The sequence below is a fragment of the Antennarius striatus genome, chromosome 18 (genome assembly GCF_040054535.1).
Source record: "Antennarius striatus isolate MH-2024 chromosome 18, ASM4005453v1, whole genome shotgun sequence".
In the NCBI taxonomy this organism is placed as follows: domain Eukaryota; kingdom Metazoa; phylum Chordata; class Actinopteri; order Lophiiformes; family Antennariidae; genus Antennarius; species Antennarius striatus.
Genome location: NC_090793.1, coordinates 20,358,032 through 20,425,549, shown reverse-complemented (window position 1 = coordinate 20,425,549; position 67,518 = coordinate 20,358,032). Strand labels below are relative to the sequence as shown.

Genomic DNA, 67,518 nt, shown 5'->3' with positions numbered 1-67,518 from the left:
CCATCCACACGCTGCCATAGCAACGCTCCAGCCGGGCCGCTCACATCAATGGGAATCCCGACAATGACCCAACAGCCCGCTTGTGATCGTCCCCCCCGCCCGAAGGCAACCGTACCACCCCTCTTTAAAGTAGCATCCGTTAGCTCATCACGCCAACAACACACACACACATCACAGTAACAGCTGTTAATTCATTTTAATACTTGACAAAGAATTTTGCATTTTTATACAATTTAGTACCAAAATATGAGCATTAATGTTTGATTAGTTGTTATTTCCACAGTTTCCTGAACATTGGTCACTGGAGGACTGGATGAAGTGTGAGAAGCGGAGTCGTCTCTGTCTGAGGTGTTTCCTCTGCTCCACAGCGTCGGTTTGCAGAACAATCCTTCAGCTGGCAGGTTTCAGGAGGAAACATCAATACCACAAGGCAAACACGGAACATCACGTGACATTCAGTCAACAGTTCCTTGGCAATTTCTGAACAGAATTTACAAGAACAGGATTAGCGTTTGCACCACAGAGGTCAAAGGGTCACACAGAAACAATCAAAATGTCAGAATGACAAACTCTTAAAAACAGAAAAAAAGATTTTTGTTCCAGTTATATTTAAACAACGTCATCATCACGTTCAATAAGTGCATTCGGCTTGAAGACAGGTTTGTTTTGTGACAGGTGTCAAAGTCAGCCCTGCAGGCTTCCTGTGGATTCGTTCAAACTGGTTCCTGGATTCTCTCTCCTCGGGTCTTTAAACTCCAGCCGTCATGAGCAGGAGAGTCGCTGGGCTGATAGTTTGTCAAATCTGTGGCTTCCTCTCAACTCATGGTATGCGGTTGCTATGGAGAGTTGAGAAAGTTAAGAGCAGTAAAAAGCGACACCAGCACCCCCTTGTGGCAAAGCGTGGAAGGGCAGTAAGACGAGCGGAGGCACTGGTGGTTTGAGATGAGGAAGAGGAGCAGAAACTCGTGTGTGAGGACGACAGTGTGAGCGGCTAGTGATCACACTCTGCCCCCCCCTGCAGGGAATCACACCTGAGACGCTTTAATCAGTGGGAGGCGCTGATCCATTTAAAGGGTTCTAATCATTTAAAAGGAAGACGGTGACTGGGCTGCGACCGGCATCAAGGCTTGTACCAGTTCATGGAGCGCTGGAGGGCTCTCTCCCAGCTCTGCAGGATGGGGGTGTACTCCCCAGCCGGGCTGCAGGAACCCTCCTTCGGTACCTCCCGGGGGACGAACACGTCGTCGGCGCTCTGGAGCTTCTTCAGCTCTTCCTTGGATCTCCAGAAGCCTGCAGGAGAAGACGAGGCGTCAGGCCTTTTTAATTCTACATCTACCCCCCCCCAGATCCCGTTCACATCACTGGCTGGAACCGGTGTGACACCTGAAACAACACCTGAACCCCTGGATCCGTTATCACCCAGCCACCAGCACACCGTGTGTGTGTGTGCGTGTATGTGCGCGTGTGTGTGTGTGTGTGTGTGCGTGTGTGTGTGTGTGTGTGCCTACCGACTCCCAGCCCGGCCACAAACGCCGCCCCCAAACACGACATCTCGTGGTGCTGCGGTCTGCACAGCTTCCTCCCCAGCAGGTCGGCCGTCAGCTGCATCACGAAGTCGTTACAGGAAACGCCGCCGTCCACTCTGACGGGACGGGGGACAACACTCAGGATTATTCATTCAATCTATTCCACCTTTATTCAACCAGGACAAAGTCCCATCCAGCTCCAGTAACGGTTCTCCAGGGAGTCGTGACGAGGACACGAGGACCCGAGGACCCGAGGTCACGAGGACACGAGGACACGAGGACAGACGTAGAATAAGTCAACATACGGCTGAGAACCGTTCTGACCTTAAGGTCATTAAAACCTGTGGGGGTGGAAGTGATGGGGTCTCTGGCGTTCCCTTTACCGTAACAGCAGAGCTGGCTAACGTCCAACCCCCCCGTCGATATCGCCCCGTCAGCAGAATGTAAAGGCTGGCAGACGGTGGCGTGTGATTCCACCTGAGCTGGAGATGCTCCGTCTGGTGAAACACGAGCTACAGACACCTACAGGGGTGTCCTGAGGGCTCTGGTAGAGTCTGGAACAGGAAGTACAGTCAGAGCCACTGTCCCCCTGACCCACCGCCTCGGATGATCAATCACCAATAAATAGTCAATAAAGAGACTACTGAGCCTCCCTGAAGCCCTGGTTCCCCCTGGAGGAGGAAGAGGAGGAGGAAAAGGAGGAGGAAAAGGAGGAGGAAGAAGAGGAGGAGGAAGAGGAGGAGGAAGAGGAAGAAGAGGAGGAAGAAGAGGAAGAGGAGGAGGAAAAGGAGGAGGAAGAGGAAGAAGAGGAGGAAGAAGAGGAAGAGGAAGAAGAGGAGGAGGAAGAGGAATAAGAGGAGGAGGAAGAGGAGGAGGAAGAAGAGGAGGAGGAAGAGGAAGAAGAGGAGGAGGAAGAGGAAGAGGAGGAGGAAGAGGAAGAAGAGGAGGAAGAAGAGGAGGAGGAGCAGGCCCACCTGATCTTGGTGATGGGTATGCAGGTTTCTCGCAGCACCGTCTCAAACAGCTGCTTGTTTCTGCAGAGAACAAGGAAACATCAAGTCAGCTCCCCCCCTGACACAGACCGGGCCTCCTGACCCCCCCGACACATAGCCGACCTCCTGACCCCCCCGACACAGAGCCGACCTCCTGACCCCCCCAACACAGAGCCGACCTCCTGACCTCACCTGAAAGCCACGGACTCCAGGATGGCGCGGACCAGGTGGTTCTTGGTGGTGGAGGGCTTGAGGCCCATGAGGGAGGCGCAGGCTTTGGGGTCGTTGAGAGGAGCCTGTGGACAAACGGGGGGTGGGGGGGTCACGTGTGAATGACCAGAATGTGTGTGCACTAAAACCAATCAGAGTGAAGTGGTGAGACGACACACGTGCACACTGAACACACTGAACACACTTACGACGGCCGGGTCACGGGGGAGGCAGGGACGAAGAGGAGACAAGATGTTACACAGAGACACACCCCCCCAGCGTGAAGCTAACGTGGTCAGCATCACGCTACCAGCAGACCCACGGGGCGGGTTAAACACTCATCTGAGGTGAACACGCGTGAACAAACACGTTTGCACGAGCAAACGACTGAAGCTCCCGTTTCACCTGCAGGCCGCTGAAGGACGGCACGAAGCACACGCCGTCAGAGTCGCTCACGCTGTACGCCATGGCGCTGGTGTCCTGCACGTCAGTGAAGAGCTCTGCACACACACACACACGCTGATGCATGATGAAGACTAGCACTAGCGTGTTGTCAGCGATGCAGCCGTTCCGCTCCACCCACCCAGCTCCTGTGCCCACTTGATGGCGGTCCCGGTGTCGGCCGCGTTCCCCTCCGCTACATACACCACCTCGGAGCCGATCTTCCACCCCACCAGGGGGTACAGCCCTGCAGAGGACACACACGCGTGTGTACGGGCGAACACACCCCTGTGGATGGAGGAGGCGTGGCCCACCCCTCTACCTGCTACAGACGTGTGCGGGTTGCTGCCCGTGTTGATGTCCATGAACGTGCCGGTTCCCATGGTGATCTTGACATCACCGGTGTCGAAGCAGCACTCGCCGAACATGGCCGCCTGCTGGTCCGCCATCTGGTCCCGGGACAGAGGGGGGAGTCGTTCGTAAGGTCATTAAAGTGAAAACACACCCAGTTAAACTGAGGTTAGCTGAACGAAACTGAGCTAAACCAAATAAAACTGATGAAACTGAATGAAACAATGAAACGGAGGCCCGTCAGCTACAGCAGACTTTGTCTCGTCTGATGAAACTACGGTGCTCAGCGAGGGACAATCCTCCCTTGTTTTCAGGGCAGGCGTGAGCCGCGTGTTCCTGCTGTCTGCGTGACTGAAGGACTCTGATTCATTTATTTTTTACAACGTAACAGCAGCGACAGAGGTGGATTTATGACCGCACCGGATGGCTCTAATCACACGGGCGGACGCAGTGACATCACACAGAGAACTCACCACCGCCATGATGGGGATGGGCAATCCAAAGATGGACGGGTCGGTGAAACCGAATTCACAGCTGGCGTGGAAGAGCAGACACAACGCATCAGCTCACAATCAGACCCATCATAGATCCACTTTAAACACTGTTTACAGGTGTCGACAAGTCTGACCTGTCCACCCAGTTGGACCATATTTAAAGTTTTACATCTGTGACAGTAGAATGTCAATACAACTCCTGAATCTCTCCTCAGTCTCTGTGTTTACCTGTAACTACACACCTGTTTATTCAATTCAATTCTATTTAAAAAAAATGTATTTGTCCCCAGGGGACAACTGAACGCACGTAAGGCAGGATTGGTGTGAACGTGTCAGCAAACGTGTCAACAGACGTGTAAACACACAAAAGTATGAACATAAATACACTGTTTATGTTAAATAAGACTATATGGGGTTTTTATATACATTTATAAGCTCATTGCACATACCTGTTTACATTGTACATTTCTGTTTATTGTGTGTTATACTGATTTATGTGCTTTCAATTGCCCCTTGGGGAAAAATAAAGTTTTGAATTTGAAAATAACGTGTAAAATGTACATGAAAGGGAATGTGATTGAATTCATCTGGATTTCTGAGGCGGTAATAAACCAGTTCTGAAATCAACACTTGATCTCAAATATTTTTCTGAACTTGCATAAATACTGTATATCAGTTTGTATTTACATTTTAGGGCATGCAGGGGAAAATAATTTGATATTATGGCTCTGAGGAGGTTAATGTACAATATTATGACTATTTTCTCAGTCATCACGCCACAGATTATTGTTAGCATCTGATGTCTGAATGAGACGTAAAACATACTAAAAGAGGTTTATGTATATTTGCCTGCGCTGGCTCTACTCACCTTGTATTTTCTACTTTAGGGAGAATGGATGGAGGCACAGACACAAGAGAGCACAGGAAGTCACTCCAACACATCTGTGAAAGAAGCCACAACTCACTGAGGTTAAAAAAAATCAAAAATCAAAACCAACACAAGCATCCAGGAACACGACACGTCCACCACACCTGGTAGGAGTCAAAGAGCCCCGTGGCACTGGCGTTGGAGTAATCTGTGACGTGGATGCGTCCTGGAAACGGAAGCAGGCGATCAGAGATGTAATTATCTGGATTTAAATTACAAATATTCCTTGTTTTCAGATTCTGTTACACAGGAAGCAGCAGGCCTGGAAGTATCAGACCCCCCCTGATGAGGTGTGAACCGTCTAATCTTTAAAAATAATTAAAGACAACCCAAAAACTAAACCTTATCTCCTGGAGATCAGTGAAGGACTCCGCTGTGACGGAATTCTTCATTATGAAAACGACCTCAGTGTTTCAGGTATGAAACAAACCTGCAGTGAGTTTGAACAGGAGCCAGGTGTCAATCGTTCCAAAGCAGCAGTTCCCCTCATCCATGGCTTTACCAACCTGAAGAGAGAAACATGAGAAGAAGTGACTAAACAGCCCACAATGACGCCCCTCCCAGGCTGCATTCCTTTATATAATGAGCCCTTTATCACCGACAGTCACCTGGGGTTACAGTTTGAAACCACACCTGTGTGACAGGTACAACCACATCAGGTGTTCGATCCGTTTCACTTTCGGACCTGCTGTTCTAACCGGTTTCTAACCACACCAACCTCCTTGTAGTGCATCAGGACCCAGACGAGGCGGAAGGTGATGTGTTGCGTGGAGAAGACGATGAGACTCGCAGCGAGCGAACGCTTCTGCCTCGTCAGGAAGTAGACCATCTTCATCACGCCGTGGATCGCCTGCAGGTCACATAATAAAACACAGTCTGAGTAGGGACCTCCATCCGTTCCTCCACCTGCAGCTGATGCAGCTTCTACCAGGCTGCTAAAGCTCAGGAACTCCACAGAGACTCACTTTCATTGTGCAGGACTTGTTCCAGGACTTCACCAGGTCTGCAGCCCTCTGGTCCTGCCAGCTGATGAAGTTATGGAAAGGAACTCCAGTCCTCCTGTCCAACAGAACATCAAAAAAAAAAAAATTGAACACATAAACTTAAGAGGGGTGGCTTGAATCACGCTCAGGTTACCTGTCCCAGGTGGTGAAGGTTCCTCTTTGGGTGGAAATGCCCAGAGCTTCCATCTGATGCATGTGTACTCCAGCATCTAGAAGAAGGGATTATTCTTTATCTATTCATATTAAAGCTGTGTTTTCTGGAACAATGACAAGCATCCCAGTGAATCTGTGTAAGCGCCCCCACTTTGACACAAATATCCAATTATCTCATCTTATGTTATCTTCACACCCGTCCATCCAAAGCCACAGGAGGAGATGAGCGGCGACATGCAAACATATTTTCATACCAGCCGGGCCAAGCGTTTCTAAACAAGACATTCTAACAACGGACTGGAAGAACGGGACTTAAATCAACATCTGGCTGAGGGGACCTGAGCAGGTGAGGAGCATCAGGTGTTACCATAGGATCAGAGATCACACAGCAGTCTGGGGGACCTGGAATACCTGGAATAACCTGGAATGACCCACACACTCCTGTCTGATGATGTTTCCCCTGGTTTTACTAGCTTTTGTGAAACAAACCACACTGGAACCAGGACTGTCTCACGGACGGACGGATGCTGGGGACTGACCTTGAACTGCCCTTTTGACCACCGTGAGGAACCCGGTCCACAGGGCGTCTGGGTCCATCTCCACATGGCCCACCTCCGGATACAAGGGCACCACCTGATGGAACAGGGTGAAAGGTGAGCCTTGGGTCACCTTCGGTGGGTTGTCACGTGTCACACCTGTAAACGAACACCTTGTCTGTGGACGAGCCCCGGATGTTCGCCTCCTTGTCGTAAACGTGACACCGGATCGAGGTGGTCCCGACATCCACCGACAGCACGAAGGACTCCTTCTGGAACCCATTCCTCTGACTCCCCATTGAAGACGCGGTCCCAGGCTGGCTCAGGTCGGTCCCCCGGTCAGCTCATGCCGGTCTGGTTTACGGTGTGACCCGCTCTCCCTTATCTGCCCCGGGTCACCGCCGGGGCGGAGACGCGACCTTCGGACCGTGGATTCGAGGCAGTCCGGTTCCAGTTACCCACGTTCAGGTCAACACATGGCTGTAAACAGTCCCGGGGGAATCACATGAACCTGAACCCGAGCTGCTGGTGCCCCGGGGGGGCTGGAGGAGTCCACGCCGCCCCGGGCGCGTTAGCAGTGGGAGCTGCCTCACCCACACTTGCTTCTGAAGCTAATTGGCTAACAGCTGTGAGAGAATGAGCTTCGTTAGCTTCGAAAACAGCTTAAACCCGGTTCCTGGTCTGTGAAGTGTTCGCTGACCCCCCCAGGGTTCACTAAACATTAGCTCAAGGCTCCGACGCCCCCCCACCCGCAAACTACCACAACAAGCCAAAGTACGACTCGAACAAACGCGTCTCGCAAAAAAACCTCGCGAGCACCCGTAGTGCTGCTCAGGTCTCACGCATGCGCAGTCCGCAGCGCCGAGCAGCGGGTGTGTTCAGCCGCACACGCATGTGCGTCCAGCTAGCAGCCCGGCGACTGCAAGAAGTGAGTGACGATCGAAACACAGAAAACAGCAAAAGACAGACGTAAGGAAGCTTGTACGTCATAAACGTAGTCAGGGTTACGTCATACATGTTGTCAGGGTTACGTCAAACATGTCGTGTTTTAAGGCGCTCTGTGTTATGCGAACTACTGTGGTGTTTTTAGCTGCAAACTAGCTAGCTGTTGGCTAACTCAACTTAAAGCACATTTTCTAACTGTTGGAACAGATAGTTTCGTTTAGGACACTAAAATAGTTCTATTAACGCGAAGTGTAAAAGTTTATATGTGACAAGATTTTTAAAAAAAAGTTTCATCTTTCCTCAGGGGTTACCATAGTAACGAGTTTAATCCTTCATGATGCTGTGTGCTCGTGGTGCTGCTTTATAGATTTGTCAGAGTTTGACTGGTTGTGGAATAAATAATACAAGACATCACCTTGAGCCAAGTGAAATATTTATGATAAATATTAAAATATTTTACAAGTTCATGTGTATTTTCAATATTTTTTGATGCACCTAGTCTACAAGTCAACAAAACGTTGAAAAAGAAAAGTTGTCAACATGGAAATTGCAGAAGAGGACAGTATTAATGCAGGCAAGTAATTGCTATTTTAAATAAGAATTTTTAAATTAGCATTGCCATTCAGACTCAATAATAACATATCATTCAATTGTTTCAGACAAACAGATGGAGACTGGAACTCAAATAGAGCACAATGTCAGTAAAGAAGAGGCTGAACCCACTGGGAGGACAGAAGTGAACAGGGAGGAGAACCAAACCCCACACGGTACCGTAAACCCATCACACAGAGCCTGGCTGACAATCTTAGCATGTAGAGTAACAAAGCTGCGACTGGAAATACTTGGTTTCATGTTCTAATTCAAGTAAAATGACACAATGTGATGTGACTTCCTCTTTAGAATCTCCTGCTGACATTGTTGTTGGACAAAGTGAAACGTCGCTCTCAGTAACTGTAACCTGGGAGAAGAAGAATGAGGAAAAGGAGAGAACGGAAAGTAATGGAGCAGAAAAGACTGCTGTTAAAAAAAAGAAAACCGGTAAGGATGTTTAACTCGCTTAAAATAAGAAGTAGCTCAAATAAAAGCTCAAAATGAAAAGTCTAAATCCTTTAAAATCTAAAATGTAAAATAGATCTTCATAATGAGAATTAGAGATCAAAACAATCCATGTACCATGTTTTAGAATGAAAAACCAACTCATCCATAATGTAATGTTGACAAATAAAGATTTTACTGAAGGATATCCAGATAGATAGATACTTGAATAATCCCAAGGGAAATTCGAGGTGACGTCTGCTCACAGAGATACAAATAAATACACATAACAGTGATGAAATTGGCACCGACAAAGACGTCGTATAAATTACATAATTAGCATAATGACATGGTTATACATCTATGATTCTTTTCAAATGTTCATACCTGATATTAATGCCTTTTAACGTCATTATAACTACTCACCTTGTACCACTGACCTCTGCTCTGTCTACAGTCCCCGTGTCTAGATTTGCCTTCCTGATGTCTGAAATCAGATCTTAGTAACTCCGTTTGAACACAGGACATACCGGAACTCCAGTTTCAGACCACTGAAATAAGAAAGGACCTTTTTCCATGTTACACTTGTTAACCACAGTTTTCTGTTGGCTGCAGTGAAAAGGAAAAGGAAGGCACGCCCCACTGAAGATCCCTCCCCATCAAAGAAGACTAAACTCATCAATGATGGTATGGAATATAAACAAGACAAGCTGCTAACTGTTTAGCTCTATAACCAGTTTTAATGTCCACACACTGTCAATCATCTTATTTTAGGTTTTTGTCTTTATGTTGGAAACCTGAACAAGTCTAAAACGTTTGAAGAAGTCAAGGAAGCGCTGGGGAAGTACTTAATGACACAGAGCCTCCTCTTTCAAGACATCCGATTGGACCGGTCCAGGTAGGTCTGCTGATGAAGTGATGTCATCACCTTCAGCGTCTGGCAGGAAACACATCTGATAAGTTTGTGCGACCTTGGTGAGACTCACTTTGGGTCAGATTAGCGTGTCAGGGGTTAGCATGAATGTTGGTAGCAGGACTCCAGTAGCTGGAAGGAACAATGAAGTAGAACACTTAATAAAGCAGACATTTGAAAGTACAAACAAGGATGCAGAGATTCCATCAGAAGAAAGGAGAGACTTCTAAAAATGTCTTTCTCTCTGGTTTTCTCTTCTTGACTTGAGTTTCACAGTGAACTTTTGCTGTTGTCCATCTGGGCTGCAGCTTGATTGATTTATCCACTTTGAATGAATGTTACTGCTTCGTTTAGTGATAAAACAACTGAATCATCACGTTTCGCTCTTGCAGAAAATACGCATATGTGGATTTGGCCTCGGCGTTGGACTTGACCAAAGCCTTGACATTAAATGGAGAGCTGGTTCTGGACCAGCCGATGAAGATCGGCAAAGCGAATGTCAGAAGTGTGGATGAGATAAAAGCTAGAGCCGAGGAAAAAAAAGGTGATTAAAAGTTGTTGTTGATTCATTTGCGATTTGATTCTTCTGTTTTGTGACTTGACAGTTGTTCTGTTTCCAGCTGCCAAAGACGCCAGATGCTTGTTTGTGAAGAACGTCCCGTACAACGCAACCAAACAAGAGGTTCTGGAGATCTTCTCTGAAGCCGTTGCTGTCAGGTTTCCAGATAGAGCAGAAAAACCTGATAAAGGGTGGGAATTTAAGCCTTCTCAGAACTTTGTGTAAAACGTTGATAATAAATGGATTTACTGAATAAATGTTAGCTTTTGCACTGAATAGATTTTATCATTTTTCATCAGAATAGCCTTTGTGGAGTTCAAAGATGAAGTCACTGCCAAAAAAGCGCAGAAGGAAAAACAAGAAGCCCAGATGCGGGGCCGGGTTCTGGTCGTGGACTTTGCAGGAGAATCCAAAGGGCGTAAAGTCACCAAAGCCACCAACAAAACGACGAGCGCTGAATCACCAGGCACGTAGAAACGACCTGGGATGAGGATACACCTGTTGGGTGTTTCCTGTGATCAATACTAGACTTTAATGATGATTTTCTTCTTTCCCACAGCTGCTTCACCAAATAAGACGTTATTCGTGGGAAATCTTTCTCATAAAGTAAACAAGGAAAACCTGAAGAAAGTTTTTAAGACAGCCGTCAGTATCAGCATGCCTCAGGGTAAAGGCAGGTCACAGAGGTGAGCACGCTGGCACAGGGGAAAGACGAATGAAGAATGTCCTCGGTGTTCTCAGGAGACGCTGTGACTCTCCACAGGTTTGCCTTTGTGGACTTTGCCTCCGTGGAGGACGCTGAAAAGGCCTTGCGGTCATCGCAGAAGTGTAAGATCCACAATCGTGAGCTACGAGTGCAATTTGGTGAAAGGCCAGGAAAGAACAAAGGTGAGCAGGACTCTCCTGGGGGGCGCTGGGTTGTCACCTGTGTGTTCCTGCTGTCGGTTTGATGAGTGATCGGCTCCCCCCGTCCCTCTCTAGTCCTCTCTAAAACCCTGGTGGTGATGGGCCTGGCCCAGAAGACCTCCGCTGACACGCTGCACAACGCTTTCCAAGGGGCGCTCAGTGCCAGAGTCATCACAGACAGGAAGACGGGGCTGTCTAAAGGGTCGGTGGCTCGGGGTCGCCCGTCTGACTGCCTGAACACATTCCGCCCTTCCTGCTTCACACTGATTGGCTGTACGTTTTTCTCAGGTTTGGTTTTGTGGAGTTCCAGAGCGATGAGGTGTGCAAAGCGGTCAAAGAAGCCATGGAGGACTGTGAGATCGAGGACAGCAAAGTGACGGTGGATTACGCTAAATCCAATGTGGAAAACACCCCCGAGAAGCAGACTAGGGAGCTTCTGGAGGTGGGTGTGAAGAGGAACGACACCAGCTTAACTAAAACCATTTGTTCTATCCGTCCACAGACGGTCAGTGTCTGTTATATGAACAGCTGATCAGATCATTGGGGGTTAACTTCAAATGCAGAATCTGTATCAATAAAATAAGGAAATACAGATTAATTATAAATCATCTGATTGACATAACAGATACGCCCTCTGCCTCTGTGGAGCAGTGCTAGTGTGTGTGTCCTCACCTGTACCTGATCCTACCTGAATTTCACAGTGACTGTTTTCATTTTCATGAAAATGGAGGTTTGAGCTCGAGGGGGGGGGGCGCACGCTAAACGTTCGTTCTTTTTCAGTAATGTGGGATGAGATCTTTTTGTTTTTAGTCAGTTATGCTTCAGCTTCCTGACGAATTGCCCTGAAACTCTGTAGAAGTGTTTGGAAGAAGAGCTGCTGAAGAACTGGACAGCATCCAAATGACAGGACAATAAAATCTGAGCTTCCTTTAACAGTACATCGTAAGGTTGCTCATTAACTGTCATTTCTTTACATTTGGTTGGATTTCAGATCTCTGTTTGTTTTTCTTGCCGTATGTGAACAGAACCGGATTTTGAATTAAAGTTTTATTTCATTTAAAGCTGATTTTAGTGACTAAAGTGAGATAAAATGAGATTTGATTTTCTTTCATGCAGGTGGAAGAAGTGGAGCTGGGAGCAGAATGAAGTGAAGACTGGACAAATGTTTCTGTCGTTCACCGGTTCTTAGTTCAGTCTGTACAAAGTTGTGAAAATCTGTCAACCAGAAGTGATGGGAGACACGTGACACCTCGTGATGTTACGTCAGAATTAGAACAATAGTGAGAGCTTAACCTTCACGAGACATGTGGTGTAAAATAACATTCCCCTCAGTTGTCATTTCCTGATGAAGATAAAGTGATTTTAAACCAACTCACCTGTTGACTGACGCGTTCTTTCTCGGTCCGGGGGGGCCTCGGTCCGGGGGGGCCTCGGTCCGGGGGAGCCTCGGTCTCCACACCGGAAAGCCGCTCAGCTGGAATGTGGCTGGGTTACCGGAGATGCTCCGCGTTCGGTAATGACTCCCCTGATGACTCCCCTGATAACTCCTCTGATGACTCCTCTGATGACTCCCCTGATGACTCCTCTGATGACTCACCTGATGACTCCTCTGATGACTCCTCTGATGACTCCCCTGATGACTCCTCTGATGACTCCCCTGATGACTCCTCTGATGACTCCCCTGATGACTCCCCTGATGACTCCTCTGATGACTCCTCTGATGACTCCTCTGATGACTCCTCTGATGACTCCTCTGATGACTCCCCTGATGACTCCTCTGATGACTCCTCTGATGACTCCTCTGATGACTCCTCTGATGACTCCCCTGATGACTCCTCTGATGACTCCCCTGATGACTCCTCTGATGACTCCTCTGATGACTCACCTGATGACTCCTCTGATGACTCCCCTGATGACTCCCCTGATGACTCCCCTGATGACTCCTCTGATGACTCCTCTGATGACTCCCCTGATGACTCCTCTGATGACTCCTCTGATGACTCACCTGATGACTCCTCTGATGACTCCCCTGATGACTCCCCTGATGACTCCCCTGATGACTCCTCTGATGACTCCTCTGATGACTCCTCTGATGACTCCCCTGATGACTCCTCTGATGACTCCTCTGATGACTCCTCTGGTGACTCCCCTGATGACTCCTCTGATGACTCCCCTGATGACTCCCCTGATGACTCCTCTGATGACTCCCCTGATGACTCCTCTCATGACTCCTCTGATGACTCCCCTGATGACTCCCGTGATGACTCCCCTGATGACTCCCCTGATGACCTCACATCCTGTTTCCCCACTTCCTCCTGAACGGACCGGTTTGGGACGGTCCGGTAGGCACCGTGTCCGTCGATCTGTTCGATCCGGTCGGAGCGCGTAAAGCACCGTGATGCAGCGAGCGGCGCGTCGGTAAGTGGTTCAGCGCTGCTTTAGACGTTGTAACGGCTTCACAGAGGCGAGGTGGTGATGACTTTATAACGTGTGTATGATGCCTGTGAAAAGTTTGACAACTTTTAATCAGAATTCTTTTTCCGTTCTCACCCGTCTCCACAGGTGTCAGATCAATAATCATTGATTGTAGACGTTGTGACGGTTTAAAGACAATAAATATTTGTCAAAGCCATGATTGCATTAATTAACATAAAGGATCTCTATGGGGACCTGCTCTCCTGGAATGATTCAGCCATTCTTCTCTGTAAGGCTGATAAAAATCATTTTAATGTCATTTATGCATAACTACTGGACCCCTGCTGTAAATCCTAGATTGGCCTGACCCCCCCCCCCCCCCCCCAGGGCCTGTGAGGATTGTTCACATAGTTGTTGAGCAGCCAGTGGCTTTACCTGCTCTGTTTGGACTCTGTGTGGCTGCAGGAATAAATCTCATCCCGTCAGACTCCGACTGAAACTGAACTGTGGTTTGGCTGCATTCATGTTTCTGTCAACTCAAACCCCCTAAGACCTGCTGCCCCCCCCCCCCCCCCCCCTCACCATGAAGCTGCCCCCCATTCCCTTATTGATCCCCAAGGGAGGAAATAAATTGCTTTTATTATTTTTACTGCTGTGTTTCAGAACGTAACGACAGTCAGAATAAGAACAAAAAAGTGAGAATTGAGAGAAAAGAGCAAAGAAAATTAGAGACGAGATAAATATTAGAATAAACACATCCAGATTAACAGTCTGCTTCATTCCTGCTCCGTCTACAGGACACACGTCCTCTGACATTCAGTAAACTCAAGCCTGTCTCAGTTTAAGATTCCTGGATAAGCAAAAAACCATTTAAATCGTGTGGATATTTTATTTTAGATGTTTTTAACTGTGTTCTAACCCAAGACCCATTGTCAAGGTTCATGATAATCTGTTTTATTATGAAAGTAAGTCTATTTCTCAGGGAACAATGAATGGATCATGATGTAACCCCCCCCCCCAGATAAACCAATAAAATCCAGATTGAGATGCTTTACAGATGAACACCTGACACACAGGTCCGGGTCTCGGTGGAGATCTGCTGAGTGTCGTCTGCCCGACGGACTTTGAGCTTTGGTTTCATCATCTTTAGAAGCTAAAATGTTTCATAGAGTCCTACCTGGTGTTAACAAGAGGTCGAAGGTCACAGGCGTTCAGCGTTGGTTCCGCTCCAGAGACTTCAGATTTGTCTTTACCTGGTGTTACGGTCTGCAGATGGAGGTTTTTACAGGATGGTGGAGCTCTCACCTTCTCCTGTCATGATTCACCTGTCAGTCATTAACCTCCTTACCTGGGGGGGTCATCCACTCAGGTGTTGTTTTCTCCCGTTATCACCATGAATGAACATTAACCTGTTTAATAGAGCACACACTTCCTGCTTTGTGTTTCACTGAACGGGAGGCGTCGGTGTCGCCGACCCAGATCCAGGGATCCTTCCTTCAGGAGGGTTCCAGCTTCTGCAGGAAGGTTTCTGGTGGAGCCGAGTCGACACCACCTCCTCTTCCTCCTCCTCCTCCTCCTCCTGCAGCTGTGGGGCGTTGGGCAGAATGACGACGAGGGAGGTGAAGGTCTTAAACCGCGGTCTGGAGGACGAGATGGTGAGAGCTGCTCGCCACACGGCGCCACCGAGGAACACAGACCGGATTAAACAGGAGGAAACCAGAGAATCAGCACCCCAGTTTGACCAGATGGGGGGGGGGGCAGACGTACAGAGACCAACTATTATCAATGATCAATAGCTATCATTATAAAACATATAGATAGTATTTATAGGAGCTGCTGCAGTGACGATGGTGGTGATGGTGATGATGATGATGATACTGACACTGAGCGGCCGTGGCTCAGTGGAGCAGCGGGTCGTCCAGAGGTTCAACATCGGCGGTTCGATTCCCGCTCAGAGTCATTTGTCGTTGTGTCCTTGGGCAAGACACTTTACCCTCCTTGCCTCCAGTGGGGCATCGCTGACGTATGAATGTGATTGTTCCGCTGGTGGTGGGAGGGGCCGTAGGTGCAGATTGGCAGCCACGCCTCCGTCAGTCTGCCCCAGGGCAGCTGTGGCTACAGGTGGTGTACCATCACCGGGTATGACGGAGGAGTGGATGAATGGAGCCGATGTACGAGACTGTGTCCAGAAAAGAGCTGCAGAAATCTAACCCATCGTTATATTATTATTACTGTAGTAGTAATGTGAGGATGATGATGGTGATGGTGGTGATGATGATGATGGTGGTGATGATGATGATGGTGGAGATGGTGGTGATGATGATGATGGTGGAGATGGTGGTGATGATGATGGTGGTGATGATGGTGATGATGGTGATGATGGTGATGATGATGATGATGGTGGTGATGGTGGTGACGTCAGTGGACGCCAGCAGCAGATTGGTCCACGGTGACCTGTGGGATGAGAAGGTGTGAAGACTCCAGGAAGGAGGTCAAATGAAGTGAAATGAATGTGTAACAGGGGGAGGAGCCCAGTGCATTATGGGAAGCTGAAGGGAGAGGAGCCCAGTGCATTATGGGAAGCTGAAGGGAGAGGAGCCCAGTGCATTATGGGAAGCTAAAGGCTAGGCTGATGTAGCTTCGTCAAACTTTAAAGTTTGTTGCTAACCGACATGAACCTCGTGCCTCCAGGCGTTAGTCTGCCCCGCTGCCTGTCTTGCAGGAGGTGTGGGGGTACCGGCCCTGTCTGTGGAAGGCCTTGCTGGTGGGGGTGGGCGCCATGTGCTCGGGGGGGCTCCTGCTGCTGCTGCTGTACTGGCTGCCGGAGTGGGGGGTGAAGGGGACGTGCACACACACCTCACTGAGGGACGCACACACGCTGCTGCTCAGGACCACGGTAGGTGGGGAGGCTTCTGGGTCAGGTGTATGTTCTGGAGCGCTGGGGGGTCCTCAGAGGTGTGGGTGTTACAGGATGAGTTCAGGCAGTGGTTTAGAGCCAGAGTCCACGTGATGTCGGCGCCGGGGGCGGAGCCCTTCCATCGGTTGGATCAGGACCCCCTGCCCAGCGGAGATGGACACCCCGTGACCAGAGAGCATCATGGGAAAGGGTCTCACACACGTCCTGCTCAGGTACGTCAGTGTCAAACTGAATCACACTTCATTCATTTTCTAGAAGTTTTCTGTCAAGTTTCCCCCCTCACCCCCCCTGTGTGATCCCACCTGTGTCTGGTCCCACCTGCGTCTGGTCCACACCTGTGTCTGGTCCACACCTGTGTCTGGTCCCACCTGCGTCTGGTCCCCACCTGCGTCTGGTCCCCACCTGCGTCTGGTCCCCACCTGCGTCTGGTCCCCACCTGCGTCTGGTCCCCACCTGCGTCTGGTCCCCACCTGCGTCTGGTCCCCACCTGCGTCTGGTCCCCACCTGCGTCTGGTCCCACCTGCGTTTGGTCCCACCTGTGTCTGGTCCCACCTGTGTCTGGTCCCACCTGTGTCTGGTCCCCACCTGCGTCTGGTCCCCACCTGTGTCTGGTCCCACCTGCGTCTGGTCCCACCTGCGTCTGGTCCCCACCTGCGTCTGGTCCCCACCTGCGTCTGGTCCCCACCTGCGTCTGGTCCCCACCTGCGTCTGGTCCCACCTGCGTCTGGTCCCACCTGTGTCTGGTCCCACCTGTGTCTGGTCCCCACCTGCGTCTGGTCCCACCTGTGTCTGGTCCCACCTGTGTCTGGTCCCACCTGTGTCTGGTCCCACCTGTGTCTGGTCCCACCCGTGTCTGGTCCCACCTGTCAGATCCACTACTTCACGCTCCACAGCACCCGGTACTTCTGGAACGACAGCCTCCACAACTTTGAAGTTCACACGTAAGTTCAGTCAGTCAGTGTGTGTGTGTGTGTGTGTGTGTGTGTGTGTGTGTGTGTGTGTGTGTGTGTGTGTGGCCATGACACGTACGTATTAGCATGATGCTAATGTCAGCATGTTGCTGTAGCAGGAACAGGTGTGTGTGACGTTTCAGGGGCCTGGAGGACCTGGGGGTCAGCTGCTCCAGAATCCACTCTGAGCACAGCGGGGGGCTGAGCAGGAGACAGCAGGAGTACAGGTGGGAGGGGGAAGATGAGGAGGAGGATGGTGTTGGTGATGATGATGATGATGTTAACGGTGATGATGATGTGGTGATGATGTCGATCATAATAGTGAAAATAATATTAATATTAGTGATAATAATAGTGATAATTATAACACTAGTAATACTGTAATAACAACAACGATAATAATAATGGTTATAATAATCATTAGCTTCCTTATTGTTCTATTAATGATTTGTAGAGTAACTTTTGATCTACGGTCAAATGGTCAGACGTCTGACGGTCCTCCTCTGCCTCAGGGCTCTGTTCTTCGGGGAGAATGAGATCTCTGTCAGGGTCCCGTCTCTGCTCAAGCTGCTCGTAAAGGAGGTGAGTTCACCACTGAACACCGGTGATGAACACGTTTTAATGCCGCCCCCCCCCCCCAGGTGCTGAACCCGTTCTACGTCTTCCAGCTGTTCAGCGTGGCGCTGTGGAGCGCTGAGGACTACTACTACTACGCCACGGCCATCGTCATCATGTCCGCCATCTCCATCGCCACCTCCCTCTACACCATCAAGAAGGTGAGACGCCCCCCCCCCCCCACCCCGTCCCAGCAGGCAGAGGGGACCCCTCTGATGAACGTATTTCCCCCCCCCCCCCCCAGCAATACGTGATGCTGCAGGACATGGTGGCGGCGCACAGCGTGCAGCGTGTGTGTGTGTGCAGAGGAAACAGCGGTAAGACGCGTCCCGTGTCTCTGGGGGGGGGCCGGACGGCGTCGGGCTGACACCCCCCCCCTGTGATCCAATCCAGAGGTGGAACACGCCCTGTCGACAGACCTGGTGCCCGGTGATGTCATCGTCCTTCCAGCCAATGGGATGGTCATGCCGTGTGACGCGGCGCTCGTCCAGGGGAGCTGCATCGTGAACGAGAGCATGTTGACAGGTGGGGGCTGTTAGCATCTGTTAGCATCTGTTAGCATCTGTTAGCAGCAGGCTAAAGGCTCCAGCTCTTTGTGGAACGTCATGCCCCCAGTAGGCAGAGATTTGGGGATTAGAACGTTGTTTTTGTGAAGCTACTGCTACTGTTTTCTGTCCTTGGTAACCCCACACCTGAAGGGGTGCACCGGGGTACACCTGAAGGGGTGCACCGGGGTACACCTGAAGGGGTGCACCGGGGTACACCTGAAGGGGTGCACCGGGGTACACCTGAAGGGGTGCACCGGGGTACACCTGAAGGGGTGCACCTGAAGGGGTGCACAACCGCCGAACAGCAAAGGCTGGAGTTCACTCAAAGACCAGGTCGTTGCTGCTTTCTTTTATTTTTCTTTATAACCTTTTTCTCCAATAGTCTTCAAAAGTAGTAGTAGATGAAAAACCTTAAACATCACATGATTATCATTAAAAACAGGTTCTAATAATTAAATAATTGTCAGACCCATAATCAATAATTATAATAAATACAAATATTGATCAGTTATCAAACCCTTTCACATTAACCATTAACCAAGTGCATGAAAAGAGATTTAATTTTTTCCCTTTAAGTTAAAACAGATGTAATTTCAATGTAAAATCAAAATAGATAAAATACATTTGTTTTTTCTTTTAACCCATGAAACCAATGAATTAAGCATTTCACCAAACCAACATATAAATTAATAACTAATCAACACAATTTCCCACCAGGTTTAGTTATTATTTAAACCCCATATCCACTATAAAATTATTTTTTCAGTAAGTCACATTTATAGCAGCCTTAAACACGCCGTCTGCAGATAGAGAAGAAATATGACCCGTTTATCCCATGCCCCCACTAGCAGTCAGCGTTCACACACCGCACCGGGGGCTACAAATACCTTCACCTCACCTCAGACACCCCACAGCCACACATAAAACTGAAGTCTCCTTACCGGCGGTCCGTTCAGCCCCTCGTTAGTACGGTTTTCGCACTTTTCTGCTCCGCAGTGGCGTCTCTTCTGTCTGCTTGATTCAACACAGGTGAGCAATCAACCCCCCCCCCCAGCTGATGAGCCGGGAGCGCTCATCGCTGCAATCACACCCCCCCACACGTAAACTACTTTAAATGTGCAAAACGAATGGCCGAACTGTCCCGAATTACACACCAACCTCACCCGGGACCACCCAGGTGAACACGGGTGCAGACGTGCTCTGATGAGAACACTATGGTGGAAAAACACTATTCACTGCTGAGGGTTGGTCGTGCGACACGCCACGGTTACGGGCACGAGCATCAGCTGACGAAACAGCTGTTCACCGCTACAATTATACTACATTATATTATATTATATTATATTTATTATATTATATTATATTATATTATATTATATTATATTATATTATATTATATTATATTATATTATACTATATTATATTATATTATATTATATTATACTATATTATATTATATTATATTATATTATATTATATTATATTATATTATATTGTATTATATTGTATTATATTATATCATATTATATTATATTATATTATATTATATTATATTATATCATATTATATTATATTTATTATATTATATTATACTATATTATATTATATTATATTATATTATATTATATTATATTATATTGTATTATATTGTATTATATTATATTATATTATATTATATTATATTGTATTATATTATGTTCCCATGATCCAATGCAAATTAACCACATAAACAAGGTGCATCTTTCAGGATTTTAGTTGAGAAATCATTTGAACTTCATTCATTCATTCATTCATTCATTCATTCATTCATTCATCTATAATGATAAGTTTGTGATGACGAGAATTACTTGTCTGACCAGTTTATTGATATAATTTAATTAGATTAAATTTTTAATTTTTTAAATTCTAACTGATTCTTTTACTTTTTACTTTCTAACTGAATTAAATCATTGTTTGTGGATTTATTTGTGCTGGTTCTGTCTGACGGGTTTATTGGTCTGATTTGATTAAAATTTAAATTTTTTAATTACTTTTTTTATTTTATTTAATTTTTGCGTGTGGTTTATTTTCTAATTTTTTACTCAGGAGAGAGCGTTCCAGTCACTAAGACCAGTCTTCCCAGTTCGGGGGGGGGGTCAGCTGATCGTTACCACCTGGAGGAACACAAGCGACACACCCTGTTCTGCGGCACGCAGGTGATCCAGACCCGTTTCTACGCCGGGGAGCCGGTGAAGGCCGTGGTGGTCCGAACAGGTGAGGGGGGGGGGCTGATCCTTTAGGGTTCGTTTAGGTTCCGTCCTTACAGATGGTTCCTGCCCCCCCAGGCTTCAGCACAGAGAAAGGCCAGCTGGTACGCTCCATCCTCCACCCCAAACCCACCGACTTCCGGCTGTACCGCGACGCCTCCCTCTTCCTGCTGTGTCTGGTGGGGGTGGCGGGCATCGGCTTCATCTACACCATCGTCCTCAGCGTCATGAACCAGGTGTGGGGGTCGGGCCCGGGGTGGGGGGGTCTGGGGAGGAGCTGGGCTTGAGGCCATCTCTCTTCTTCAGGTTCCAGCTAAAACCATCATCATCGAGTCTCTGGACATCGTCACCATCACCGTGCCCCCCGCCCTACCGGCGGCCATGACGGCCGGTATCGTCTACGCCCAGCGGCGGCTGAAGCGGGTGGGCATCTTCTGCATCAGCCCCCAGAGGATCAACATGTGTGGGCAGCTGGACCTGTTCTGCTTTGACAAGGTCAGCGGGGGCTGTCACGGGTGATCGACTGGTTTCTAGGGGTTTGTGAAGCATTGAGGACTGATATTCTGTCAATAATCTGTGTTTTTATTGATTTGTGGACATAATAAGAGCACACACACATCTGGGATGGAGAGAAAACTGAAAACCGATGATGTCGGCGACAGAAACTCATGCTATATGTGATTTTCCATGAAATATAAAATGTAAATATATATATAATATATAAATCACTGAATGATTTGGGGGGGGGGTAGCATCAGACACGACCGGCTGCAGTTTGTCAGCAGCGCCTGAATCGCTGAGTCGACACCACAGATCAGAGGTGGTCCGTGTTCACAGACACGGTTAGCGTCAGCACCGGGTCCCCAGCACCCCCCTCCCCCACAGCACCCCCCCCCCACACACAGGTTGGTGACAGGTTTCAGCATGAAGATTGAAATGCTACAGGCAGTACACCCTGAACGCGGTGATGTCATCACCTCGGCATCGACGTGTGTGTGTGAGCCGTCCCACCTGGACCTGCACCTGTTGACCCCCCTGTGGTTTCCCCTCAGACCGGGACTCTCACCGAGGACGGCCTGGACCTGTGGGGGGTGCACCGCGCTGAAGACGGCAGGTTGGGAGCAGGAAGTTGTGCGTGACGGTGTGCTGCTGGTGGAGGACAGCTGTGTGCAGACGATATTCTCTAACCTCCGTCTGTTTTAATCTCAGCTGAGTGAGATTACCCCCCCTCTCTCGTAGCTTCTCCCCCCCGGAGCGCAGCGCGGCCAACACCAGCATGGCTGACTCAGCGTTCACGTCCTGCATGGCCGCATGCCACTCCCTCACCAGAATCCAGGGCGAGCTCTCCGGCGACCCCTTAGACCTGAAGATGTTTGGCGCTACGGGATGGGTGAGCACAGGCCCCCGGTCCACGGGTTGAGGAGCTCTGATTGGTCAAAGTGATTTACAGCTGGTGTCAGTCTGCTTCCTGTCTGGAGGAAGCAGCTCCTGAGGTTCTGATCCGAGTCCTTCAGCTGCAGCTCAGGGGGGGTTTCTTTGGCTTCAGGTCCTGGAGGAGCCCACGGAGGAAGAGACGGCGCTCCACAATCCATTAACCCCCACGGTGGTGCGAGCGCCCCCAGCCAATCAGAACGGCCCTGAGACGGAGAACACGGTACAGTCTCCCCCCCAGTTATATCGAGGGGGGGGGGCTCCTTTATGGCTCTGTGACATCATCGAATGTCTGATCACATGTGTGCATCAAATATCAAATCAATCAAGTTTTATTGATAACTGTCAGGTTTGTCTCAGGTCTGTGAGGTGGGGGTCCTGCGTCAGTTCCCCTTCTCCTCGGCGCTGCAGAGGATGAGCGTGGTGGTCAGACGTTTGGGGGGCAAACACATGGAGGCGTACATGAAGGGGGCGCCGGAGGTGGTGGCCGGCCTGTGCCGACGGCACACAGGTGTGACGCCTCCTTATGTCACAGGTGTGAGTGGGCGGGGCCAGACTGACGCTGGCGCTCTGCTTCAGTCCCACAGAGCTTTGCAGAGACTCTGGAGACCTACACCCGGCAGGGCTTCAGGGTTATCGCGCTGGGGTGTCGCCAGCTGGACTCCAGGCTGTCCTGGCACAAAGTCCAGAGTCTCAGCAGGTAACGCCCTCAGATAACCCCGTCCAGGTAGACACGCCCCGCCCTACAACACTGACTAGAGCTTCTGATAACAGAACAGAAAGGAAACCTTTGTGTTTGGGATGTTTTTTATCTCTAATAATGACAAAGAATTATGACGTAGAGCTGAAAGGGCAGGATGGAATCAACCAGGTGAGGCTCACACAGGTATGATGTCTGGAAAGCTCCGTCCTCACGCTGGTTCTCTGAAATCTGATTCTCTGAACTGTTCGGTGACGTTTTGGCGGCGCCTGAATGCTGGGTTTTGATTTGCTTTCAGGGACCTGATAGAAGAGAAGATGGACTTCCTGGGTTTGGTCATCATGCAGAACAAAATTAAAGAGGAGACTTGGGGGGTTTTGTGTGAATTACGACGTGCAAAAATTCGCACCCTGATGGTGACGGGTGAGTCAAACCAAGGCGTAAATCCAGGTCTTGGAGTTGAACAATCCTCTTTTGTACATACTGTCCGTGAATGCACCATTCCCAGACTCCCTCCACGTTCCCCCCCCCGTCAGGTGACCACATGCTGACGGCGATCTCGGTGGCTCGGGACTGTGGTATGATTCGGCCCCACGAGACGGTCATCATAGCGGACGTGGCGCTGCCGAAGGACTCCCGTCCCGCTAGCGTCACCTGGCGTCACATGGAGAACCCGGCGGGGGCCGCAAAGGACGCTCAGGTGAAGGCGGAGCCCCGGGGGCCTCAGGCTGGTTTAACTCCACTGTTTGGGTTTGAGACCCGCCTCTGTCTCACATAGAGCTCACGTAGAGCTCTCATAGAGCTCACATAGAGCTCACATAGAGCTCTCGTAGAGCTCACATAGAGCTCACATAGAGCTCACGTAGAGCTCACATAGAGCACACATAGAGCTCTCATAGAGCTCACATAGAGCTCTCGTAGAGCTCTCATAGAGCTCACATAGAGCTCTCGTAGAGCTCACATAGAGCTCTCATAGAGCTCACATAGAGCTCTCGTAGAGCTCTCATAGAGCTCACATAGAGCTCTCGTAGAGCTCTCATAGAGCTCACATAGAGCTCTCGTAGAGCTCACATAGAGCTCACATAGAGCTCTTATAGGGCTCACATAGAGCTCACATAGAGCTCATTTAGAGCTCTCTAACAAGCCTGGATTCGCCCTCATCTGATGGTTTGTCAGCACGTCTCAGCCTGTCCTCTATTAAAACAGACGTTTGTGAGGCCATCATGAGTCACATGTGGTCCAAACATCACGGGACACGTTCCTCCGGTTCTGGAGGGACGCGTCCCGACACCCACGACACCCCCCCCTCCACATCTCTCTGGTTTAAAGCCAGCCTGGCTCGCCCAGCAGCTGATCTCGCCCCCCTGCTGACAACTCAAACAAACACTAACGGATCCACGTCACCCCAACAACACACAACGGAGTAGACGTGTGTGTCTGCACTGTGACACAGAGTGGGGGGGCCCCGGGCCCCTGTTTGAAGATGATGATGATGATGTTTTAAATTATATTCTGCTGCGACCTCAGCTGGAGATTTTATTTTGTCGGGTCCTTGAAGGTGATTGGCTGCATCGATGAAATGCACATTCCTGTGGCTGCTCCTGGGTGACAGGAGGAGGGGGCCTCAGGGATGGGAATCAGAGTTAATGTCCTTATTGTTAGCGGAGTAAAAACACATGAAGTTACAGGATTTAAACGCAGCAGCTTACGTAGTTTGTTCCAATAGTTCCCCCGCGTCTACGTCCATCAGTGGCGTTTGGTAGTGTTCTGCTGACGACCGGCTCGTCATCTCACAGACGGTGGAGATCAACGTGGAGGAGGAGGACCATGACTCCAGAGTCGCACCACGCTATCACTTCGCCCTGAGCGGCGCCGCCTTCGCTGTCATCACCCAACACTTCCCTCAACTGGTCCAAAAGGTACAGACTCACCTTTGAAACATTAATATTCATGTCAGGTTTAAAGATGTGTGACATCATTCAGATCGAAAGCTGGAGCTGAGGTCGGATTTGGACGACGTCCTCGCCCATTAACAAAGATTTAAGTGTGTTTAACAAATATGCTGAATATTTAAAGTAAAAGTAGTCAGTGGAGAAAATATACTAAAAGTGATTTATTACCTTATTGTTCTTCATTATGTAGTTATTATTTAAAACAGGATTTTGTTGTATTTGAAGCTAAGTTATGATTGTGTGGATTGAATATATTCAACTAATATTTTCACTCTGAATTTATATGCAAATTATTTCTCCACATTTATTGATTCATGAGCAAAATTCTGAAAATAATGATAAATATCTTAACACAGATCTCAAAGTGACGTCCTCACCGTGTGAAAAATAGTGTAAAGATGATTAAGAATCCAATAAAATGAGATTTTTAAAAATAATTTATGTTAGGAACTGGAAAAATGAAGGATTTTTGCTTGAAGAATGAAACGACCTGACATCTAGACTTTATTACACGTTGATGAACCTTCAAGCGCCCCTCAGGTGATGTTGTAATTCTGCTCTTGTCCACTCGGGGGCGCTGCAGCTCCTGCTGAGAGCCACCGTGTTGGCCCGCATGTCTCCAGAGCAGAAGACCCAGCTGGTGGAGCTGCTGCAGGGCCTCCAGTGAGTCCTTCACCCGCCTGGGGCTTCAGTTTGATTTCAATTTAATTTAATTTAATTTAATTTAATTTAATTTAATTGTTTAAAGCTGTTTGATAGATTCTAGTGTCCCTCTCTTCATCCACCCCCCCAGCTACACGGTGGGAATGTGTGGCGACGGCGCCAACGACTGCGGCGTAAGTGTAGAGAATCTATCAGACGTAGATTTGAGAGCGGAGCGTTGACTGACGCTCCTCCTGCCAGGCCCTGAAGAGAGCTCACAGCGGGATCTCCCTGTCCGAGCTGGAGGCCTCGGTCGCCTCACCCTTCACCTCCTCCACCCCCAACATCTCCTGCGTCCCCGACCTCATCAGGTAGCGTCTCCATCCTGATCCCCAAGAACAGGGAGTTTTATGTGCTTCCTGAAACGCATGTAGACATTGTTCCTCACGTGGAAGCAGAGGAGCTTCAAACTCCTGCTCACCTGGAGTTAGAGCTTCATTTCACTGCTGCGGGTTTTATGGAGATTTATTCCTTCATGATGTTCTCGTTTGTTTTCTTCTTCCTCCACAGAGAGGGTCGAGCTGCTCTCATCACGTCCTTCTGCGTGTTCAAGTTCATGGCTCTCTACAGCATCATCCAGTACCTGAGCGTCATCCTGCTCTACTCGGTACACACAGACGTTTAACACTGACACACACACTGAATTAACACTGACACACACACTGAATTAACACCGACACACACACTGAATTAACACCGACACACACACTGAATTAACACTGACACACACACTGAATTAACACTGACACACACACTGAATTAACACTGACACACACACTGAATTAACACTGACACACACACTGAATTAACACTGACACACACTGAATTAACACTGTCACACACACTGAATTAACACTGACACACACACTGAATTAACACTGACACACACACTGAATTAACACTGACACACACACTGAATTAACACTGACACACACACTGAATTAACACTGACACACACACTGAATTAACACTGACACACACACTGAATTAACACTGACACACACACTGAATTAACACTGACACACACACTGAATTAACACTGTCACACACACTGAATTAACACTGACACACACACTGAATTAACACTGACACACACACTGAATTAACACTGACACACACACTGAATTAACACTGACACACACACTGAATTAACACTGACACACACACTGAATTAACACTGACACACACACTGAATTAACACTGACACACACACTGAATTAACACTGACACACACACTGAATTAACACTGACACACACACTGAATTAACACTGTCACACACACTGAATTAACACTGACACACACACTGAATTAACACTGACACACACACTGAATTAACACTGACACACACACTGAATTAACACTGACACACACACTGAATTAACACTGACACACACACTGAATTAACACTGACACACACACTGAATTAACACTGACACACACACTGAATTAACACTGACACACACACTGAATTAACACTGACACACACACTGAATTAACACTGACACACACACTGAATTAACACTGACACACACACTGAATTAACACTGACACACACACTGAATTAACACTGACACACACACTGAATTAACACTGACACACACACTGAATTAACACTGACACACACACTGAATTAACACTGACACACACACTGAATTAACACTGACACACACACTCCTCCTGAAGGTGAATGTAGTGAACAGCAGCAGATCTAAATGAAGATGTGTTTCCCACATCAGGGAGGACGTGAGGAGCAAGTAGAGGCGTGTGTGTGTGTGTGTGTGTGTGTGTGTGTGTGTGTGTGTGTGTGTGTGTGTGTGTGTGTGTGCTCCATCCTTTGGCTGTGAAACAAAGGCAGAGACCGGGTGGTGCTGTTGTTCCTGTGGGGGCAGCCGATCAGTAAAATGTGATCACCTCATTTGCATATGAAGTGGCGCTTCGGTTTCAGACGCCGTTCATCCGTTCTGGTGTTTTAATATCTGTAGATCCTCAGTAACCTGGGAGACTTCCAGTTCCTCTTCATCGACATGGCCATCATCCTCATCATCGCCTTCACCAGTGAGTCAATAGAGTCGTTTGGTTTGCAGCTCCATCTGACGCGCTGACCCCCCCCCCATTTGCCTCCTCAGTGAGTCTGAACCCGGCCTGGAAGGAGCTGTCCCGGCGCCGCCCCCCCTCCAGCCTGATCTCCGGCCCCCTGCTCTGCTCCGTTCTCACCCAGATCCTCACCTGCCTGGGATTCCAGGTCCTGGCCTTCGTCCTGGTCCGACAGCAGAGCTGGTACGAGACGTGGACCCCCCAGTCAGAGTGAGTGATGCTCAAATGAGACGTGGACCCCCCCCCCCAGACACATGGAGTGACGCTCCAGTGAGGAGCTTTAAGCAACGAGTGGAAGTTAAATCAGCCTCACTGACTGGTTTTAAGTGTTTTAATGAGATGATTTTAATTATTATGACGCGTTTTTCTCACAAAATAAAAGCATAAATGATTGATTTACTCATTTTAATTTATTCTTTATTAGTTAAAGTAATTAATTAAAATAATTAAAATTAATTACCCTATTTACTAATATTACTTTATTTATTTTATTATTTATTTTAAAAATTTACTTTTAAATTACTACTATAAACTAAGATTTTGCTGCATTAATTTTTTTATTGTTATATTCAGTTTTTAAAATGAAGAAAACAACAGAAAATTTGCTTAATTCTGGCTTCTTTCTTGAATGAAACAAAATTCAAGAACACATTTTTCTTAAAATTCATCCTTAACTTTAAACAGTTTTACTTTTTATTTAACTTATTATTTAAGTTAAAATTGTTGAACTTTTTAAAAAAAATAAAAGTTAAATAATTGGTACAGTTACACTCCAACATCTGCTTTGAAGACACACGTATTACCATGGGATGCTCGTGTTGTTTTGTTCTCTAACGGTCAGATGAACCTTCTGCTCCTCCTCTCTCCTCCTGCAGCGCCTGCAACGCTTCCAGCGCCAGGATTCCTTACAGCTCCAACGCCACGGACCCCCACCAACACAAAAACATCAGGAACTACGAGAACACCTCCCTCTTCTACGTGTCGTCCTTCCAGTATCTGGCTGTGGCCGTGGTGTTCTCCAAGGGGAAGCCCTTCAGACAGCCCAGCTACAAGAACTGTAAGAACCATCAGGGGTTAAACATCTCAGCTGGTCCAGGAACCGGATTGGAGGTTGATTGAGATGTAAATGCTGCAGCTGTGGTTTTAGTTCCTTTAACTCTGAATTAATCTCAATCCTAATCCGAACACAGGGCCGTTCACGCTGTCCTGTACCGGTCTGTTCGCCTTCCTCCTCTTCATCATGCTGCATCCGGTGCCCGCCATCGACCGATTCCTGGAGGTAAACCTGGTTCTAACCAGATGGAACCAGGACCAGAACCAGAACCAGAACCAGAACCAGAACCAGGACCAGGACCAGGACCAGAACCAGGACCAGCTCTAAATAAAGTGTGTGTTGTTCTTTCTCCCCCCAGATGGTGTGTGTTCCCCACGCCTGGCGTGTGACGCTGGTTGTGATCGTCATGGTGAACGCGGCCGTGTGTTTCGTGATGGAGGTACGCTTCAGAGGCATCAGCCCCCCCTCCACCCCCCACACACACCGCGACCAATCCCCTGTTTAATCAGAACGCTGTGATTGGCTGTCATTGATCACGACCCAATCAGTCATTAATCAGCAGCTCATTGATGATCAGCTCCTGTGTGAACAGCTGATCCCCCCCCCCCGATCTCCTGCAGATGTTGATCCTTCACGTCGGCTTGGGGAGGCTAATGTTCAGGGACAGATCGGGGGGTGATCACAGCAGGGGGCCCCCGTCTGGTGACACGCCTCAGGTCAGAACGCCCCGGGCGGGGCTTTGATTGATTATTGATGCCCTCAACAATCACCAACGTTCCACTGAGTTGATTTCATGTCTTTATTCATTTGAAGGCAACAAATTGTCACCAGAAGCTGAAACTTGATTTTCCCTTACATGAAAAACTCTCTATAAAAGATGATAACGACGAACGACAGGCGCCAGGTGTGATGACATCATCAGGGTGATGCTAGTGTAACTCGTGTCACTAGTTTCACTAGTTAACTCTCTACATCACGTGTCCCAGGAGGCCAACGACCGCTGGGGCCCGTCACTCCTCTCCCGGTTGTTCTGTCGGAGGAAGCGGCCCCCCAGGCTCAGCTACATGCACCTGGCCCTGGAGCTGCAGGACCACGCCCAGTGGCCCCCGGGGGCCTCCGCCGTCACCTACGCCGGGGACCCTCTCTGACCCCAGCGGGACCCACAGTCTCCAAACCTGAGAGCCTTCAGGGGCCACGCCCAGCTGGGGGGCCCTCAGGAACACTGTCAACTTCTCCTACATTAAATCCTCCAATCAGAAGGAGGATTCAAATCTGCACTTTGATTCGCTGAGCCAGTCTCCTCCGTCAGGGATTGCTAATGATAGATGCTAATAGCGCTCTCACCTGCTCTTAATGTGAAGTTAGCCACAGATGCTAGCTACTTTAGCATCAGGACTAGAAACTTCTTGCTTTTGACAAGAATGAAACAGTTTCATTCTTTCACACTCTTTACACCAGTTGTGATATTTCTTATGAACGCAGTAAACAGTAAAATATACATCCATCTACTATAATCAGTGGCTGCTGAAATCTAAAGGATTTAGGTCAAACGGTTGAAGGAAAGTTTGGTTTAATTTGTTTTTGGGGGGTGATTTTTGACTAAATGCTTGTTTTTATGTTTTTAAAATTCTGCTGCTTTTTCCTGTGGAACAGTGTTGGTTTAGAAAAGAATTTAAAAAAAACTTGTCCTGTCCATCAAATGAATTGTGAAAATCTTAATGCTGTTTTTTTAACAACACTCAGCAATATCTGAAATTAAATTCAAATAAACTCGTAACAACTCTATGCTTCAACTAATTATTTAAGACAATCAAAATAGAACATTCAGACGCTGCTACGCCAATTTTACAACAAATAATTTTAATGTTTGAAATTTATGCATTATTTTGTGTAGCTGTTTACAGATTTTTATAATTCAGGGGGGAAAATGGGATTAAGTTGAGAAATGAGTTAAGATAATCCCTTGAGTTATGACTCTAACAACACTGAAGGGAACGCGTTTTTAATGTTTTCTCATTCTTATTTTTATTTCTAGAATATGTTTGCTCTCTCTGTTTGCTCTGCAGAACTCCCGTTAGATTTTCTAATAAATCTGGGTATCAAACCCCTCTTGCGTGCTCCGTGGGGGGGCTGACCCTGGTCACACTTGTTCAGCTAAGACTTACTGATCAATTATGGGCTTTCCCAGCCTCCTCGCTGGCTGGCATATGGGCGCTCTAAGGCGGGAGTGTGGAGGAGAAAGAGGGCCATCATTTCATGTGGAGATCAGGGCCCAGAGGCAGTGAATGGGTGGATTTAGGGGGGACTGAATGAGGGAGGGGGCTCCTCGCTTGTACCAGAAAGAAAAGACTCTCCCCCAGATCAGGGAAGAGCCTTTTTGGGAATATTCATGATGAGGACGAGGAGGCGTCATGAATTCATGCGCGTCTCCCTGACTTGTGTGGATCATCTTTTTGGTAAACACACCGTGTGTGTGTGTGTGTGTGTGTGTGTGTGTGTGTGTGTGTGTGTGTGTGTGTGTGTGTGTGTGTGTGTGTGTGTGTTTGCGATGGCGTTTGGAGGATAGTGTTGCTCCTCCACAAAGCGATATGTGTTTTTGTGTCAGTCTGTACCCCCTTTGTGCGGGTGGGGCAGCAGATGGGGGCCTTTCTTCCTCACAGCCAGCAGAAGATTTCCTCCAGCTTGTCCTCAGACGTGTTTTCTGTCGCAAACATTTTGGGGTTCATCTCCTTTTCCTTCCAGCCGTACGGTTTTGTGTTTGCACGCAGTCTTTGTCCAGCGTCTCCTCCCCACAGGGAGACCCCACCAGCTCACAATTAATAGCCACAGAGGCTCTGAAACTCTTATTCCAGGGGCTTTTCTCCGCATGCTTTTGCCCTGTCGTCAGGACACTCGTCCGGTCCTCGTCTTGATTGATGGTCCTCGTCTTGATTGATGGGCCCGACACAACGCCGACCTGATGCTTGCTTACGGTCGGCCGCATTTCACGGCCAACGCGAACGCACCCATGTCTGCTGAAAGGTCACAAAGGTCAGGTCTCCCTGAGCATGGGCTCCCTCCCCAGGCCCCGGTGCCATCCTGGTCCCCATCCTTTATCAGTGCCCCCCCCCAGGCCTGAATGGGCTCTGTGGTTGGTCAATAAATCCAGTGATTCAAGGGGTGGACAGTTGCAGCCGTGTTAACGTTTGTTCACAGGCTTGTCGGAGGGACGGGCCCCGCCCCCCCAGGCTTTGTCCCCCGCCGGCCCTCAACAGGTTAGAAGTCAATGGAGGGCCTTGTGCGGAGGTGGCGGGGGCATGGATGGAGCCGCCTCTCACACGGCGTTCACACAGGGGGAGGACGAGCCTGGATCACTGTGACACTTGTTAGTGTGGGGGGGCGGGGGGAACACAGCGTGGCCCCGTTGGCTCTCCGACTGTCCCTGGAGGGCCCTGATACCCAGAGCTTTAAGCCAACTAAAGGTTGGGGCTGTGGGGTAAGATGATCTGTGACCCCCTCCCTCGCTGAAAAGATGAGCACAAGTGTATCTCACATCTCAGACTGAGACTAAATCGAGATCAGGCCTTCATTTTTAAGCTGCACTGACGCAGGTTTGATGGAGGTTGTCGGTTCTAATCCCCTCTGGACCAGAAAAGAGACAGAGAGCCACAGATTGAGCCAAGCACACACAGGGGGGGCTTTAGCAGACAGAGAAAGACCAACAGAGGCTGAAGAGGGACTTAGAGCACCACTGTCATGAGAAGATGAGGGTTGCCATGGTCACCCAGGAGCCACCCAGCAAGCATGTGAGCCAGGGCGGCGTGGGGGGGGGGCCCAGAGCCGCCGGATCACATGCACTAACCAGGGATTATGTGCATAAGTGATGAAGACTAAGCCGGCAGGTGAAGCGGGGGGACATCCCTCCATCAGCGACTCAGAGACTCAGCCAGAGGTCCTTGAGTGCTGAAAGGGCACCCCCCCCAAACCCCCCACCCCCCCCCCCGGGCGGCTTTCACAGCCTGAGTGGCCAAAACGCCGGTCATGTGAGTCATCTTGAGTGGCAAGAATGGGGCATCTTCAGGTCCATAAACCCCAGAGCAAACACACTCGTGGGGGGGGAGCAGACGTCTGGGGTCGGCGTCCCGGTTGGGATCTGGTGTCTTCTTCCTCTCCTCTGGGCTTTTCCCTTCAGGGTCTCCACAGCCAATCAGTGTCCTCCATCTAACCCTGTCTTCTCATCCTCTTCTCTCACACCAACTACCTTCATGTCCTCTTTCACTATATCCATAAACCTCCTCTTTGGTCTTCCTCTAGGCCTCCTGCCTGGTGGTTCAGAACTCAGCATCCTTCTACCAATATATTCACTATCTCTCCTCTGGACATGTCCAAACCATCTCAGTCTGGCCTCTCTGACTTTATCTCCAGAACCTCTAACATGTGCTGTCCCTCTGATGGACTCATTCCTGATCCTATCCATCCTGGTCACTCCCAGAGAGAACCTCAGCATCTTCATCTCTGCTACCTCCAGCTCTGTCTCCTGTCTTTTCCTCAGTGACACTGTCTCTAGACCAAACAACATCGCTGGTCTCACCACAGTTTTGTACACCTTTCCTTTCATTTTAGCTGAAACTCTTCTATCACACATCACACCTGACACTTTCCTCCACCCGTTCCATCCTGCCTGGACACGCTTCTTCACCTCTTTTCCACACTCTCCATTGCTCTGGACTGTTGACCCTAAGTACTTCAAATCCTCCACCTTCTTGATCTCTTCTCCCTGTAACCTCACTCTTCCACTTGGGTCCCTCTCATTCACACACATGTACTCTGTCTTACTGCGGCTAACCTTCATTCCTCTCCTTTCCAGGACAAACCTCCACCTCTCTAGCTTCTCCTCCACCTGTTCCCTGCTCTCACTGCAGATCACAATGTCATCTGCAAACATCATAGTCCATGGAGATTCCTGTCTAACCTGGTCTGTCAGCCTGTCCATCACCATAGCAACAAGAAGGGGCTCAGAGCTGATCCCTGATGCAGTCCCACCTCCACCTTGAACTCCTCTGTCACACCTACACACACCTCACCACTGTCTTACAGTCCTCATACATGTCCTGCACCGCTCTAACATACTTCTCTGCCACTCCAGACTTCCTCATACAATACCACAGTTCCTCTCTGGACACCCTGTCATCATCTTTCTCCAGATCTACAAAAACACAATGCAGCTCCCTCTGGCCTTCTCTCTACTTCTCTATCAACATCCTCAAAGCAAATACTGCATCTGTAGTACTCTGTTTTGGCATGAAACCATACTGCTGCTCACAAATGTTCACTTCTGCCCTTAGTCTAGCTTCCACTACTCTCTCCCATAACTTCATTGTATGGCTCATCAGCTTTATTCCTCTGTAGTTGCCACAACTCTGCACATCTCCCTTGTTCTTAAAAATGGGCACCAGCACACTTCTCCTCCATTCCTCAGGCATCTTCTCACTATCTAAGATCCTGTTGAACAACCCAGTCAGAAACTCTACTCCACCTCTCCTAGACACTTCCAAACCTCTACAGGTATATCATCAGGACCGACTGCCTTTCCACTCTTCATCCTCTTCAATGCCCTCCTCACTTCATCCTGACTGATCTTTACTACTTCCTGGTCCACAACAGTCACCTCTTCTAGTCTTTGTTCCCTCTCATTTTCCACGTTCATCAGCTCTTCAAAGTACTCTTTCCATCTTCCCATCACACTACTGGCACCTGTCAATAGACTTCCATCCCTATCCTTAATCACCCTAACCTGCTGCACGTCCTTCCATCTCTGTCTCTCTGTCTTGCATGTATTGATCAGCCAACCGGTATAGATCCGGCTGCCCGGTTTGGATCTGGTGTGAAATCTAGTGCTGAGACGAGTCGACCTTATATTAACGTCTAGGATCAGACGTCTCCCGGGTGTTCTTCTGCAGACGGGGTTCATAACGCCGCTGGCCTTCAGAGGAATGTTTTTGAACCCTGACAGCACAAAGAAATCACATTCCTACGGGCCACAGAGTGAAAATACACAGTTAACCAACCCCCCAGCCCCGACACCTTTTCACCACGATGGTGTCCCTGACCATATTAACATGTAAATACACGTAGATACTCGGACAATTCACTCAAACGCATATAATCTACATGCTAACGAGAGCTTTAAAGACTCTCTGCTCCTGAATGTGCTTTGGAAACACTTTCATGTCTGGGGTTTAAAAATTAAAGCGAGCCCCCCCCCCCCCCTCTGAGGGCAGTTTCCAATCAGGCAGCGGCTGGGACGCCTTTCAGAGCCAGGACCCGGAGTTCAATCAGACTTCATCTCGTCACCTTGGCCTGCAGGTTGAAGATCTAATCGACCGAGCCGGCGGCGTTGGGGCACAGATGGCTGTCCGTCCTCTCTGGGGGGGGGCTGACTTGAGATGAAGAGTTAACCTCTTCATTGCCGTGAAAACGGCCTGAACGCTCTGGAGGTACTGAACCTTTTCTTATCGCACACGGCGTCCAATCACGTCTCAGATTCCACCATATCTTTGATTCAGCGCGTCACCACGACAACCACTTATTTCCCATCCTCAAGCCCCCCCCAGCTCCTCTTCTACCTCTCCCCTCCTCTTCTTTTTTTTTGTCCAAATAAAACAAAGCGGGGAGTGAATGCGCTCTGAGGTAGGTAAATGTATTCAGTGACATCAGCCGGGGGGGGGGCATTCCTGTACCACTTGTTTCCAGCCTTGTCTGGGGGCCGGACCCTCTGTTGGGCCCTTTGTCCCGCGTGTATTCCACACAGCCCCACAATTAATGGGGGCCTTGTCTAAGGCTCCTGGAGCAGAAACTGCTGTTGGGGAGGGGGACAAAAGGCGAGCAGAGCTGGGGGGGCCCACCCCTCTGTAAAGGGGGATTCAAAGGGAGAAAGGGGGGGACGGAGTGCTGGATGAGATGTTTAAGCGATCCCTCTGTCCCCCCCACCACCACCATCCCCGCCCCCCCAGGCCTGAGATGTTTTCATGCCAGCAGTTGAAAGGAATCCTTCGCACTGTTTGATGATGACGATGATCATTTCACTGCCCACACTGTGCCGCCGGCCGCAGGGGGGGTCAGGGCGGCAGGTGAGGAGGGTGTCAGGGCGAGGAAGAGGAGGAAGAGGAGGAAGAGGAGGGCGACTGACAGGATCACCTAGTTTCATTTACCCCCAATGTTTGGTCAGGTTGGTGTTTTATTCATTAGTCAAGCCCAGAATTCACAGGGGCAAGTGAAGAGGGGTAATTATTTTACTAAAATAAATACATAAATATAAAGTATATAAAAAATACAAAACATTTAAAAAAACCCTCAAAATATACACCCAGAACACAAAAACAACCTACCAACTTTTGCTTTTTGAATATCAATATTTGTGAAGCTGTAAATCTTCTGGTGCCTGAACGTATAGGAAATATTAAAGAGGTTTATTATCAGGAGTTAAATAGACGAGAACTTTGTGACATTAATGTCGTATTTCTTGTGATCCAAACGGAGTGGATCCAGACGTGACGCTGCAGAGGATGTCGGTGGTCGTTGGTTATCTGTTGGTTTCAGACGTACGTCGGGGTGTTTCGGTGATGCTGCTGCTTTGTGGCTTTAGTCGTTTTACCTTATTAGATGAAGGATTTATTTTGGAATTCTCTCATATTTTGTTTAAAGAAGGTGAGATGCAAACTTGTCAGATGTGTATGCAGGACATTTATTTAGTGTTTAACTCCAGCTCAGGCAGATTCCTGTGCTTCTAAAACTATATTTTGGTCCTTTATTTTGTCATTTTTAATTTTTAATCTTTTCTTTCCTTTGTTTTAAAGAAAATTCATGAATTTCTCTTTCCACTCTTGCACCTCCAGTCTGTCCCCACTGCCTTCAGCTGTTCCTATCAGTGACATGTGGGACCCTCAGACCCCCCCCCAGAGCCTCCCTCCCCGTTCCCACACTGATAGCATCAGAGCCGGGGGTAACCCCCATGCTGCTGCGGCAGCGCCTCACAATGGGGGGCTGTGTGCGCCCCGGTGATGGGGTGTGATTTACTGGTGAACCCCGAACCACTAAAACAACCAGTTAGACTTTAAACCATCCCTGGGGGGCCGTCAGGAGGAGAACTGAAGGTGTTTGTGGAAAACACACCATTCTACTCTATGAGGCCAAAGACCAGCGCCTCACTCTTCATCACTCTTCATCACTCTCCCTCACTCTTCATCACTCTTCATCACTTCATCCTGCTCTGACCTTCAGTTTGAAAAATCTGACCTATTGTATGTTGAATATCCACCTGATCATTAATACTGGTATTGATTTCAGTGTTTTAATCAGCTATAAAAGCTGAAGCGTCACTGACCTGAGTCATTGATCCTTCTTCTTCTTCTTCCTCCTCCTCTTCTTGATAACTCACTCACACACAGAAGAGTGACCTGACTTTTGGGGTCATTTCACCTCTGAGGATTAAGGAGCTTCACAAAGAGCATCTGCAGTCCATCAGGGAGGAGAGAGGCATCTCCTGATAGCTGTGGAGCCAACAGATGTCAGTGAACGCATCATCTCCTGCAGGGGAGACTTCAGATTAAACCAACGGATGAGGGATTATTCAGATTATTGTCACTCCATAGAATCAGACTCACCTGAGTTAACTCTGAATTCACCAGAGCCTAAAAATACAACAGAAGTCATGAGAATCAGAATCAGGGGCAAAAACCCAGGACATAGACGGCACCATTAACGCAGATGTAAAGAACATTAAATGAATCATTAAAGCTATACTTAAAGTTCACTTCACCAACGGCCCCTCGTTGGATAGTTTATGGTCATTTTACTCTGATAGAAGCACAATAAGACATTAAGACGAAACAGCATTAATCATTCCTTTGCGTTAGGAAGTTAATTTAGGTTTATTTATAAAAAATATCTGCATGTAAATAAAATAAACACTGATTTCTGGAGGCAAAAGCTTCAAGACTCCATTAATTTGGTGGGATTGTGTTTATGATATAAAAATGACTGATGAATGAAAAATTAGTTTCTACTTTTTGTAGTAAAGAAGGACAAAGAAGGAAATCCCTGAAAATGAATTCCTAAAAGTAGAAACGGGAGAGACTGGAGTCCTGAGGAGAGGAGGTCCTACAGGTGTCTCCAGGTAAAAACACGCCACAGGTGTTTCTAATCACTCAGGTTCAAACCGGTGCGCTGGATCTGGTGAATGTTTGAACGAGTAATGTGTTAATTTATGATTAATATTTAATAATTGAACATTAATTCAATAATTAGTGTATTGTTTGAATGTATGACGTCACCATCAGCCGTTGGAAGCGCGTGGATCGATGTCCTCCCTCCGGTACCGATTCCTGGACTCCTGGTAGTCCGTGAAGTCACGTCAGTGGGCACGACGGTCTCTGACAGCAGCCAATCACAGCGTCCCGCCGCACGAGCCCGCCGCCCTCCGCCCCGTGTCCCGCGCGCTCATTGGACACGCGCACACGAGCCGCTCGCGTGCGGGATCGGTGGATAAAACCGGAGTCGCTGGCACCGGGAGCGGAGTGGAACCCAGGACAGGAGGCGGCGAGGAGCTCCGAGCCGGGACCGAGGAGAGGAGGCGGGACCTGCGTGACGGTACAGCTCCCGGACCGAAGATGCCCGCCGGTAGTTCGGACCGGACGTCCCCCGCTGCGGCGGCGACCTCACCGGAGAAACCCCGCGTCCTACCGGAGAGCAGGAAGGTAAGGCTACCGGAGCCCCGGAGCCCCGGTTCCGTTACTCCGTTACTTTATTACAGGTCAGCCCTTCTCACCCCCCCCCTCCAGTCCTCTAAGCCAATCATGGAGAAGCGGAGGCGCGCGCGCATCAACGAGAGTCTGGGCCAGCTGAAGACCCTGATCACGGACGCGCTGAAGAAAGACGTAAGGGGTTCAGACCGGGACCGATTCAGGGCCCCCCCGGAGAACGTGAGCTCTAACCCCCCCATGTGTCCCCAGAGCTCCAGACACTCCAAGCTGGAGAAGGCCGACATCCTGGAGATGACGGTGAAGCACCTGAGGGGCCTGCAGCGCCTGCAGATGACGGGTATGTGAGCACTGGCCCCTGGTGCCGCTCCATCAGGGGCCCCTGGTGCCGCTCCATCAGGGGCCCCTGGTGTCGCTCCATCAGGGGCCCCTGATGTCGCTCCATCCGGGGCCCCTGATGTCGCTCCATCCGGGGCCCCTGGTGCCGCTCCATCAGGGGCCCCTGGTGCCGCTCCATCAGGGGCCCCTGGTGCCGCTCCATCAGGGGCCTCTGATGCCGCTCCATCTGGGGCCCCTGGCCCTTCAGAATAAAAGTTGAGTCTATCGATCGATCGGTCTGATTTGTTTCTGATCTCCCCTTCAGCCGCGGTGAACGCCGACCCGTGCATTCTGGGTAAATACCGAGCCGGCTTCAGCGAGTGCATCGGCGAGGTCACCCGCTTCCTGTCCACGTGCGAAGGCGTGAACGCCGACATGAGGACCCGCCTCCTGGGTCACCTGGCGGCCTGCGTGACCCACATCAACGCCGCCAACTTCTTCACGCCTCCGATGGGACTTCCTCAGAATGCCACGCCCATCCCAGCCCCTCCCCCTCAGATGGCGTGTAAAAGCGGCGTGGGGGTGCACCCCCAGCCGGACGGCGTGAAGCTGTACGGCGGCTTCCAGGTGGTGCCGACGGCCGATGGACAGTTCGCCGTTCTGGTTCCTAGTGCAGCTCTGCTGCCGCTGGCGGCGCCCAACGGGCATCACGTGACGCCCGGCGGCCCCCCAGTCACCTCAGACTCGGTGTGGAGGCCCTGGTAGGAGGTGTTGGGGCCTGGTCTGGACCCACAGGCGGCCCCCCAAGAGAGAATCCATAGTTTATTCAGTAGTCAGGAGGAACCCAGCAACCCTGAAGAGTAGGACGAGTAACGTGACCCCTCCCCCCAGAGGTGAGGTGTGAGTGGAGCATCAGTGGGCGGAGCTTAACTGGTGATGCAGGTGGACTGAGTGGGTTCAGGATGCTGAGGGGGGGTGTGAGCATCAGGCAGGTCGTTCTGGGGGGTTTCGCCTGTTAAAGCGCGTCAGAATGTCTGTTGGTGTGATGAAAGCTTTAGAAGTGAAAACTGATTGATTGATTGATTGATTGATTGATTGATTGATTCCTGTACATTTTGTAAATGTGTTCACACGCCTGATGTTCTCGACACGGACGATAGGGACTCGTGTTGCTCACTGTGATTTTTTTAAAAAGTGTTTTGATATGTCGCACTTGATGCGTTATGAAGCCTTGTGAAGCCTTATGAAGCCTTGTGAAGCCTTATGAAGCCTTATGAAGCCTTGTGAAGCCTTGTGAAGCCTTGTGAAGCCTTATGAAGCCCTGTATAAATAAAACCTTTTATCTTGTTTACCACTTTTGCAGTACTTGTTTTTCTTCTTCCTTAAAACCCCATCAGGTTGCCATGACGATGGGCCGTACAGACAAGTGGAAAGCCGGGTAGCATCCCTTTACTCGAACCCCCCGCCCCTACACATACATCCTGAATGTATGCCCCCCCCCCAGCATACATCAGATGAGGCCTAGTGACTCAAACTGGAGCCTACATGTGACTTTGAGGGGATTCTGTGCAGTAGACCAGCGGGGGCCCATCCAGTCAGGGGCCGTCCACGGGGCCCGGTGGCCCCAGCGTGTGTCCCGGAGCGTGGTGCTGACACGGAGCGTGACCGGGGGGGTCACAGGTGCCCCTCATTCCAGCAGCACGGAGCCTGGAGTCTGGCGGCCTGTCAGCAGACCTGGGGGGCCATCACCAGAGGACAGGGGCCCCCTTTGACAGGAGCCAACGGTGGCTCCTCCAGAGGCACACACACACACACACACACACACACACACACACAATCCACCACTGCTGGGATGCTCCTGATTAAATTATTCATGGAATTTAATTTAATTTAATTTAATTTAAATTAAATTAAATTAAATTAAATTAAAATTAATTTCATTTCATTTAAATTAATTAAATTTAATGGACGATAACCATGAATAAACAGTGATGATGATGTATTTGAGTTGTTCAATAAATAACAACTCAAACACTATTTAGCGTGAAATATTAAAAAGAGTGTTTAATCGTGTCTCAAACAGGAAGTGTGTGTCCGTGGCCCCCCCCCTGACTCCAGAACCTTCTCTTTGTGGACTAAACTGCGTCTACACGTCTGTTTTGCCCCGGCGAGAGAAGACTGGCAGTAAGGAGGACTTAAAGACACAAATAGTGCTCCCCCACCTATGGGGCGTCCTTTGAGAAGACCCCCCCAAACACAAAAACAAAGCGGGGCCCCCGAGAGGCTCCGTGGCTCCTCTCTTTGTGACCCTCTCCATCTTCATAAAGGACCCTCCCCTTGTTTATCCAGGAAGAGCTTTAATGGTGGGTGGGGTGGGGGGGTGCTGTCACACTCCCCGCGCTGAAGAAGGCTTATTGTCGCCCCATCTCAAGGGTCCCCCTCTGGAGTGCCCCCCCAGGACGGACCGGTCTCTCCAGATAAGAGGAGCTGAAGTGCTGACGGGTCGAACCGACCCGAACCGATCAATGAATCTGTTTAATGACGACCCCCCCCCCCCATTGAATCCCATGTTTTCCCTTTAAATGCAGTAAACATGTCTGATTGATGGCCCCCCCTCGAGGGTTGGCCGTCTCTCTGACACCCACCGGAAGCCGCCGCTGCCTCGGCCTCTGGGGGTGAATAGGTGTGGCATTGTTCTTATGATGGGGGGGGGTTCACATCAAGGCTAATGAATGCTTATGGTCTCCACATCCATGGGGAGGGAGCCCCCGTCACTCCGATTCACCCTGTTTTGATTTAGCTGCTTGTTTTTGCAGAAACTCAGGAACATGTTGGTGGAAGCATCGCTTCCGGGGGGGGGGGTCCAGCCCCCGAGTGACACCTCAACACTGGGGGGGGGGGTGGATTTATGGCTTTTAGAGCCAGCAGCTCCATCACAAGTCAACAAGCCTTCAAAGGAGACGTTGTGTTCAGGGTCCGCGTGGAAACGGCAGCTCTGGTTTCCTGTGGGGGTTCAGTTTGTCCCCGAGGAAAACACAAGGATCACTTTAACCAGAGACGCCATGGCCCCCCCCACAGACAAACAGCTCAGCTTAGTGTGGAGGGGTGAGAACCAACAACCTGCTGCAGCCTGTGTGTGTGTGTGTGTGGGGGGGGGGGGGGTGAATTAAGTTCAAGTCAAACAGACATCCAGTTCGTTCACACCTGTCTATACCAGTGTCTTTATGAGAGGGGGGGTCACACAATATAAAGACAGATTTGTTTTGTAGTGACTTCCAGTGGTTGTGATTCTGTGACATTTTCTGAACACACACCTGGTTGCAGACGGGGTCAGGACCCCCCAGGAGAGGCTGTCGGTCAGTTTAGTCCAACGTCCAGCAAACACCAGAAAAGTCCAACAAACGAGACGTCAGTCTGGAAGAAAGGCCTCAGGTTAATCATCCTGATGAGGCACAGGTGTGGAGATGAGGCACAGGTGTGGAGATGAGGCACAGGTGTGGAGATGAGGCACAGGTGTGGAGACAAGACTCCAGCGAAAAGTTTGGCTCCACCCCCTACCACACCCCAGGACAGCAGAACAACATGAGATGAATGAGTCTCATCTCCACACCTGTGCCTCATCTCCACACCTGTGCCTCATCTCCACACCTGTGCCTCATCAGGATGATGAGCCTGTGTGTCTCTGCTGTCATGGTGACATCAGTGCAGACGCTCCTATTGGATCAGGTCCTTCGTACAGCAACAGGTGATGCTGCAGCAGCACGTCACCGAGCTTTAGTGACAGGAAGGCAGCTTTTGTGATTAATGGGAAAAAGGGTCGATCGAAAGAAAAACATTCAGACGTGGAGATCTGATGAAGTCTCTCAGCTTAGATCTGGATTCTAATCTGGATTCTAATCTGGATTCTAATCTGGATTCTAATCTGGACAGGTCTCTGAAAACCTGATCATGATCACCCAGTATGGGAAGTTGTGCACTGCTGAACATGTAGTTCCTCCTCACGCCCCCACCAAACAGCTGGAGGAGAAGAGTCTGTGTCGTCTGATTGGTCCTCCATGATTGTGTCGTCTGATTGGTCCTCCATGATTGTGTCGTCTGATTGGTCCTCCATGATTGTGTCGTCTGATTGGTCCTCCATGATTGTGTCGTCTGATTGGTCCTCCATGATTGTGTCGTCTGATTGGTCCTCCATGATTGTGTCGTCTGATTGGTCCTCCATGATTGTGTCGTCTGATTGGTCCTCCATGATTGTGTCGTCTGATTGGTCCTCCATGATTGTAAAGTGAGATAAGGAGCTTATCGCCTGTTGTTCTTCTCCATTGGGGAGGGACAGAGTGTACTAAAGGCCACCGTTCTGGTAACGTCGTCCACTTAACACCCCCACCAGGTCAGCTGGTTGTAATTCAGCCCCCAGAGGGTGTTTGGGCGCACTGGGGGGTAAATATCAACCCGGCTTGTTCATATTTTGAGGGTGTAGAACGTCCTGTTTGTGTTCTGGAGGTGTTGGGGTCACAGTGTCAGGGTGGGGGGGGGTCACCCTCTCCCCGCCTGAGGCACAGGACCTAATGGTGAGCCACACAACGATGCTGATGTCAGTTACCGTAGTGCCGGTGTCGGTTACCATAGCGCTGGTGTTGGTTACCGTAGCGCCGGTATCGGTTACCGTAGCGCTGGTGTCGGTTACCGTAGCGCCGGTGTCGGTTACCGTAGCGCTGGTGTCGGTTACCGTAGCGCTGGTGTCGGTTACCGTAGCGCCGGTATCGGTTACAGTAGCGCCGGTATCGGTTACCGTTCACGAGGCGATGATGCACTTCCTGTTTCTGATGTCATCCACCTAAACGTGGTGATGCCCGACCCCCTCCCGTGCTAACGCTACGCTACAGATCAACCCTCCTCTTGAGTTCTCGCCCCAGGCGCCTGGTCTCATTTGACCTCTACTCTTTGTCCAAAGGCGCCGCCCCCCCCCCCTCACCAGCCCAGCTTAACTCTTTGTGACCCCCCCCCCCAGCGCTTTGTGCCGCTTTGGACATCTAATGTCCCCACCCCTCCCATTCTCTCGTCTCCCATCAGGCACTGCTGTGTGGAGCTAACTGCCCACTAAGAGAGGTGGGATCCCACTGTGGGGGGGTCAAGAGGTGCTTTTGATGGATCCAAAGGCCGTCGTCTCCACCCTGCAGGTGTTGGTTTGTCCGGCGCGCAGAGTGAGTGGTGGGGTATTAAAGAGAACTCTATTACCCCCCAGCTAACACACACCATCATTAGAACACACACACACACACACACACACACACACACACACACACACACACACACACACACACACACACACACACACACACACACACACACACACACACTGATCACAACACGACATGACCATCATCATCATCACCATCACCATCATCATCATCATCATCATCATCATCATCATCATCACCATCATCATCATCATCATCATCATCATCACCATCACCATCATCATCATCATCATCATCACCATCATCATCATCATCATCATCATCATCATAATCATCATCATCATCATCACCATCACCATCACCATCACCATCATCATCATCATCATCATCATCACCATCATCATCATCATCATCACCATCATCATCATCATCATCACCATCATCGTCATCATCACTATCATCATCACCATCACCATCATCATCGTCATCATCACCATCATCATCATCATCACCATCATCGTCATCATCACCATCATCGTCATCATCACCATCATCGTCATCATCATCATCACCATCATCATCATCATCATCATCATCATCATCATCATCATCATCATCATCATCATCATCATCATCATCATCACCATCATCATTATCATCATCATCATTATCATCATCATCATCATCACCACCATCATCATCATCACCATCACTATCATCATCTTCATCATCACCACCATCATCACCATCATCATCATCATCACCACCATCATCACCATCATCATCATCATCATCATCACCATCACCATCATCATCATCACCATCATCATCATCACCATCATCACCATCTTCAGTCTGAATTCTAAGACGAGCTGCAGCATCGTACTGTCAGCATCGTCCTAATAATAAGACAAATCAATGAATAAATAATAAATAATAAATAATAAGTATTAGTTAGACGTTAGCGTCCCTCCTCCTGTTTCCTACATCGATTCTGTACATAAATATCTGGGTTGGATTTCAATGATTCTTTGTGTTCATTGGCTGAATATTAATAAATATATCAATAATATTAATATTAAATGCTAAATATTCTCTACTCGACTTGCTTTGTGTTGTAGAAAGTTTAAAAAAACTAAAGTCATGTCTGAATCCGCTCAGGTTCTGTTCTTTATTCCAATGGGGAATAATAAAGTAAGAAACCCCTCTGCAGGTGATCTGGTCTTCAATACGATCGGGCTTCAATTAAAAAGAAAATAATTCAAACAAATTTCACCATTTTGTCAACAAGCTTGTTTGCTTTGCCCCCCCCCCTTCACTAAATGAATTTAACGTTGAGCAGCACCCATAGAGCTGCTGCTCATTATCTAAAATCTTGAAGAGCCCGTTTGTCCCGTGGTTTCGGTCAAGTGAGGATTACTCCTGAAGGCCCTCCACACGGTGGACGTCCGACGGCCTCGGCTCACTCTGCTGTGAATTGTGATGTCATTCAGCTCGGACAGAGCGGCCAATCGACCCCGTGACCTCTGACCCTTATTAACCCCGGGTAGAGGGCTGCATTCAAGGTGTAGCCATCTGTGTGCCTCGTTGTGTCAAGGCGTCCCCCCCCCCCCACTCGCTCTTTTTCATCGCTCCCAGTGTTCAGGAGCAACAGACTGATCAGAGGGGGGGCCAGGGACCCCTACATGATGGGGAGGGTCACCTCCATCCTGTGTTAACGGAAAGACAACAACAACAAGCAGAATAATCCCAGAGTAGAGCAGATGAAGCAAAGGGTTAATGTGTAAAGTCTTATGGAGGAGTTAACTGGTGGCCTCATGTGTTGGTGAGGTTAAATCCAACCTGGTTAGGATTACTAACAAGTGAAATATCGTCAGTTCTGTTTAACCCCATGATGGACGACCATAAAAGCAGGAGAAGGGAAACAGGAACCAGAATGAAGTCCTGGATCCATCTTTTAAAAACCTTCTCACATTTGAACTTCATTTTAATTCAGTCTTAATATAGTTTTAGTTTTTATTTTGATTAACTGTACTGATCTCTGTAGGGAAACTATCAATCCACTCTAGCACACATTGTTAGTCAGCCTGATTACATATCTGTTGTGAACTCTGAAGACGGGCGTTTACCTGAGACACTCCTCTGGATGTTAGCTTTGGTATCATTTCAGCCTAAACATTTTTTTTAAATTCCTTGAAGCGACAAACGTGATATTTGATGGACAGTTTTTCATTGAGCAGAAAAAAATAAAACGGTCTCATCAATATCAATCTTGTACAGCCATCGTTCTGATGATTTATTGATTGATTGAACAGCTGCTGTGGTTCCAGGTGACTCACGTCACACACAGTTCATTGATTGATTACATACGTGATAAAAGAGGGGACTGTGATCTGTTCAGTGGGCGTGTTAACGGTTATCAGCCGATTGCCGACATTATTGACCCGTCATTGATGTGACTGCTGATGCAGGCGGACGTGTTTGCACAGGGACAAAGTCTGATTAGCGGTTAGCGTCCACCCCCGTCTGGTTTCTGCAGACGGGATCCTCAGGCTGGTGTTTGAAGGTGTTCTCCTTCACGGCGCCGTCGTCCTGCAGGAGCTGCACCTTCAGCGTCAGCGGGGCGCACCTGTCCACCTTACACCTGATGATCACCGTGTCGTTGTGAACCTCCTGGCTGCAGCGCTGGAGATCCAGCATCTGGTCTCCAGACCCCCAACACACCAGCTGCTCTTTACCGACGGACGCCACCGGCTTCCTGCTCAGGAAGGCGGGGCTCTGGCAGAGCATCCTGTCCAGCTTCTCCACGCCGGCGCCGTTCCTCAGCACCCAGTCGTGCAGGTACCCCAGGTGGCAGTCACACCTCCAGGGGTTCCCGTGCAGCCGGACCGTGTGCTGGCTGACAAACGGGTCCATCAGACCCGGGGGGAGCGTCTCCAGGTGGTTGTCGGACAGGTGCAGCTGCTGGATGAACTCCTGGTCCTCAAACAGCTTGGCGTCCAGTCGGCTCAGGTTGTTCTGGTTCAGGTAGATGGACTTGATGCCACACAGGCCGCTGAAGATGGTTGGAGGCAGAGAGATGAGCTGGTTCTCCGACAGGTCCAGATGTTCCAATGAGGTGTTGTTTCTAAAGACATCCTCAGGAAGGGTTGACATGTGGTTGGAGGCCAGGATGAGGCTGGAGAGCGACGTGAAGGTCGTCAGAGAAGACAGGCTGGTCAGTCTGTTGCCTTTCAGATTCAGCTCCTGCAGACTGGAGGTCTGGCCTCCAAAGGGTTTATCGCTGAAGGTGGTGAGAAGGTTCCCCCTGAGGTTCAGGACCTTCAGGTCGGTCAGCACGGAGAAGATGTTGTCAGCCAGCTCCAGAATCTGATTCCCTTCCAGGTGAAGCTCCTCCAGCTGAGGAACCTCCAGGAACGCGTCAGACGTCAGGTTGCTGATGAGGTTGTAGCTGATTCTCAGGATCTCCAGTCTTTCCAACCCAGAGAAGGTTTCCCTTCCCACCCCCTGGATCTTATTCTGGGACAGGTCCAGAACCCTCAGGCTGTGGAGGTGGAGGAACAGAGGAGCAGTCAGCTGTGAGACGGCGTTCCCCTTCATCTGCAGCGTCTCCAGCCGTCTGAGCGAGTCGAAGGTGCCAGGATGGACCGTGGTGATGCGGTTGAAGTTCAGGAGAAGTGTGGTCAGGTTCCCCTGACTGGAGAACGTCCCCGCATGTAGACCGTCCAGCCAGGGGTTCCCGCTGATCTCCAGCTCCTGCAGCTCGGCCAGGTGGTGGAAGGCCTGGGCGTGGACGCTGCGCAGGGCGTTGTTGATGAAGATGAGCTTGGTGAGGTGGGGGTTCTCCATTAAGGTGTGGGGGAAGAGGTACTGCAGGTCCGAGGAGATGACGATGAACTCCTTCACCGTCCTGGAGACGTTCCTGGGCAGGTAGGGCATCCCCCCGTCGGTGCACAGCACCTGATCCGGGGTGAAGCAGTGGCACCGGTGGGGACACCCCGTCTGGTCCGGGTCGCCCCGGCCGCAGAGGAGCAGCGCCAGGAGGAGGATCAGGGGGGGTTCTCTGTCCATGTTCACTGAGAAAACACCACAAAACATGTGAACCTACAGGAAACCAAAGTCCTGTTTGCTCTGCATTAAAAGCACCATAATTCTGTCCAGAGACAGACGATCAGATCAACCTACCGCTGATCCCTGGAGGTTCAGTGGAATCATGAAGCTGGTTCTCTCTGGAGGTCTGTCAGGGCTGAGTCATTATTGACTGACAGAAAACAAACAGACAGGGGAGTGTGTGTGTGTGTGTGTGTGTGTGTGTGTGTGTGTGTGTGTGTGTGTGTGTGTGTGTGTGTGTGTGTGTGTGTGTGTGTGGGTGGGTGTGTGTGTGTTCCTGGTCCAAGTCAATCATTCTCTTTTTACTCATTAAGTCAGAAACTGTTCCTAAACTAGTTGTGGTTTCAGTCGTCTATAAGTTAAATGACCCTCAGATAACCACACGGAGCAGACAGGGATCTCAACCAGTTAAAGGTATCCATACATAGATTTCATGAATAGTTCCAGATTTTTGACTACCTGTGACAAGAGTTCTCAGGTTTATATATGAGTGTCTACTACACATGTGTCAAACTCAAGGCCTGGGGGCCAAATGTGGCCCTCCACATCATTTAAGTGGCCCGCCAGAGCATAAAAGGTCAAAGAGTCTAAAAATAAATAGGTCAAAAGTGTGCTTTGACCAGAAACTACATTACCCACAATGCAGTAGTTCAGCCCAGCTGACTAAACATTGTGAACAAAGTTAACGTCCTAACTTGTGTCTGATGTTATTTTTCTTTATTGATTGATAGTTTGATCCTTGATTGATGGAGTTCTGTGGGTTTAATAACCTGACAAATGAAAAGGATTTATGTTAGAACAGAGAAACAAACAAACATGTTTTTTCTGTCTAACTGTAATGTTTGGAACTAGAATCAGTCAGAAATTCAGTTATTTAACATTAAGGAGTAGTTACATTTAGTTACATTACACTGAGTTACATTTAGTTACATTTATTAGTTACATTAAGGAGTAGTTACATTTAGTTACATTACACTGAGTTACATTTAGTTACATTTATTAGTTACATTAAGGAGTAGTTACATTTAGTTACATTACACTGAGTTACATTTAGTTACATTTATTAGTTACATTAAGGAGTAGTTACATTTAGTTACATTACACTGAGTTACATTTAGTTACATTTATTAGTTACATTAAGGAGTAGTTACATTTAGTTACATTACACTGAGTTACATTTAGTTACATTTATTAGTTACATTAAGGAGTAGTTACATTTAGTTACATTACACTGAGTTACATTTAGTTACATTTATTAGTTACATTAAGGAGTAGTTACATTTAGTTACATTACACTGAGTTACATTTAGTTACATTTATTAGTTACATTAAGGAGTAGTTACATTTAGTTACATTACACTGAGTTACATTTAGTTACATTTATTAGTTACATTAAGGAGTAGTTACATTTAGTTACATTACACTGAGTTACATTTAGTTACATTTATTAGTTACATTAAGGAGTAGTTACATTTAGTTACATTACACTGAGTTACATTTAGTTACATTTATTAGGTACATTAAGGAGTAGTTACATTTAGTTACATTACACTGAGTTACATTTAGTTACATTTATTAGTTACATTAAGGAGTAGTTACATTTAGTTACATTACACTGAGTTACATTTAGTTACATTTATTAGTTACATCTGGCCCTTTGAGGACAGTCGTGATGCTGATGTGAAAATGAGTTTGACACCCCTGCTCTACTCACTATACCCTACTATGGTACTACATCTATACTGTACTATTGTAATAACTTTGGAGTGCAGTTGCAGAAGGCCACCACTAGGTGTCCTCCTGCCCCTCTGAACCGCTGACATTCCTGGACCCTCCCTCCCCTGGAAGGTATTCCTGATGATGTCCAGGTAGCAGCAGTGTGTTTGGATCAGCTCCTCCACCCAAATACCAGCAGGAACTACATCCGCCTGACTTTTCCACCTTTTTTGGAATCTTTCCATCGTTTTTGGGAACTTTTTCGGCTCTCACAGATTCCGATGGCCAACGCCGGTTTGCAGCTCCTTGGCTTCACGCTGGCCTTTTTGGGGTTCATCGGCTCGATAGCGTCCACGGTCATGGTGGAATGGAAAGCTTCGTCGTACGCCGGAGACAACATCATCACAGCTCAGGCCATGTATGAAGGCCTGTGGAGGACCTGTGTGTCGCAGAGCACCGGTCAGGTCCAGTGTAAAGTCTACGACTCGCTCCTCCAGCTGCCAGGTAACGTTCTCCACCTCCAGAAAGCATCATCTGATCAGAGTCCTACAGAACATCATGTCCTGAATGTGTTTTATTCTGCTAACGTGAAGAAAACACAATGAATGGCTTCATATTCAAGAGTCAATTTGGGATTTTGTGATTGTAAATATTAAAAACATTTAAATATTAGATGTTTAAGGTTGTTTGTTCTGCTTGTTGATGGTGAAGGATAAATGTGTGAATGTGTCTGGTCATTTAAAATCCTCCTGGAGGTTAAGGGAAGGGTTTTATTCCCTCCCTGTGGCGCCTCCACACAAGCAGAGACATGTCGGCCAAATACCAGCTGCTGGAGGTTCAAACGGTTTCTTCTTCTGTGGTTTGGTGGAGCAGACGTCATGGGAGGTGTGAGGTTAGGACTATTGTGGTCATGTAGATGAGTCCACTTGGAGGATTTTTAATTTCTATATTAGGAAAACAGCAACAGCAGCTTCTCCTGTTAAAAACCATCTGAAGGAGTGTTTGGACCCCAGCTGGACGACCTCTGACCTGTGTCTGACTACTTCCCTCTGCCTCCAGGGATCGTTCAGGGCACCCGGGGGCTGATGCTGGCCTCCATCCTGCTGAGCTTCATCTCCATCCTGGTGGAGACGGTGGGCATGAGGTGCACCACCTGCATGGCGGACAACCCGGAGCAGAAGGACAAGGTGGCTCTGACCGGGGGGGTCATCTTCATCATCGCTGGTGAGAGTCCCAACACCTCACCTGGCGTCTGATTGGCCCGTTTCCTCCCCCATGAAGAAACATCTTTACACAACGTCCAGACGACTCGTCGTCAAAGCGTTCGTCATGTTTCAGCCCGTCTGATGAAACGGTGTGATGTTTCTCCTCTGGGGGGGGCTCCAGGTCTGCTGGCCCTGGTGGGCACTTCCTGGTACGGCAACAGGATAGCCAAGGACTTCTACAACCCCTTCACCCCCACCAACTCCAGGTGAGTCGTTTTACCACAAAGACAGCTGGAAACGGTTAGCATCGCCACCGGGTTGCCACGGCAACCAGAGCATCCTCCAGGAGCCCCCGCTGACCTGACCGTGGGGGTAACCCATCCTGTGTGAACTGTTGCAGGTACGAGTTCGGAAGCGCCCTCTACGTGGGCTGGGGGGCAGCTTGTCTCACCATCATCGGGGGGGCGTTCCTCTGCTGCCACTGCTCCGGCGGGGGCTCGGGCAAATCACCCCGCTACCCCCCCTCCCGCTCCGCAGGCCAACCCGGGAAGGACTACGTGTAGGACCGCCCCCCAGGACAGATGTTTGTTTATTGTTTATGGGGGGGGCATTAACTCCAGTCACTGGGGAGAATCAATGTTTGTTATTGAATAAAAATATAAGAAATGAGTGGAAATTAGACTGTAAATAAAATAAAACGTTTAGATCCTCAGAATAATCCGTCAGCGTTTGTTTTCTGTTAATCTCCTCAGGGTTCATCTGGAGTCCTTCAAGCTGTCAAATAAAACAAAATAAAATAAAATCCCACTCTTCACTGCTGCCTGGTTTTAATTGTATTAATTTAAATAAATGTAATTAAAAACAACCTTTACTGTGACTAGAAACACCCCCCAGGACAGGACAGAGCACAAGATCAACAGGTTAACACACGCACACGCACGCACACACGCACACACACACACACACACACACACACACACACACACACACACACACACACACTTAAATTATACTTAACATCACCCAATGTCTTGCTCCTATTTGGAATCATGTGTTCCACATTAAAATTTAAGGGTCATTAAACGCAACATGAGGATCTAAATCTGGTTTACTGCCCCGTTCGGATGGGGCATCTGAGGTGAACCCCCCCCCGTCACGCTGGCTGCTCATAATTGTTCATTCAGTGAATTAATTTTTAGATTCAGTCCCTGTGAACATCTGCTGTTATTCTGCCACACGATCAGTGTTACAAAAACACGCAGAAATGCCCCTCCTGAGGGCAAACAAACTGATCCAGACAGGCTGGAACGCCTCACACCCGGTCCTGTCCCGACATGCCTCCCCATCCCTGAGCCGTGCAGTCACCGGAGTCCACCCCCCCCCCCCGTCAGCCGCAGGATTCCACGACACCCCCTCCTAGTCTGTGCACCGGAGTCAACTACCCCCCCCCCCTAACGTGGGTGGAGGAATCACGGAGGCCCCCACCAGCAGCACATCCGCACAATGTTTCCATCCACTGTCTTATCTTTTATATCACTGGCCTTAAACAGTTTCTGCTGCAGAGAGCGCCCCCGTCTGGTCGTCCAGCGTCACAACCGCCAGTCAGAAAGTAAAGTCTTTATTCATTATTAATTAGTGTTTATTCAATTTTAATTCGTGTTTATTCAATATTAATCAGTGTTTATTCAATATTAATCAGTGTTTATTCAATATTAATTAGTGTTTATTCAATATTAATTAGTGTTTATTCAATATTAATTAGTGTTTATTCAATATTAATCAGTGTTTATTCAATATTAATCAGTGTTTATTCAATATTAATCAGTGTTTATTCAATTCTAATCATTTGTTTATGAATTTTTGTTCGACAAATTAATTAAACAAATTAATACACGAAATTAGTAACACCTAACAGGAGCAGTGGTGTGTGTGTGTGTGTGTGTGTGTGTGTGTGTGTGTGTGTGTGTGTGTGTGTGTGTGTGTGTGTGTGTGTGTGTGTGTGTGTGTGTGTGTGAGATCAGGTAAACAGAAGCGCGCTGGTCGGATCCTGGTGGAGGAGGTAGAGGAAACACCTCCCACAGGTGGAGGTGTGAGCAGTGACGGCGTGTGGCCGCCAGGGGGCGACACACACCCAGGTTTGGACTCAAATCCATACCCTGCAGTGACAAGAAACTGGAATTAAAGTAAGAAAACCAGTTTATAAAACAAGTCTTTCACCCTAACGACAAATTGAATGATCAGATTTAATATTGATAAAAGCAGTTACTGTCAGATTATAATCTAATTACTGGCTTTGGGCTGCAGAAACTGAGACAGGACACACTCACACGGCTCAGGAAGTGTTTCTGCTCTGCAGGTCAGAGGAGAATCAAATCTATATGAACTCACAGGACTGTGTGAAGCTTAAAATAAACGACAGTAACCGACAGCCTGTACTCAGATTAGACATCCGATCTGCACAACTTAACCCCCCCAGCTTTAAGACCCTTCTTAAATGAATGTAAGCTAATTGCACAAATCCTATTCCACAGTTCTGTGCATTGAAAGCGCTGACAGTGTGTTAGCACAGCTTTCCTCAGCAGCAGCTACAACTTCATTTCAGTGAATAAAGCGTGGAGCAGGAATAATAATGGTGATGAGCCCCCCCCCCCCCCCCAGCAACACTAGACATTGAATTAGAATTATCAGATAGAAAATCCAAGGGCCGACAGTTGGAACACATAAATGCCACACAGGAAGGCCTCAGGCACTGACCCCCCCCCCCCCAGATTAGCTAACAGTCTTACAACAAGTTAAAATTGAAGATTTAACAACACTAACTGGATTATGCATATTTTCTGCCCTCTAATATTGTCTGTAAGGGGTGGGAGGTGTTTGATTGGAGGCTGTTCAGCCTGGCTGCTCCTAGGCCCTCATGATTTAAATCATCACACCCCCCCACACCCCCAGACAGACACTCAGATTTATGCTCAAGTTCAAACTCTGATAATTCAGCTCCTTTCATCTACTAATCATTTAAATATGAGTTGTGCTTCATTATAATAACGTTAATGCTTCTTCAGTTACTTGAATGGTTTTGGAGAACTTATGAATACATGATAGAATGACATTCAGCAAAATTAAACGCTATTAATTCACTTTTAATCTACATTTATTATCTGCTTGACGAACGTTTATCTTGTGTTGGTAAAACTTGGCGTTGGTTCTTCCCCTTACACCCCGTGTTTCACCTCCTAGCGTGTGGATTCTGTATCTGGAGCCTTTGGGGGTCGGGGTGGCGCCCCAGCACCGGATCAGTACACCGGATCCGGTCCCCGGTGAGACGGTCCGGGCCCGTCGTGTCTGTCTCTGTTGAACAGGTTTTTATCTGATTGAATGTGGCGCACAGGTCAGCCTGAGTGTGATCACACCTTTCTGTCGCCTCTTATCTGACAGGTTAAAAATAGACCGTCAGAACCCAGGTGTCCCCCACCTGGACCGGAACCGAACCACCTGCTGGTTCACCTGTTAGGATCGTTACGGCCCTCCGGTTTATTCCCCGTTCGTCAGGAGTTCACAGCGGGAGCGCACGGGAACGGGGACCGGCGTCCCGGTGGAGGAGTTCTCTGTGCGTCCCGATCAGTGAATGGATCTGATCACGCAGAAGTGGAACCAATACCCACGCAGGCCTCAGAATTAACGGGATGAGCGCGCCGGTAAGGTTTGTGTCATTAACGGCGCTCTAAACGCGTCCATCCTTCATTACGCACGGAGAACAGGAGGGAGACGGATGCGCACGCACCTGACGGAACTGTTGGGATCACGGTGCTGACGTCACACACGACACCGAACAATGCCACGGACACGCAGGGACACAATGTGATCACACGTGCTGCAGATCGATTGGATCAAAGTCCAAGAAGAAAGTATTTGGACGAACCGGAGAACACGTGCGAACGGAACGCGTTCCCGGCGGAGCAGCGATTGGTAACTTCACCTCCTCACGTCTGTCACTTCCATCAGGGAGGAGGAGACAGAATCCTGCAGCTCACTCAACAACAAACAGGGTTTTGGGTGCGTCAGACTCCAACACGCACCAATAATCTGTTTCTCCTGCGCGTAAAAAGTGGCCGCCTCTTGATCGGCGCTCAAATCTCAGTTTCACGCATTTCGCAACGCGTCCCTTCTTGAATCTGAGAGGTGTGTGTCCAAAAACACCCCCGGTTCTGGCGCTACAGAGTGTGCGTAACATCCAGAACCGCGCAACATGTGGATGTCAGTGCTGCCAGGTGTTGCTCCACCGGCTTCCCAGCTCCAACCAGATGACATGCGTTCGAACCCCTTCACCTCTGATTGCCTGAGGAAGACCACGCCCTGCTCCAAAAGGCCAGGAAGTGTTTCTGGAGAGTTAAAGTGTCAAGACATGCAATGTTCCGTGAAGGAATTGTGTAAACTTGGTTCCTGAAAAGACAGAAGTTCCCTCCGAGGCCTCAAGAAGGTTTTTGATGGCTTCAAACTTCACATGATGAAAATAAAAAGCAGGACTAACCTTCACCTCATGATTTTATTTGAAATCCTTGTTCTCTCTGGAATCGACTCCACTGGAAGATTTATTCTTTTGTTCATGAAATAATGCTTTTTCTAGTCTCTATAAAAATGTTGTTTTTTTTACATAAAAAGTAAAGAAATGATCCCTTCCACAAATAATCTTATAATTTTCTATATTTATCTCGATATGTCTTATCTGCAGGCTGAAGCATCAGTAATATTTAAATGCTTCCAGAGCGTTCCTCAGATTTATCTCCTCTCATTCCGTCTCTTCTGGGCCTTGAAAGCTGAATATTTTCCCTTCAGCCTGATAAAAATAAAGTCCTCCACGTGGCAGACAAATGGTTCGGATGTTGAGACCCAGCCCAACAGAAATAGGCGGGGTTGGAGCCTTTCCCAGCTGACGGGGTTCACCCCGGACAGGTCGGGGGTTCATCTGGGGGCCGACAGACGGAGAACCCAGCTCACGTTCAAACGGTGGGAATCCATCAGCGTTCAGGTTCTGTAACAGCTGCAGGGAGATGAAGGCTTTCTCCTCCTCATCATCATCATCACCACTGTGCAGAAACATGTTGCACAATCCCCCCCGGAGAACACGGAGAACATGGAAACCCAACACATGACCTGGGCTGGAGCCCAGATCCTCTGAGGAGACGGGCCAAAGGAAACACGAGGAACCGACTGAAACCCGACCACGTCTGAGAGCGTGACTTCAGATCTGAGTGTAAAAACGGATCTTTGCTGCTTTAACTTGATGTGACGGCTGATCTCATGCTCCAGTCCAGCTGCTCTGAAGCTGATTCTCTGAGCAGGTCGAACCCTGAGGAGCTCACGTCTCGTTTTCTGATGCTTTTATTCCACGTCTCGTTCGGTTCCTCCTCGTGTTTCCTCCTGGTGCTGAAAGGGAAACACTGAAGCTCAGACGTCAGCGGGGATTCAAACCAACGTTTATTATGACTCCAGTTTAGTTCTGCTGGGGGAGTCTGGAGGGTCTGACCTCAGCGGTCACACTATGATGTCACTGCTGACGCCGTTAGCTCCACAGTCTCCTGTCCCTTCTTGCTGTTCCTGGGGGACGGACCTTCAGCAGGACGACAGAGGATGGACCAACGCTGGAACAAACAGGAAGTCACGTTTAGGACGAGTGGAACAAGATGGCCGGTCAGGATATGACATCACGCCGGGTCTTGAGCGACTCGTGAGATTGGACCTCTAGAGCAGAAGCTCAGTGATGGGTGGTTGGTTGGTGGATGGATGGATTGATTGATTGACCCTAACCTGTCGGAGGGTTCCTGGCGTCCAACACATCTGTCCAGCGGCCCAGAGCGGCACCATGAGGATGATGAAGAGCATTATGGTCCATCCCAGCGCGTACGCCCAGTCAGGGTAGACGTAGTCGTTGAGCGTCAGGTACTTATAATCCACCAGGTACAGGATCAAGGAAACCTGTGGAGGAAGTTATTTTTGTCAGAACAAGTCCTTATAATACTGGAGAACAGTCCCAGACAGGTAGAGCTACATGCAAAGAATCAGCACGTATGTTTTTAGTATGTTGTAAGAAGCAAAGTGTTTGTGTTTGTGATCTGTTTGCTGTGGGTGGAGATGTTCCATGGTTTCAGGGCATGTAGGTCCACGGTGGATGAACAATGATGCCCAAGGAGGGATTTACATAATAGTAAATGAGTAACAAAAAAATAAAACTGCATATTTGTGAGATTATTGTGATGTTCTGCAGATGGAACACAGAAAATCTTTTCTTAAATCAAAGAGGAACAAAGATTTGTGGGTCATGGATTCCCTTCAGTGATGCTGAAGGTTAAGGTCAGCTGGTTCAGAAGATGAGACGATTAAGATCATCTCTTGAGTTGTTGGAGCCCATCCCAGGTGACTCTGGGCGAGAGGCAGGGTGCACCCTGGAGGAGTCGCCAGTTCATCGCAGGATCACACAGAAAGACTGACAACATTTATTCTCACACTCACGTATAATTTCATAGTGAACAATCTAACTAGGTTTCATGTGATTGGAGGTTGGAGGAAGCCGGAGAACCTGGAGAGAACCCACACAGACACTCTGAGAAGTGAAAAAAGCACTAGTGGAAATGTCAAATCCCAGATACCCATGAAGAACCTGTGACTCACCACCGACAACACAGGAATGATGAACTTCCAGCACAGTCTGAAGAAAATGGGCGGTCTGTGCCCCGTCATGTCCTCTACGATGTCGGACAAACGGTCAACCCCTGATGAAAGTTCACAAACCATGAGCACATCAAGCTGTAACAGAGTTGGCACAGTGATATTTTACATTTGTCTTGCCAGTGAATTAAACAAAAAGTCATTTGTGGCTCCAAGAGAAATGTGACTGGATGTTGGACCGGGAGAGGGTCTGATGACTGGTCCTGACCGAAGGGCATCTGCAGGGCAGGAAGTTAAAAAAAACACTGGAGAGGGGTAAGAGTCCCACAAAGGATATTAACTGTTCTGTGGGCTCTGACACCATTGGTAGGTTGGATGTTGTGGCTGGTGTCTTGGAGAAGGTTGTATCTATAGGGACTCTTTAGGTCTACCAGAGGATGACAGTGTTCAAATGGGCGAAGAACCCTGGGGGATTGGCTCGAATGTCTTCACACTGTAACTAATCCCACTCACCAAAAATCCAGCCCATAGTCAGGCACTCGCTAATAGCCAGGAAATTCTGAGAGACTCTGGTAGAACCGTAGAATTCAACGAGTTGGAAGATGTAGATTCCTCCCTGGTGTAGAAAGACGAGGAGATTTGATTAAAACGAGTCACTGAGAAAACATTTAACAGACATGTTTAAGTGTGTTTCATGAGGACGTTTCTTTCACCTGGGTCACCAACACGAGATGCAGGAGGAAGATGGCGATGCAGCTGATGAGGACGAAGACCTCGTGCTTCACCGCTGCGCGAAACAACTTGGGGAACAAGTCGGCCACTGTGGTGAAAATGCTCTCCATTGCTATGAACTGGGAGACAAAGGAAAGGTTTTGGGTTCTACACATCTACTGCTCCGTGGGAAATGAGACAGGAGTCTTTACATGAGTGTCAACAGTCAGTAGAATCAGCATCAGGAAGAAGCAGACGGTCCAGAATTGTGGTAAAGGCATCAAAGCTGTGGCCTGAGGGTAGGCGATGAAGGCCAGACCTGGACCTGTGGAGGGACCGGCTGTTAAACTACGTCTGTTACAGCAACATGTTCATCTTTGGACGGGTGTGTGCGGTACCGGACAGCGCCACAGTCTCTACAGTCACTCCATAATGTCGAGCCATGAATCCCAGCACGGAGAAGACCACGAATCCAGACAGGAAGCTGGTCCCACTGTTCAGCAGACACAGCCAGAAGCAATCCCTGGAGGCCACCAACGATTAAAGCTCATCCTCAGGTAGTAAAATCAATTTAATTATATAAGAATGACTTCAGACATGGTCAAAGATCTAACATCTGCTGTGTTTACTTGTAACTGTTGTTGTTGTAGTCGGTGTAACTACCCAAGACTATCAGAATCCCTCCCGTCAGGCTGTAGGAGAAAAGGATCTGGGTTCCAGCTTCAATCCAGACCTGGAATTCATTTAAAGGAGTTGTATAAACCAAAGAAGGAGGATGACTTTAAAACTAAATTCCATTTCGGGCATTAATTTGAAAACGCTTCTGAAGACTGAGGATGTGAGTCAAGACCCAACCCTTTATATGTAGTGACAAAGACACTTTATTTATCCACAGGAATTAATTTACAGCAAAGAAATGTAACTGTTTGAATCAACAGTCCACCTCCACGTTGGCCAGGTGGTTCAGATCTGGGTACAGGTAGTAGTAGATCCCTTCAGAAGCTCCAGGTAGTGTCAAGCCTCTGACCAGCAGGATCAGGAGCATCACGTAGGGGAACGTGGCTGTGAAATAAGCAACCTGAGAGAAAAGACAGTCCATATAAGTGATAATGAACTCCATCACAGAGAGAAGAACATCCAAAACATTTCTGTAGGACCTTTCCAGAGGATTTGACTCCTTTCCAGATGCTGAAGTAGCAGATCACCCAGCTGACCAGAAGACACAAGACCAGCTCCCATCTTACGCCGCCCAGATCGTCGATGCCTCCAGACATTCCCAGCATCCTCCGCCTGAGGACAGGAGACGTGAACGGGTGGAGCTGGAGAGGATGAAGCGTACCCGATGGTGGAGAACGTCTGTGAACGTCTGTCTACATCATTATTAAATCAGCTGGACTCACTCCCAGAACTCCATCGCTGCAGAAGAGTGTTGGGTCTGATTGGACGTCACGTTGGAGGAATTGAACATGTGGAGGTCAAAGCAGTCGGCTGGTTGGAGGAGCAAACAGAGGTCAGTGAGGAGAAGTGAGCTGAAGGTTCTACAGAGAACCAATAGAAGCAGAAGCATTCCTGGTTGTTCAGCTGGGCGGGAGAGCAAAGGTCAGATGGCCTTCAGACATTTTGTTTTTTATTACAGATAATGAATATTTAATCATAAATTCAAGTCATTGTTTCATCAACTTTAATCAGCCGGTTGTGTATTTTATGATAATTGTCTTCATTATGAGGAAAATCTATCATTAATCTCAAATCATCATGTTATGCAAACAGGAAATGCTTTAACTTTAGAAATGGGCTTTGTCCATTTTCAGAATTGGCTTTGACTCTAGCAAGTTGAAGCCACACCCAGTTTTGAAAGGGGCGGGGCCAGCCTCAGCTGATTCACATTTAAAGCAGTCTGTCGATGACTCGAGGCTGAAGAAGGGATTTTAATAAACATCCTGTAATAAATGAACTGAGTGACAATTCAAAGGGAGGATTTCAGAGCCCGTTTAAATTATTAGTGTTATAATGTCAGACGTTAACCGAGGGCTAAAGGCAGTGCCTAAGAACACGTACTGTGAATATGTATTCTGGTGGAGGTGTCTCACCTGTGTTCCAGGTGTTGTCACAGCTGGCCCACGGCAGCTGGGACCTGAAGGAGAACACCAAGTAGAACAGAGCCCAGGCTTCGATCATAATGTAGGTGCTGTTGAGGAACACCACGGTCAGCTGTCCGAAGCCGATGCCTTTCACAGAGACAGAAACCACATCTGATGAAACCCCTCTAAATCCGGGGCCTTGTCCCTCCTGCTTGTCCGTTTTGGTCCGACTGGGATGGCCTCACCCTTCGCCAGCGGACACAGCTGCTTCCAGCAGGTGATGAATCCTTGCTGGGTGTACTGGCCGACGGAGATCTCCAGCAGGAACAGAGGAACCCCACAGAACACGGCCAGCAGGCCATACGGCACCAGGAAGGCCCCTGCAGGAGGACAGCGTCGTCAGGAGGCCCCCGGGTGGGCGGAGGGACGTCCTCCCACTCACCCCCCCAGTCACATCCAGCTTCGTTCTGATATTTACCTCCACCGTTTTTGTAGCACAGGTAAGGGAACCTCCACACGTTGCCCAGTCCGATGACGTTTCCTGCGACCACCAGGATGTACTCTCTCTTGCTGGCCCACCCCCCCCTGTCCTCAGACCCTGGCAGCGTTCCCCTTCTCCATCTCTGTCTGTTGGTCTCAGCTTCCACCATTGTGAGCGTTGCTTCTTTTAGAACCTCGACTGATGTTTGCTTCTTCGACTGTCGCTCCGGCGTCGTTGTCCTGCCCCCAACCTGTCCCTCATCTTTAAATATCAAACCAGTTTCCTTGTTCGGTGCCTGGGGGGGTTTATCAATGAGCTGACGGTCCTGGCAAAGTTTGAAGGCGATAACTGGAACACTTCGATTCCACTGGTTTAACTGTTAGCAAAAAGTTATTGATCCACGGGAATCAAGGTATAAAGTCCAGTCATCAGCATATAGAGATAATATATGAAATATATATTATATAGGAGATCTGAGACGGTTCTCCCCCCCGGTTAGGGTTAGGGCTGGGGTTAGGAGTTGGGTTAGGGTCAGGTTTAGGTTTGGGGGTTAGGTTTAGGTTTAGATTCAGGATTAGGGTTAAATTTTGGGTCACGGTTGGGGTTAGGATTGAGGTTAGGGTTAGGTTTGGGTTAGGTTTAGGGTTAGGTTTGGGTTAGGTTTAGGGTTAGGTTTAGGGTTAGAGTTTGTTCAATGAGGGTGGAATTTAAAAAAAAAAAGCATTTTTAATGACCTGTATTGTCCCCCACAGGGGAAATACTCTTTTTTGAAATCAGATTTTTGTGAACCACTTTTCCTCCTGATCGCCGCTGACTACACACACCCACACACACACTCACACACAGACTCCTAACACCTGACCTCTGACCTCCCAAGCTGGACTCATGAGGTCGTCGCTCCCTGAGCGGCTAAAGGAGCAGCTGAGCTGTGGCGTGTAGTCGTGATGCTGCATGCTTTGCACCGCCGTCATGGACGACTGGCCGATTGAACAAGCTTCCTCTGTCGGAACCAATGATTGGCTCCGATTGGCAAAAGTAAAAGGATCTGGAGACTCAATCTTTGGGGGTAAACTGAGGACAGACTTAAACAGGGACTGAATGGAGCCACTGTGTTGTGAAACAAACAACAACTAAGCCTCAGGAAAATGATAACAGAATAAAAAAGTAATTTACTAATTCAAAGGCTGCTGACATTTTCATATTTGCTTCATGGGGATCTATTGAGAGCACATCGCTATAAATTTATTTAGTGGAAAAATTCTGCATTTTTGTGGCAACTAGTGAAAATGTCACATTTAATGAAATCCTTATAAAAATCTATTTTAAAAGAGACCAATTTCCAAGATATTCTCATTTAACTTGTAAAGGTATTAAAACCACAAAGATGTAATTACAGAGTGCTTTCCTCACACTGTCTCCTTTCCGTTGGAAAAGCCCAGAGTCTGACATATTTAATTGTATTTATGAATGTTATTAAACCTTAAATTGACAAAACACTCCCTGCTTGTACACATAACAGCTCTCTATTCAAATTATGACTTTAATGTGATAAATAATAATCATAGTACTGGTCACAAAATTAAATTACTTCTCTCCTTAAATAATTATCTTGAAATACATTTCTAAATGTATCGGAAAACAACCTTGAGTCTTGTAAAATAATAAAATCTGCAGGTGAAAGAGCAGCTGTTGAGTCTGATTGCAGGCGTCGCCTCCGGGCCGTCCGGCGACCCCTGACCCACCAGCAGGAGAAACATCACAGCTCCGTGGACGATGATCGTCTCACAACGGCGTCCTTTGTCCCTGAATGGGACGGGGTCAGTCCGGTCCCAACTCTGATTCACTTTATCAGATATTTGGACTTATGAAACGGTTTGGCTGTGTGGTAGTGTGGTCATTAAATATGAGCAGAGTTACATGAAGGAGTCAGGCGACCAGATTCAGGCCGGGGGTCAGGAGGTCTTCTGGGTAGAGAACCCCACTGGACCAGGACCATATCCAGGTGTGTTTGGGTACATCTCAGTGTGAATGAAGAAGGAATGAATAGCAAACTATTCAGGACCCTCAACGTAGTTTTTATGTCAGTGTGAGCAAAAAAACATGTTAAAGAGGAGAAAATAACACGAACAACATCAATCTGATGACAGCGTCAGCAGTCGGATTAATAAATCCAGGCTTTAGAATCCAAACGTTTGGCTCTTAAAGCCTGAACGAATAAAGTGAAACGCTGCCTGCATTAGTCGATCCATGCTGGAGATGGATCACACACACACACACACACACACACACACACACACACACACACTATAAATGAATCCATCAGTTAGAATTAGCGCTGGGCGAGTCGTGGGGAGCTCCAGCAGCGACACTCGAGCTCCACTGGACGTGGACACGATGTTCCCTCCTGATTCAATTTACGGGAACATCTCAGAGGACAAACAGGAAGAGACGAGGAGATGACAACAGGAAGCTGTGAGCAAACGGCGGCGGCTGGTTCGTCTCAAAGCAGCACAAACGCGTTTTCAGGACATTATGCCTTTATGAGGCGCCGTCTGTCGCCTCGGGAGCTCCTGTGTGGCGCTGAGAGCCCAATACACAACGATGTTGACTCAGTCAATGAGGCAGGACACAAAGAGACCCAATACTACACACTGAGACGGTTTGCTGCCATTCACAGGAAGTAACCGCAAGCAGTTTGAGTTTGGAGAACACCACAGTTTGGGTGCATTTTAATGTCCTTATAGTTTATTTTTTACACAATTTAATGTTTTTCATTCTATTGCTGTAAAAAGTGTAACCAAATTTGGTTTAGTCCGTTTTCAAATCAATAATATATATCCTGCATCTCCTGCTAGTTCAGAAATGTTTCTGTAACACAGTACTGCTAGTACAGGGCAGCACAATGAAAGCAACAATGATAAAATTATGATAAGTAATGACAACAACAGTATAATAATTTGTATTACTATAATAATAATACTACAAAAATTATTAGGATTATTAGGATTAATAATCATCATAATAATAATCTAGCACCGAACCAGAGGAGGACCCAGCTTAGAAAGCCTCAGGTTAATCAACCTGATGAGGCAGAGGTGTGACAAGGCTCCGCCCAAAAGGTTCGGCCCCGCCTCCTGCCACACCCCAGCACAGCAGAGCAACACGAGACGAACAAAACTCTTCCATTTGTGCCGAAAATCCTTCATTCATCTCCTTGAAGATGAGACGATCACGATCATCTAGTCTCGCCTATCCTAGCTGGCAATGGGGGAGAGGCGGGGTACACCCTGGACACGTCGCCAGGTCATCGGACGCCCACTCAGATGTGGTTTTTAGAGGCCAGTTCCACTCAGCAAAAAACAGCTTCCAGCAACAGAAAATCTCATCCTGTATCTATGAGGGTGATGAGAAAAGTTTGAGGACATCTAATGAGGAGGAAACGTTCAAACTTTCAAACGTCTCATTCTGATCAAACCCGACGGTGGAAATCTGTTTCCCAGTGAAGGTTAGAGGAGCCAAACAGGACGCTACGTTTATCTTCACGGCTCATTCCAGCGAAAAGAAGAAAAATGTTTGGTCCAACACAGACAATGGAGACAAGATGTTCATCTTGACCGAGTTTATTCCTCCGGCCAGAAGCATCCGTTCACAGCTTCTTCTTCTCCTTTAAACGTCTAGTTATGTAACTTCCGTGTTGGTGGTTGTTTTCCTCTGGAACTTGGACAGGAGAACCTGGGGGGGGTGCATCTGATTGGCTGTGGACGTGTCACATGACCGGACCACACATGCTGACACACACGCTGAGGGTTTCTGGACTGGACCGCGTCCAGCCGGACGTAAAGAGTCAACATCTCCATTGAAGGTGTGATTGATGGAGGCCTGAGCCCCCGCCGAGAGGCGGCGTCAGTGGGCGGGGCCACGTGATGAAGGCCAGCAGATCTCGTGAAAAGGAATCTTTGAACGCTCACCGGTTAAACTCTCAGGAGGGACTTTTTCTGCGTCTTTCATCCAGACAAACGGAGGATGAGTCGGGGGAGGAGACGCTCATTCAATTTTGATTTCACGTAGAAATCGTTTCATAAAACCCCTTTTGGGTATTCCTGTTGACCTTCTGACCCCTTGAACCAAACATGGGGGCACAATGTGTGTATTCTGTTTGACCGATGACGCTGGTTTATTCAGATCTGTACCAAATTCAGGAGCGTCGCTGGATTCCTTGACCCTGATTGGCCAATGACGAGCGAGATGATCGACTTCACGCATCCCACGTCCACGTCCTCACGTCTGGAACTTAAAGATATAACAAAGACATTTAGAGCCGTTAACGGAAGCCAGAGGAGTGAAACAGTCGCTCATTAATATTCATGTTCTCAGAAACCGTCTCCCCTGTGGGGATCGGTCATTCAGGAGCTTTTACGTCTTTTTAATCCTTCACTTATTCTGACACCTGAAGCTCCTCCCCCACGTGTGTGTTTACAAAACCACCAGGAAATGATTCACCTGTAGCCTGTACACACACACACACACACACACACACACACACACACACACACACACACACACACACACACACACACACACACACACACACACACACACACACACACACACACACACACACACACACACACACACACACACACGGTGAGGACTAGCTGTCAGTGGTAGTAAAGTGTTTTCCAGCCTCCAGTCAGACAAAGGCGGGGCTGTATGTGCCCCCACCCCCTCGCTGTGCCCCCCACCCCAGAGGAATGTGATCTCTCAGTCCACCCGAATCTCCTGTGTGGACGCTGAACCGTTTGACCTGGATGAGGACCACAGGACGCGGGTCAAGACTTTGCTCCACAAATAAAAGTCCTGAACTGGGAGCGGCGGTCAAACGTCCGTTCCAGACGTCTGAGACGTGTTTATTGATCAGTTTGTTTGTTTCATTATTGATAAAGGCTCAACACTGAACAGTATCAGCTCCTCTGGGGCCTTCAGATCGGACCTGGGTTTTTAACCAATCAGAGCGCCTGGTGCCGGATGACCTGTGGCGTCCATCCAGATCCAGTGTGACCATCACACGTGTGATGTGTGTGTGTGTCCTGACGTGTGATGTGTGTGTGTGTCCTGACGTGTGATGTGTGTGTGTCCTGACGTGTGATGTGTGTGTGTGTCCTGACGTGTGATGTGTGTGTGTGTCCTGACGTGTGATGTGTGTGTGTGTCCTGACGTGTGATGTGTGTGTGTGTCCTGATGTGTGATGTGTGTGTGTGTCCTGACGTGTGATGCGTGTGTGTGTCCTGACGTGTGATGTGTGTGTGTGTCCTGACGTGTGATGTTAGTGTGTGTCCTTTCTCTGGCCGCACCTCGCTGCAAACCGACCCCGCCAGCGGACGCCAGCTAGTCTTTGAAATCCGTGGCCTGCAGGTGTCGAATGCGGGGTCGGGCCGGCGGTCCTGCTGCAGCACGACGTGGACTAGAATAACCCTGGTGATTAGGCTCATGTACCCCCCCGGCCTCTTTCACACCTCCCCTGCGCTCCGGTGCCGAGCAGGTGTTTACCTCTGGATCGGGTTACACCGCTGCTTGTGTCTTGTCGAGTCTTGTGAAACCAAAGAGATGACCTGGAATCCTATCCTTTGACCCCGGTGTGAACGGCACGCCGCTGACGAGCCTGCGCCGACACAACGGGTGCTGCTTTCATTCATTCGTTTCCAGAAATCCTGCTGTTGTTTCAAAGTGATGCTTGAAACCATCTGCGGGCCGGAGCAACAGGACGAGTCCAGTAATCAATCAATACCATCGATGAGGCCCTCCCCTCAGCGCTCCAGGACTGAACCCACCCTATCATATTTCCAGGCGTCACCTTTGGCTCGGTCTATGCTCTGGGTTTAGTAGCGACCTTGAATGTGAGCCACACTCGACAAACAAGTGGAAGTCATTCAGGAACACACAGAGGGTTATTACAATCACATAAAGACACGCGTGTGCAGCTCCATAAACAGTCGCTGCAAACAGAAGGCGAGGAGCGGAGCAGCACATTCAACGCCTGCAAATAAAAAAACACCATCACAATAGGGAAAATCACAACAACACAGAGAAAACACGGAGAAATAAGAATAGACGGGCGTATTTGGAGGACGCCTGCATCATTAATGAGACCCAGTGACTTCACTGGACCCGGATTCTGCAGGAGAAACGTTGATTTTGAATGCATTTCATCAAATTAGTTTTTATTGTTGTGAACTGAATGTCACACACATCCTTTTTGATATGCATATGCATGAAATCCATAACACTACAGCACAGCTTGCATACTAAAGAAAATGATCATTTCAGTTGCAAGAAATCACTTCTTTCATCAAGACGTTTTGCAGCATGGATAAATAAAATATGTTCAAACTGAATTTAATCTGCTTCCTGTGAACACGTCAGGGGGTGGAGCATCAGACGCTTCGCCGTACGAACGACTAAAACATCCCATCTGCTCTTAGCGACACGCCCTTTCCTCCATGTTGCACCAGCATTCCTGAAACTGAACAAAAAAACAAAACAACACACACACACACACACACACACACACACACACACACACACACACACACACACACACACACACACACACACACACACAGTTTAGCTGTCAGATGAGGAGCGAGCCATGTGAATCCGCCCTGCAGAGAGAGGAACCCACA

The 67,518-nt window shown here is 48.5% G+C and overlaps 8 protein-coding genes across 14 annotated transcripts; 5 read left to right on the top strand and 3 right to left on the bottom strand.

The window, feature by feature from the left end:
* Positions 1-181: 181 nt before the first annotated feature.
* On the bottom strand, positions 182-7,443 carry gk5 (glycerol kinase 5). 2 transcript variants are annotated; one of them, XM_068340560.1, is made up of 16 exons: positions 6,809-7,443; positions 6,639-6,732; positions 6,080-6,155; positions 5,908-6,001; positions 5,661-5,792; positions 5,373-5,448; positions 5,047-5,108; positions 4,883-4,956; positions 3,994-4,054; positions 3,492-3,618; positions 3,312-3,416; positions 3,134-3,228; positions 2,711-2,814; positions 2,501-2,560; positions 1,509-1,642; positions 182-1,290 (listed from the first exon to the last, which is right to left on the bottom strand). In XM_068340560.1, the coding sequence occupies exons 1-16, from the start codon at positions 6,932-6,934 to the stop codon at positions 1,121-1,123; spliced, it is 1,590 nt and encodes a 529-aa protein (XP_068196661.1). In that variant the 5' UTR covers positions 6,935-7,443; the 3' UTR covers positions 182-1,120. The 2 variants fall into 2 exon arrangements, with proteins under 2 accessions (XP_068196661.1, XP_068196660.1); XM_068340559.1 differs by having other exon boundaries at positions 3,312-3,618.
* A 54-nt stretch (positions 7,444-7,497) lies between these two features.
* On the top strand, positions 7,498-12,427 carry LOC137612171 (nucleolin-like). 2 transcript variants are annotated; one of them, XM_068340561.1, is made up of 14 exons: positions 7,498-7,604; positions 8,080-8,154; positions 8,240-8,347; positions 8,481-8,618; positions 9,231-9,302; positions 9,390-9,513; positions 9,921-10,072; positions 10,149-10,278; positions 10,387-10,553; positions 10,647-10,773; positions 10,851-10,975; positions 11,069-11,195; positions 11,282-11,435; positions 12,110-12,427. In XM_068340561.1, the coding sequence occupies exons 2-14, from the start codon at positions 8,121-8,123 to the stop codon at positions 12,137-12,139; spliced, it is 1,488 nt and encodes a 495-aa protein (XP_068196662.1). In that variant the 5' UTR covers positions 7,498-7,604; positions 8,080-8,120; the 3' UTR covers positions 12,140-12,427. The 2 variants fall into 2 exon arrangements, with proteins under 2 accessions (XP_068196662.1, XP_068196663.1); XM_068340562.1 differs by having other exon boundaries at positions 7,509-7,563.
* Positions 12,428-12,472: 45 nt separating this feature from the next.
* On the top strand, positions 12,473-13,312 carry LOC137611798 (germ cell nuclear acidic protein-like). The gene has a single exon (XM_068339893.1). The coding sequence runs from the start codon at positions 12,473-12,475 to the stop codon at positions 13,310-13,312; it is 840 nt and encodes a 279-aa protein (XP_068195994.1).
* Positions 13,313-14,893: 1,581 nt separating this feature from the next.
* LOC137612213 (polyamine-transporting ATPase 13A3-like) lies at positions 14,894-30,312 on the top strand. The gene is made up of 31 exons (XM_068340624.1): positions 14,894-15,063; positions 16,131-16,304; positions 16,379-16,537; positions 17,196-17,266; positions 17,419-17,502; positions 17,788-17,857; positions 17,917-18,051; positions 18,135-18,207; positions 18,284-18,415; positions 20,524-20,691; positions 20,763-20,920; positions 20,991-21,179; positions 21,737-21,798; positions 21,924-22,074; positions 22,231-22,338; positions 22,476-22,626; positions 22,695-22,815; positions 23,114-23,238; positions 23,352-23,515; positions 24,612-24,734; positions 25,351-25,430; positions 25,561-25,603; positions 25,671-25,780; positions 25,980-26,076; positions 27,453-27,525; positions 27,597-27,774; positions 28,440-28,621; positions 28,755-28,843; positions 28,977-29,057; positions 29,239-29,334; positions 29,605-30,312. The coding sequence occupies exons 1-31, from the start codon at positions 15,013-15,015 to the stop codon at positions 29,764-29,766; spliced, it is 3,660 nt and encodes a 1,219-aa protein (XP_068196725.1). The 5' UTR covers positions 14,894-15,012; the 3' UTR covers positions 29,767-30,312.
* A 7,874-nt stretch (positions 30,313-38,186) lies between these two features.
* On the top strand, positions 38,187-40,027 carry LOC137612320 (transcription factor HES-1-B-like). Of its 5 annotated transcripts, XM_068340793.1 has the most exons (4): positions 38,187-38,352; positions 38,437-38,532; positions 38,608-38,695; positions 38,999-40,027. In XM_068340793.1, exons 1-4 carry the CDS (start codon positions 38,266-38,268, stop codon positions 39,436-39,438), a joined length of 711 nt encoding a protein of 236 aa, XP_068196894.1. In that variant the 5' UTR covers positions 38,187-38,265; the 3' UTR covers positions 39,439-40,027. The 5 variants fall into 5 exon arrangements, with proteins under 5 accessions (XP_068196894.1, XP_068196895.1, XP_068196893.1 ...); XM_068340794.1 differs by lacking the exon at positions 38,437-38,532; XM_068340792.1 differs by having other exon boundaries at positions 38,437-38,695.
* Positions 40,028-45,908: 5,881 nt separating this feature from the next.
* zgc:153913 (carboxypeptidase N subunit 2) lies at positions 45,909-48,197 on the bottom strand. The gene is made up of 2 exons (XM_068341223.1): positions 48,057-48,197; positions 45,909-47,947 (listed from the first exon to the last, which is right to left on the bottom strand). The coding sequence occupies exon 2, from the start codon at positions 47,940-47,942 to the stop codon at positions 46,374-46,376; it is 1,569 nt and encodes a 522-aa protein (XP_068197324.1). The 5' UTR covers positions 47,943-47,947; positions 48,057-48,197; the 3' UTR covers positions 45,909-46,373.
* Positions 48,198-49,358: 1,161 nt separating this feature from the next.
* On the top strand, positions 49,359-51,704 carry cldn1 (claudin 1). The gene is made up of 4 exons (XM_068340819.1): positions 49,359-50,201; positions 50,757-50,921; positions 51,084-51,168; positions 51,303-51,704. Exons 1-4 carry the CDS (start codon positions 49,979-49,981, stop codon positions 51,463-51,465), a joined length of 636 nt encoding a protein of 211 aa, XP_068196920.1. The 5' UTR covers positions 49,359-49,978; the 3' UTR covers positions 51,466-51,704.
* Positions 51,705-56,419: 4,715 nt separating this feature from the next.
* Positions 56,420-63,064, bottom strand: LOC137612631 (sodium- and chloride-dependent GABA transporter 3-like). The gene is made up of 14 exons (XM_068341251.1): positions 60,836-63,064; positions 60,603-60,737; positions 60,367-60,504; positions 59,677-59,764; positions 59,434-59,566; positions 59,220-59,354; positions 58,906-59,009; positions 58,675-58,799; positions 58,489-58,601; positions 58,279-58,416; positions 58,079-58,181; positions 57,569-57,669; positions 56,708-56,875; positions 56,420-56,541 (listed from the first exon to the last, which is right to left on the bottom strand). Exons 1-14 carry the CDS (start codon positions 61,005-61,007, stop codon positions 56,440-56,442), a joined length of 1,755 nt encoding a protein of 584 aa, XP_068197352.1. The 5' UTR covers positions 61,008-63,064; the 3' UTR covers positions 56,420-56,439.
* Positions 63,065-67,518: the final 4,454 nt, after the last annotated feature.

What these genes read in the sequence shown, in the direction of transcription:
- LOC137612171 (XM_068340561.1), top strand. Translation starts at nt 8,121, where the DNA reads ATGGAAATTGCAGAAGAGGACAGTATTAATGCAG. An exon ending in ATCCGATTGGACCGGTCCAG is followed by an intron (nt 9,514 to 9,920) that starts GTAGGTCTGCTG and finishes TCGCTCTTGCAG; the next exon opens with AAAATACGCATATGTGGATT. An exon ending in GACGAGCGCTGAATCACCAG is followed by an intron (nt 10,554 to 10,646) that starts GCACGTAGAAAC and finishes TCTTTCCCACAG; the next exon opens with CTGCTTCACCAAATAAGACG.
- LOC137611798 (XM_068339893.1), top strand. Translation starts at nt 12,473, where the DNA reads ATGTGGCTGGGTTACCGGAGATGCTCCGCGTTCGGTAATGACTCCCCT.
- cldn1 (XM_068340819.1), top strand. Translation starts at nt 49,979, where the DNA reads ATGGCCAACGCCGGTTTGCAGCTCCTTGGCTTCACGCTGGCCTTTTTG. An exon ending in CTCGCTCCTCCAGCTGCCAG is followed by an intron (nt 50,202 to 50,756) that starts GTAACGTTCTCC and finishes CTCTGCCTCCAG; the next exon opens with GGATCGTTCAGGGCACCCGG. An exon ending in GGTCATCTTCATCATCGCTG is followed by an intron (nt 50,922 to 51,083) that starts GTGAGAGTCCCA and finishes GGGGGGCTCCAG; the next exon opens with GTCTGCTGGCCCTGGTGGGC.
- LOC137612320 (XM_068340790.1), top strand. Translation starts at nt 38,266, where the DNA reads ATGCCCGCCGGTAGTTCGGACCGGACGTCCCCCGCTGCGGCGGCGACC. An exon ending in GCAGCGCCTGCAGATGACGG is followed by an intron (nt 38,696 to 38,998) that starts GTATGTGAGCAC and finishes TCTCCCCTTCAG; the next exon opens with CCGCGGTGAACGCCGACCCG.
- gk5 (XM_068340559.1), bottom strand. Translation starts at nt 6,934, where the DNA reads ATGGGGAGTCAGAGGAATGGGTTCCAGAAGGAGTCCTTCGTGCTGTCG. An exon ending in ACAAGTCCTGCACAATGAAA is followed by an intron (nt 5,793 to 5,907) that starts GTGAGTCTCTGT and finishes TGTGACCTGCAG; the next exon opens with GCGATCCACGGCGTGATGAA. An exon ending in TCCTGATGCACTACAAGGAG is followed by an intron (nt 5,449 to 5,660) that starts GTTGGTGTGGTT and finishes TTCTCTCTTCAG; the next exon opens with GTTGGTAAAGCCATGGATGA.
- LOC137612631 (XM_068341251.1), bottom strand. Translation starts at nt 61,007, where the DNA reads ATGGTGGAAGCTGAGACCAACAGACAGAGATGGAGAAGGGGAACGCTG. An exon ending in TACAACAACAACAGTTACAA is followed by an intron (nt 58,800 to 58,905) that starts GTAAACACAGCA and finishes GGTGGCCTCCAG; the next exon opens with GGATTGCTTCTGGCTGTGTC. An exon ending in ATCTCGTGTTGGTGACCCAG is followed by an intron (nt 58,182 to 58,278) that starts GTGAAAGAAACG and finishes TTTCTACACCAG; the next exon opens with GGAGGAATCTACATCTTCCA.
- zgc:153913 (XM_068341223.1), bottom strand. Translation starts at nt 47,942, where the DNA reads ATGGACAGAGAACCCCCCCTGATCCTCCTCCTGGCGCTGCTCCTCTGC.
- LOC137612213 (XM_068340624.1), top strand. Translation starts at nt 15,013, where the DNA reads ATGACGACGAGGGAGGTGAAGGTCTTAAACCGCGGTCTGGAGGACGAG. An exon ending in CCCTCTACACCATCAAGAAG is followed by an intron (nt 18,052 to 18,134) that starts GTGAGACGCCCC and finishes CCCCCCCCCCAG; the next exon opens with CAATACGTGATGCTGCAGGA. An exon ending in ACGGCGCCAACGACTGCGGC is followed by an intron (nt 25,604 to 25,670) that starts GTAAGTGTAGAG and finishes TCCTCCTGCCAG; the next exon opens with GCCCTGAAGAGAGCTCACAG.